General features: G+C 44.6%; 1 protein-coding gene across 1 annotated transcript; it reads left to right on the plus strand.

Annotated features, from left to right (window-relative positions):
• Positions 1 to 23721: 23721 nt before the first annotated feature.
• Positions 23722 to 57623, plus strand: LOC122928946 (nicotinamide N-methyltransferase-like). The gene is made up of 4 exons (XM_044282292.1): positions 23722 to 23803; positions 23893 to 24100; positions 48772 to 48979; positions 57020 to 57623. The coding sequence occupies exons 2-4, from the start codon at positions 23950 to 23952 to the stop codon at positions 57447 to 57449; spliced, it is 789 nt and encodes a 262-aa protein (XP_044138227.1). The 5' UTR covers positions 23722 to 23803; positions 23893 to 23949; the 3' UTR covers positions 57450 to 57623.
• Positions 57624 to 72089: the final 14466 nt, after the last annotated feature.

Consider the following 72089-nt stretch of genomic DNA (forward strand, 5'->3'; position numbering starts at 1 on the left):
GCCTGATGGCGGCGGACGTCCCTCGTTAATCAGTCCCCAGCCGCCACTATTTTTCCAAGTGTGCCGTCCCCCTGTAACATCACCCGTGCCCTGACCAATGCAGTGATTGGGAAGGTCCACTTAAAGGGACTCTGTCACCAGTTTCTAACCCCCCCTTTTAAAACTATTGTTCTCTCCGTGGCGCCCTTGTGATTACAAAGCTGTTGTTATAAGATAAATCCGCCGTCTCGTTTTGATAAAAATAGCTTTTATCTAACCTGTCAATCTTCTGGATAAGGTGCCCAGGGCGTTTCTGAAGGTCTGAATCTGCCGCTCGCCGCTGCCGCCGTTGGTGCCCAGCTCCTCCCCTGATCCTTTCAGCGCCGCCTGAATGTAAAGAAATCCGCCTCCGGCTCTCCTCAGTGCCCCCTCCTCCTTTTCAAAGATCCTGCGCGTGCGCACAGGCTTGTGCCTGATGCGCCCGTGCGGACTTTTAGATTCTGCCTCGTTGAGCGAAGCGCGCGTGCGTGCGCGCGCGTGCGCGCGCATGCGCACTTCGCTCAACGAGGCAGAATCTGCCACTTATCATGCGCACTTCGCTCAACGAGGCAGAATCTAAAAGTCCGCACAGGCGCATCAGGCACAGGCCTGTGCGCACGCGCAGGATCTTTGAAAAGGAGGAGGGGGCACTGAGGAGAGCCGGAGGCGGATTTCTTTACATTCAGGCGGCGCTGAAAGGATCAGGGGAGGAGCTGGGCACCAACGGCGGCGGCGGCGAGCGGCAGATTCAGACCTTCAGAAATGCCCTGGGCACCTTATCCAGAAGATTGACAGGTTAGATAAAAGCTATTTTTATCAAAACGAGACGGCGGATTTATCTTATAACAACAGCTTTGAAATCACAAGGGCGCCACGGAGAGAACAATAGTTTTAAAAGGGGGGGTTAGAAACTGGTGACAGAGTCCCTTTAACGACTGACACATGTTCAAGTGCTTTTGGCCAGGGATGCTACATTTCCCTGTTGGCAATGGGTTAACATTGTGGAGACCGGGAGCAAGTCGTACCCTGGGATGTCACAGGTACTACCGACGCCAAGGATTGCAGGCTTTACTTACATCAGGATTTCCGCCGCCAACTACATCAGTGGCTGCAACTCGCCCTTCTCCTCCTCCACCTCCTCCTCCACTTCCACCTCTGAATTCTCATCTTGCAGCACCAGTCAACCATCAGTCAGTTACTGGTGAAGGTGCGCCGCATGTGTGCCGTTTTCTGAAAGTCATCTACAGCTGCTGCCAGTCTGGCAACACTGCAGCAGCGCTTGCAATTGCCAGCTCACCGACTGTTGTGCGACGTGAGCACCCACTGGAACTCGATGTTCCACATATAAGGCTACTTTCACACTAGCGTTCGATCGGATCCGTTCTGAACGGATCCGCTCATATTAATGCAGACGGTGGCTCCGTTCAGAACGGATCCGTCTTCATTAGAACTTAGAAAAATTTTCTAAGTGTGAAAGTAGCCTGAGCGGATCCGTTCAGATTTTACATTGAAAGTCAATGGGGGACGGATCCGCTTGAAGATTGAGCCATATGGTGTCATCTTCAAGCGGATCCGTCCCCATTGACTTACATTGTAAGTCGGAACGGATCCGCTCGCCTCCGCACGGCCAGGCGGACACCCGAATGCTGCTTGCAGCGTTCAGGTGTCCGCTCACTGAGCGGAGCGGAGGCTGAGCGCTGGCAGGCGGATGCATTCTCAGTGGATCCGCCTCCACTGAGAATGCATTAGGGCCAGACGGCTGCGTTCAGGGCCGCTCGTGAGCCCCTTCAAACGGAGCTCACGAGCGGACACCTGAACGCAGGTGTGAAAGTAGCCTTAGCCAGGCTTTGTGAGCAGCAGAGGGCAGTAGTGGAATACTAGCTGCAACATGGTCATCGCCTTTCCAGTCAGTTTCCGCTCTTCACAAGCGATAAGTGGGCATGGATGTCTGACCTCTGTGACGTTTTAAAAAACTTTGAGGAATCAACACAGATGGTGAGCGGCGATGCTGCTATTATCAGCATAACCATCCCACTTCTACTGAAATGCTCGCTGCTCACAATGAAGGCGGACGCTTTGTATGTGGAACAGGTGGACATGGGGGAAGAAAGTACACAGGGTCATAGCCAGACGACCCTCAGTTTGTCTTCTCAGCGCAAATTGGATGATCTACAGAGGGTAGTACCCATAGCAGGTTTATTCCATCTATTCAGCGTGGATGGTCCGAAGAGGAGGAAGAGGATGAGGAGATTGAGAGTCATCCTACTGATGAGGACAGCGAAGTCTTGTCTGTTGGGACTCTGGCACACATGGCTGACTTTATGTTATGCTGCCTTTCCTGTGACCCTCACATTATACGCATTTTGGACACCGATTACTGCTTCTTCACCCTTCTCGACCCTCACTACAAAGAGAACTTCTCATCTCTCAGTCCTGTGGTGGAGAGGACTAGCAAAATGGTGCAATACCAGAAGGTATTTTCCTTGTGGAAAAATTGCTCCAAAAATTTCCATCTGACAACGCTGGTGGCAGAGTACGTAGTTCCTTGGACAACCGAGGAGGGGAGACGAGGGGAACATACAGCAGTTCCAACAGAGGCAGGGCAACACTCTCCAAGGCCTGGGGCAGTTTAATGACACCCCGCCAGCACCCTCACCCTGATGTGCGGCCTAGTGTCACAAGGAGGGAAAAGCTTTGGAAGATGGTGAAGGAGTACGTAGCAGACCATGTCAGTGTCCTCAGTGATCCCTCTGTGCCTTACAACTATTGGGTGTCCAAGCTGGACATGTGGCACAAACTCTGGCGCTCTACGCCTTGGAGGTGCTGGCCTGCCCTGCCGCCAGCGTTTTGTCTGAGCGGGTATTTAGTGCTGCTGGGGGCACAATAACTGATAAGAGCATCCGCCTGTTAACTGAAAATGCTGACAGGTTGACTCTTTTCAAAATGAACAAGGCCTGGATTGCCCCAGACTTCTCTACTCCACCAAAGGAAAGTGGCTGAACATAAAGGCACTTTAAATGTGGCTTTTATGGTGTATTGAATACACTGTATTCCCATGCACCATTCCACCACAAGAAAAGGGCATATGGTTCAATCTTCTTTTTCTTGTCCTCTTCCTCTATCATATCAACATGCATATTAGACTGCCTTTGCTCCTAATGTTTTAGAGGGTCATCTCAGCAGCAGACCCTCACCCCTAATGTTTTAGAAGATCACCAGCAGACCCTCGCTTATAATGTTATAGCTGGTACTATCAGCAACAGACCCTAACCCCTAATGTTTTAGATGGTCAGATCAGCAGCAGGTCCTTGCCTCTAATGTTTTACAGGGTCAGCTGAGCAGCAGACCCTCACCCCTAATGTTTTAGATGGTCAGATCAGCAGCAGGCCCTCGCCCTAAATGTTTTATAGGGTCACCAGCAGGACCTTGCTCCTAATGTTTTTGAGAGGCACCAGCAGGCCATCAATCATAATTTTTCAAGGGTGTGTATTATGCCCGCCTTTGTATGTAATAAAGGGTGTATTGGAGTGCCAGTTCCTTGTAATTTTTGGCAGCCCTTTCACTTTATGAGTGTAGGAATCCCACTACCTGAATTGTACTACAATGTGAATGAGGCCCTCTTTTATGTGATATACAGGTTGTATAGGAGTGTCTCTTCCTTGTAATTTGTGACAGCACTTGCACTTTATATACAAGTAAATATACAGAAAAAGAATGTTTCCTAACAATTTTTACTCTAAAATCGATTTTATCTTCTTTTTTGTGCGTATTATTGTCAGTCTATAAAAGTGGCGTACTACTCGGACAATATCCTTCCCAGCAGCGACCTGCGAGTCCAAGATGCATCCAGACATCCTCCCCATGCTGTTCCCAAACCATTCCAGTGGTGTTTCCATCAGTTTCTGACCTTTTCCTGTGAACCAGACACCCTCCCCTCTTCAGAGCAGAGGGTGCCTGGTTTAATGCTCTGGTTCTCCCATTGACTTCCATTGTGCTCTGGTGCTCTGTAGAGCACCGAGCATCCCAAAGTGTTCTACTCGAGCACCAGAACACCCAAGCACTTTTGTACTCGATCAACACTAATTATATGCCTTCGTTTGTTTATATGGAGCTCGAGGAGCGTGCAGTGCACAGTGTGGTTCATCTGGCTTTTGTCACTCCTCCCCCGAGGAGCCCGTATTGGTCTATCTGGCTGATCTCATTTAGCTGGCTTTTTGCTATCCTTTCTGGTTCCTATGCATTGGAGCTCCATAGATATAAAGGCTGTAGTTTGATTCTGCCTTTTCTTTTGCAAACCAGTTAGTAATTTTTATGTCCTTGATTTATCTCCTCTCTCTGACCCAATCAAGTGTTTTTTTCCCCCTTCTTCTCTCAATGACTGTTACCTTCACCTGAAACGCTCTCCCAATGGTCTGTATTCTGGATTCCTGGAGGGGGGCAGCCTGGCGCCACAGCCTCAGGGGTTCCTCTTCTTCACTTTAGGGTTTGGTAATGTGCTCTCTTCCACCCTTTTTTTCACTATGATTAAGATTATGTCTTTAAATGTCAAGGGTCTTAACTCAAACCTCAAAAGGCACCTAGCCCTACAAGAACTGCGTAAATCTCATGCGGACATTGTTCTTTTACAGAAGACTCATTTGACAGGTTCCTTTAACTTCTCAAAGCACTGGTTTCCCTGAGCCTACTCGGCGGCAGCGAGTATTGAGTCACCTGGGGTTGCTATCCTGATCTCCAGATACTGTTCACTACAGGTGGACAAGGTGGACGCTGACCCCCAGGAATGGTACCTCATTTTGCAAGATAATTTATATAGTAATAAACTGCAGCTCTGAACAGTCTATGCTCCCAAATCTGGCCAAATTGCTTTTTTTGTCATCTCTCCTTTCTACTATCTTAACACAACAGGGTGGCGGTCAAGTTAATAGGATGCAATTTTAATGTCCCTTTTCCGGAGAATTCCAATAGACTTGCCTCATCCTCCCTGCCCCTATCTCAACAGGTATAGCGTCTCTGTAGTGGATTCTGGAGAGTGGACAATCCCACTGTACACCAATCCCCTTTTCTTTCTCTCCCCCACCTTACCCACATGCGGATCGATTACTTTTTTGGAAATGTCTTGGCCCTTCGTACCTTGTCGACTGTCTCCATTTGCCCGATTGTGTGGTCCGACCATGTCCCTATTTTCCTGGAGCTCGCCTTGACCTCCGCACCTTTGAGAAACACCCAATGGTGTCTGAATGAGTCTCAGACAAACACTGCCCTTCGAACGGCTTAATCTCTTTACTTTGCTGAAAACAAAGACATGGTGTCCACTCATTGTTTCCTATGGGAGGCACATAAAGCAGTCTTCCGGGAGCATTGCATTTTGCAGGCCTCTCAGTTAAAAAGGGATAGAGGAGCCCAGTTTTGGGAATGTCTTAAAGGAGTTGTGTTACTTCAGCAAGTAGCATTTATTATGTAGAGAAAATGTATTACAAGCCAGTTACTAATGTATTGTTATTATTCATATTGCTTCCTTTGCAGGCTGGATTCATTTTTCCATCACATTATACACTGCTCGTTTCCATGGTTACAGACCACCCTGCAATCCATCAGTGGTGGTCGTGCTTGCACAATATAAGAAAAAGCAGTAGCCTATCTGCCCCTCCATTGTCCCGACTACCAGAGAGACTGTCGGTTTTTCCTATAGTGTGCAAGCACGACCACCCCACAGATTTCAGGGTGGTCTGTAACCATGGAAATGAGCAGTGTATAATATGATGGAAAAATGAATCCAGCCAGCAAAGGAAGCAATATGGATAATAACAGTACAGTAGTAAGGGGCTTGGATTAACTTGCTCTACATGATAAATGCCACTTACTGAAGTGAGACAACCAATTTAACTCTCTACTGGCAGCGGAGAGGGAGATGAACGCTCACTCCACGAAGAAACGATTACGTAGGGTAATTAACCTGAGAGCTCATATTAAATCTTTAGTGCTCTCTGAAGCAGAAAAACTGATCAATTACACCAGGCAACCCTTCTTCACATATGGTAATAAACCACTCACATTATTAGCTCGGTAATTGAAGGAGCGTTCCATTGTAAGCAGTGTACCGGGGTGGGCTCCCCAGAATACAGTGAAGTCACAACCAAGGAAAGCGACACTGACACCAGCTTAATATGCAAGAACAGAAAACTTTACTTAAACAACAAGTAATAACATAAGCATCACCAAATAAATACAAACACGCATAGAATCGCTATATCCCAGACCTACAGTAAATGTCCCTGCCCAATGGACAGGCCTAGCCAATGGTGGACACAGCAGAGCCTGCAAGTCGTGCTGTGCCGCTACAGAGAACACCCCTAGCCAGTGGCAAACGCAGCAGAGCCTGCAAGTCAATAACTACGCTGCAGTCCAGTACAGTACAGCCTAGCAAAACAATATAAATCCTAACTGACTAACTAATGCTAGGCCTAGGCTAGTCTCTGTAACTTCAGGCACCACACAATATATTGCAATCAGTAACCAGGTGTACGGACCTGTGTCCGTTCTGGGCCCGAGGATGCAGCCTACCAGAGATGGCCACCAACTTCTCAGCAACCATGCGGCCTTGCTTGATAGTGAGGCCTTCTGTCCACACACTGGACTGGTTTTCCTGGGACAACCTCTCTTTTAAAAGAGCTGGATACAGAAAGGATATTATAGCTACTCTCCTTCTTCTGAGTGTCCATTAACTGCCGGACATCTGCAAGCCAGGATGGAATCGGATTCAGTCCCTCACAGCACAATCCTTCCACCATGCCAGATCAACACACTTCCTGGTTCACTCACAGGCAGCAGCATGAGTCATCATCTGTTTTGCATATTCAAATCTCAGAGTGTGCTGGCTGTAGCTGCAAAACAGTGTCCTCTAGTGCCCGGAATGCCAAATGACAGTTTAAGTACAGACATTATGCAGAAATAGCTGTCTCACAATCTCACATGCCACCCCACTAGAAGTTGTCGCCTCAGCAACTCTCCCCATACAAACTCATCCTAAGCATAGAGCTGTGGAGGCACACCAGCATTGGGCCTCGCTGACCTTCTCAGATTGGGGGTTTCAGAAATACTGGGGACATCAGGCCTATTTGACAAGAGAGGAGCTGTTGATTGCTCATCATTGCATCTGGGTGGCAAACATGCCACGGCCGGAACCTCTGTGGACACTTGAGCAGGGACGGCCCACCATTCCTCCTCTTCCTTGTCTGAGGGACTTTCCCCCATACCCTGAGCATGAGGGAGCACCCCCTCTACGCACACCAGCTCATCAAAATTGCAACGTCTCAACATATTACGGTGTAAGTTCCGTGAGGGTCCCCCTGTCCCTACTGGCTCTACCTCATAGACCGGAATATCAGGGTCTACCCTTCTCTTCACTGTGTATGGAACTGCCTCCCACCATCCATCCAACTTCCCTGACAGCCGTTTGGCTTTGACCATCACACGATCACCAGGGACATACCCATCTTTCTGCACTGGTCTTGGGTTAGGGTGTACCACCTATCCCAGGCGCTCCCCCACAACCTTGTGAACTGCTCTCAGCCGGTGGCGGTGCTCCTGCACCCATGCGGTGGTACTCCTGGTGGGGGCTCCATCGGGTTAGGCATGTGGAGATCTTCAATCTCCAGTCTGGCTCAACCAAACATGAGCATATGTGGAGAGTATCCGGTGGTACTGTGTACTCTGTTATTATAGGCTCACATCAACTCAGGTAGGTATGCGGGCCACTGGGCTTTTTGACTGTCTTCAAGAGTCCGCAGCATCTGAAGCAAGGTGCGATTGAAGCGTTTGCACGCCCGTTTCCTTGTGGGTGATATGGAGTGGTTCGGGAGCGTTCAATCCCATACAGTTGGTACAGTACATTCATTAGAGTACCCTGTAAGCATGCTCCCTGGTCAGAATGTATCCTCCGTGGACACCCGAACACCTGTATAAAGTGTTTACAGACAGCTTCGGCGGCCGACTCTGCGGTTTGGTCTCTGGTAGGCACAGCCACCGCATACTTGGTAAAGTGATCTGTCATAACTAGACAGTACGAGTGTCCTGAGGTAGAATATTCGATCTGTACATAATCAATCATCAGAAGTTCTAGGGGTGCGGAGGTGCTGATGGTCTGCACAGGAGCCCGCTGTTCAGTACTCTTACTCAACCCACAGGATCGACACTTAAGACATGCCACAGCCATCATGTCGGCCAGATCTGGACAGTACACCAGCCGTTGGAGCCACTTGAACGTTTTGTCGCTCCCGAAATGAGCTCCCTTTTTATGAGCTTCTCTGGCGGCCTCCGGTCCCAATGACATGGGAATTACAATCTGTTGCCGGTACTGCAGCTCTGACTGTAAGTATATGATCCGGCACAGGAGGCCCTGAGCAATTGTCAGCTTGTCCCACTGCCTTAACAACTTCTGACCCTCTGGGGTCAGACGGGCTAGTTCTTCTGGCCGAGGCCAGATCTTTCTCCAAACCCATTCTTTCACCTTCCACAAATCCCGGCAGCTATCCTGGACTCTCTCGCAATCAGTCAACGTTTTCCCCAGCACCAGCGTCATTCCAGACGCCACCCCACTTGAATGTGCCACATCCGGGAACAGAGGTAAGCGACCAAGGTCAGGAGTTTCAGTATCCTCTAACTCCTCATAGGCTCTTTGAGTCGACTGTCCTACTGGAACTCGAGAGAGTCCGTCAGCGTTGCTGTTCTCCCTACCGGACCGGAACATGATGCGGTATTGGTACTTAGAGAGGCGGGCCAACCATCTTTGCCCGAGTGCGCTGAGCTTGCCCTGTGAAATCCTAAAGATACTAATTGGAATTTGGGCCCCTTTGTGCACCTAGGCTGCAAAAAAAAGTGTCACACATGTGGTATCACTGTACTCAGGAGAAGTAGGGCAATGTGTTTTGGGGTGTATTTTTACATATTCCCATGCTGGGTGAGAGAAATATCTCTGTCAAATGACAACGTTGTATAAAAAAAAAAAGGGAAAAGTTGTCTTTTAGAGAGATATTTATCTCACCCAGCATGGGTATATGTAAAAATACACCCCAAAGTATTCCATGAGGGGTATGGTGAGTTCATGTAAAATTTAATTTTTTGTCACAAGTTAGTGGAATATGAGACTTTGTAAGAAAAAAACAAACAAACATTTTCCGCTAACTTGTGACAAAAAATAAAAACTTCCATGAACTCACTATGCCCATCAGCGAATACCTTAGGGTGTCTACTTTCCGATATTTACAAAAAAATAAGTGTCATACGTGATAGTGGAAGAATTTTTTCTATATATAAATAATAATAAAATTCTTCCACTATCACGTATGACACTTATTTTTTTGCAAATATCGGTATGAGATCAGGATTTCATATTGTTTATGTATTATTTTTTTAACTCTTGTTTATAAAATCATGTATGGCATATATACTTCTGGTGTATGTACACTACGATTGGATGAAATTTATTTATTGTGTCTATATAACCATGTATGATATCTTTTGGTGATGTATACTGTGGGATTTTATGTATCTGGGATAGATTAGGATATATCCAGGGCTGCATTTATGATTATGAATTTTTATGGAATCATGTATTTATAGGTATGCAAATCTATCATTAGAAATCATGGTGCCAAGCTTTTGTCCCCTTTGCCTTTCCTTTCCCCCCTTTCCTCCCCCCTCGTGATAATAGTATGTACTCAGCTGTCTTTCAGTACCTCATATTGCCATAAACCCTATGTAGACTCCGTTTAGAGCGATTCTAGTGTCAACCGATTTCTCTGATATGGATAATCAGGCTTTGATATTGCCAGAGCTATATGGCACTCACGCTGGATTGGCTGATACAGCGCTTGGCCGTGATGCGCTGTGCGCCGAGTCACATGGGGACGCCGCTGTGTTTCCTTGGGAGCCGGGCTGGAACGCATGGCTTGCGTTCAACCCCTCCTCCTGACGAATGCGGCGCCTCCATGATGTACTCGTCGGGCATCATCGGTCACAAGCGCTCGGTAAACAGGTATCAGCTACATTATATTATTAGCCCACATTCTGAAGCTACATGGGGGGTATAAAGAGGGAGTCATGACCACATTTCATTAACCTCCTGACGAAGCTGAGGCGAATCGCGCGTCGGGGTTCCAGCCTGCCCTGTGTCCGTTGTCTCTGCCCTCCATCATGTCTTTGGGTATGTTTGTTTTTCCAGCAGGTACCTGTGGGCGAGCTTTTTGCTTATAGCATCTATTTTGATGGCTTGGTGTATAGGGACTTATCTACCTGAACACTCCAGATAGATATTGTGTAACCTGTTTTGTTTCTATTTATACATTACTTAGGGCCCTACACCTTTATAGACTCGTCTCAAGGTTATGCAGTGGAGTGAGGATCACAGTTAGGCCTCATGCACACGACAGTATTTTTTCACGGTCCGCAAAAACGGGGTCCGTAGGTCCGTGATCCGTGACCGTTTTTTCGTCCGTGGGTCTTCCTTGATTTTTGGAGGATCCACGGACATGAAAATAAAGTCGTTTTGGTGTCCGCCTGGCCGTGCGGAGCCAAACGGATCCGTCCTGAATTACAATACAAGTCAATGGGGACCGTAGTTAATTTTAATTAGGAGGGGGAGGGAGGGGAGAGGGCCCACTGGCCACCAATGAGTTAACTACAGCGGAGGGAGGGGGGCCCACTGGACACCAATGAGTTAACTACAGGGGAGGGAGGGGGGGCTGGCCACCAACGAGTTAACTACAGGGGAGGGAGGGGGGGCCCCACTGGCTACCAATGAGTTAACTACAGGGGAGGGAGGGGGGGGGGGGGGCGGAGGCACTGGCCAGCAATGTGTTAACTACAGGGGAGGGAGGGGGGGTCTGCCCCCTGCTGCCTGGCAGCACCTGCCAAGCAGCAGGGGGCAGTCATGTACACAGTTCTTTTACTATATTCTAACCTGAAGCATCCCCATCACCATGGGAACGCCTCTGTGTTAGAATATACTGTCGGATCTGAGTTTTCACAAAGTGAAAACTCACCTCTGAAAAAGCTTTTATGCAGATGGATCTTCGGATCCGTCTGTATGAAAGTAACCTACGGCCACGGATCACGGACACGGATGCCAATCTTGTGTGCATCCGTGTTCTTTCCCGGACCCATTGACTTGAATGGGTCCGTGAACCGTTGTCCGTCAAAAAAATAGGACAGGTCATATTTTTTTGACGGACAGGATACACGGATCACGGTCTCGGCTGCAAAACGGTGCATTTTCCGATTTTTCCACGGACCCATTGAAAGTCAATGGGTCCGCGAAAAAAAAACGGAAAACGGCACAACGGGCACGGATGCACACAACGGTCGTGTGCATGAGGCCTTACTTGTAGTTGTTTTGTACCAGATATTATTTTCTTGTAAATCACCCCACTGCATATTGCACATACACGTTACATGTGTTCCATCTGTTTGGCGGGTTATTGAGACACCGGCGGGGGGACTACGGCATCCAGGTTGTTTGCTGACTTTTTCCAAATTAATTCTGTGTAATAATGTCTTATATCTGTGAATTTTGATCAATTTCTGATATAATAAAGTATATATATTTATATATATTTTTATATATAATAGTATGTACTCAGCTGTCTTTCAGTACCTCATATTGCCATAAACCCTATGTAGACTCCGTTTAGAGCGATTCTAGTGTCAACCGATTTCTCTGATATGGATAATCAGGCTTTGATATTGCCAGAGCTATATGGCACTCACGCTGGATTGGCTGATACAGCGCTTGGCCGTGATGCGCTGTGCGCCGAGTCACATGGGGACGCCGCTGTGTTTCCTTGGGAGGCGGGCTGGAACGCATGGCTTGCGTTCAACCCCTCCTCCTGACGAATGCGGCGCCTCCATGATGTACTCGGCGCGCATCATCGGTCACAAGCGCTCGGTAAACAGGTATCAGCTACATTATATTATTAGCCCACATTCTGAAGCTACATGGGGGGTATAAAGAGGGAGTCATGACCACATTTCATTAACCTCCTGACGAAGCTGAGGCGAATCGCGCGTCGGGGTTCCAGCCTGCCCTGTGTCCGTTGTCTCTGCCCTCCATCATGTCTTTGGGTATGTTTGTTTTTCCAGCAGGTACCTGTGGGCGAGCTTTTTGCTTATAGCATCTATTTTGATGGCTTGGTGTATAGGGACTTATCTACCTGAACACTCCAGATAGATATTGTGTAACCTGTTTTGTTTCTATTTATACATTACTTAGGGCCCTACACCTTTATAGACTCGTCTCAAGGTTATGCAGTGGAGTGAGGATCACAGTTAGGCCTCATGCACACGACAGTATTTTTTCACGGTCCGCAAAAACGGGGTCCGTAGGTCCGTGATCCGTGACCGTTTTTTCGTCCGTGGGTCTTCCTTGATTTTTGGAGGATCCACGGACATGAAAATAAAGTCGTTTTGGTGTCCGCCTGGCCGTGCGGAGCCAAACGGATCCGTCCTGAATTACAATACAAGTCAATGGGGACTGTAGTTAATTTTAATTAGGAGGGGGAGGGAGGGGAGAGGGCCCACTGGCCACCAATGAGTTAACTACAGCGGAGGGAGGGGGGCCCACTGGACACCAATGAGTTAACTACAGGGGAGGGAGGGGGGGCTGGCCACCAACGAGTTAACTACAGGGGAGGGAGGGGGGGCCCCACTGGCTACCAATGAGTTAACTACAGGGGAGGGAGGGGGGGGGGCGGAGGCACTGGCCAGCAATGTGTTAACTACAGGGGAGGGAGGGGGGGTCTGCCCCCTGCTGCCTGGCAGCACCTGCCAAGCAGCAGGGGGCAGTCATGTACACAGTTCTTTAACTATATTCTAACCTGAAGCATCCCCATCACCATGGGAACGCCTCTGTGTTAGAATATACTGTCGGATCTGAGTTTTCACAAAGTGAAAACTCACCTCTGAAAAAGCTTTTATGCAGATGGATCTTCGGATCCGTCTGTATGAAAGTAACCTACGGCCACGGATCACGGACACGGATGCCAATCTTGTGTGCATCCGTGTTCTTTCCCGGACCCATTGACTTGAATGGGTCCGTGAACCGTTGTCCGTCAAAAAAATAGGACAGGTCATATTTTTTTGACGGACAGGATACACGGATCACGGTCTCGGCTGCAAAACGGTGCATTTTCCGATTTTTCCATGGACCCATTGAAAGTCAATGGGTCCGCGAAAAAAAACGGAAAACGGCACAACGGGCACGGATGCACACAACGGTCGTGTGCATGAGGCCTTACTTGTAGTTGTTTTGTACCAGATATTATTTTCTTGTAAATCACCCCACTGCATATTGCACATACACGTTACATGTGTTCCATCTGTTTGGCGGGTTATTGAGACACCGGCGGGGGGACTACGGCATCCAGGTTGTTTGCTGACTTTTTCCAAATTAATTCTGTGTAATAATGTCTTATATCTGTGAATTTTGATCAATTTCTGATATAATAAAGTATATATATTTTTTAATATACTGGGCATTCCATGGTTGTTTTTTAGCAACACTTTTAGGTTTATATAATTGGTTCTCCGTTTGCCCTACTTTACGGCTTTAGGCCTCATGCACACGACAGTATTTTTTCACTGTCCGCAAAACGGGGTTCCATTGGTCCGTGATCCGTGACCGTTTTTTCGTCCGTGGGTCTTCCTTGTTTTTTGGAGGATCCACGGACATGAAAAATGAAAAAAAAATCTAAGTCAAGTTTGCCATTGAAATGATAGGAAAAAACGGACACGGATCACGGACACGGATCACGGACACGGATGACAATCTTGTGTGCATCCGTGATTTTCACGGACCCATTGACTTGAATGGGTCCGTGAACCGTTGGCCGTGAAAAAAATAGGACAGGTCATATTTTTTTCACGGCCAGGAAAAACGGATCACGGATGCGGCTGCCAAACGGTGCAGTTTCCGATTTTTCCACGGACCCATTGAAAGTCAATGGGTCCGCAAAAAAAAACGGAAAACGGCACAACGGCCACGGATGCACGCAACGGTCGTGTGCATGAGGCCTTATAGTGAGGCCTTCTTTTTTTGGTTCTATCTTTAGCAAATCCTGCCTGACCTGCTCTATTACCATTGCTGCTTCAATCAGTGATGTCTCCTTAGCTGCATTTAAACGAATTATAGTATCAAGATATGGAAACTTCTCCACAAACATACGTATCATGCCTTGTGGGGCTCCTACACCATGATCCTTTGTCACTTTCCTATACATAGCTTCAAACCTTCCACAAAGCGACAGGGGCTCATCATGGATGGTAGGTCTGAAGTTACTTAAGACCTCTGGGCTGACGTCCGTATGCCCTGTTACCAATTTCATGAGGATGGAAAGCCTGCCTTCCTCATCATGAAATAGGCCATTCGTGGGGGAAATTTTCTCTATGACTAGTGATAAGCGGGAGGTGCCATATTCGATTTCGCAATATTTTGCAAATATTCTATTGAATATTCGTCTTATAGTCGTCGAAATTGAATATTCGTCATTTTTCTATTTATCGCGAATAATATACGATTTAATTATTCGCGTATTGCGATTTTTCTTTGGACAGTATAAGGCAACGTTCCTATGACATTGACTATGGCGAGGCTAATATGTGTATTTTACGAATATTCATAATATTGCTCTAACTTCGTCTTTTAGACTATTACGAATAGTCTAAAAGACGAAGTTAGAGCAATATTACGAATATTCGTAAAATGCACATATAGATTGTAATTTAGCTAATATAGTGCTATAATCTTTTTTTTTTTAGTCTAATTTTTTTTGCCTCTTCTGGTTTTGGAAAATATATACACACTATTAAAAAAATTACTATAGCACTATATTAGCTAAATTGCAGTCTATATGTGTATTTTACGAATTTTCGTAATATTGCTCTAACTTCGTCTTTTAGAATATTACGAATATTCTAAAAGACGAAGTTAGAGCAATATTACAAATATTCGTAAAAAACACATATAGACTGTAATTTATGTGTACTGTTATTCCACTTCGGCATACTGCTCCCCGACAAGCGTCCCCGTAACCATGGGAACGCCTGTGCGTTAGAATATACCATCGGATCTGAGCTTTCACAATCTCAGGGAAAACTCATATCCGATGGTATTTTCTAACCCACAGGCGTTCCCATGGTTACGGGGACGCTTGTCGGGGAGGAGTATGCGAACAACTGTACAGATAGGAAAAAAATAATGCGAAAATTCAAAATAATGAATATATTCACTATATTGCTATGTATTTGTTTTTTAGAATATTGGTCATTTTATTTTTCATATGAAAACATGATTCCCCCCTGCTTAAGTTGCTTGTGGGCCAATGGCTTCTTGACCCACAAGCAAGAAGCAGGGAGAAATCATATTTTCAGATAAAAAAGAAAAAAAAAATATTTGATTTCACGAATATATAGAACTATATTCGAAATATTCGCGAAATCTCGAAGTTACGATGTTCGAGAAAAAAATTTGCAATTCGAATATTCGCGCTCAACACTATCTATGACCTCATATCTTTAAAAAAAGATGTGTAGGCAACCATAACTTGAACAGTTCCATGCGATATTCTGGAGGGACAGAAAATGTCTGGCAATGTCCCTCAAAAATATCACAGAAAGTAAAAGGATCTGTGCCTGGATCATATGTAGGAATCAGTTTACATATCTTTAGCAGAAATTGCATCCTCTCCATGTTATGGAAAGAATGCAATTCTGCTGCATTGCTGTGACACGTCTGTGAGTTGGAAGTGGTCTGTAAATTTCCCATGCCACCTCCTAATCCACGAATGGCGTCACCAGCAGCACTTTGTACAGCTTTCGGAGTGGAATCAGTCTGATTGGGGGCACCCATAAGAGCGGTCTCACTTTCATCTGTCCCCCTGTTTGCACTCAAAACACAAATTTGCCTTGAGTGCAAATCTTTGTGATATGAGAGCTCAGTTATGGTCTTCTGCATGTTGCTAATTTTCTCATCCCTCTCAGTTAACTCGGTCCTCAGGTCAGCCGCTATCACCTCTGTAGAGGCTGCTTTTTCCTTATAGCCCGTTATATCCATATACAGCTGTATAAAAACTTATGCACAACAATTACAATGCAAATTTACAGGGGCCTCCTTTGTCTCTTCAAATGATTCCACCTTCTCCAGCTTGCTAATGGCATCATCAAATATGCACATCAGCTTAGCAAGCATGTGATGCCTCTTGGACGTTTGTTTGAGCACACCACGCTTAGCAATGTGCAATTTGTCATAGGAATCAGCTTGATCTACCAGAGATTCCCATAACATTTGCACAGATTCATTTGATCTAGGCAATACAGGGTTAGGCTACTTTCACATTCGCGTTCGGGGCTCCGCTTGTGAGTTCCGTTTAAAGGCTCTCACAAGCGGCCCCGAACGGATCCGTCCAGCCCTAATGCATTCTGAGTGGATGCGGATCCGCTCAGAATGCATCAGTCTGGCAGCGTTCAGCCTCCGCTCCGCAGGCGGACACCTGAACGCTGCTTGCAGCATTCGGGTGTCCGCCTGGGCGTGCGGAGGCAAACGGATCCGTCAGGACTTACAATGTAAGTCAATGGGGGCGGATCCGTTTGAATTTGACACTATATGGCTCAATTTTCAAACGGATCCGTCCCCCATTGACTTTCAATGTAAAGTCAAAACGGATCCGTTTGCATTACCATGAAAAAAAAAAAATATATATTTTTTTTTCATGGTAATGCAAACGGATCCGTTCTGAACGGATCTAAGCGTTTGCATTATAGGATTATAGGTGCGGATCCGTCTGTGCAGATGCCAGACGGATCCGCACCTAAACGCAAGTGTGAAAGTAGCCTTAATCGTACTGTATCTACTTAACTTTTCAAAAGTCCCATGTCCTGCTTTGTCACTCATGGTTATCCCTGCGATCTGTGTGTTACTCCTGAAAGAATCTTTTACCAACCAGCAGATTCTACTGAAGGACTGGAAAAAAATGAATGAAACACAAAACAAACACAAGCACCTCACAGGTTATAATGGGAAGCAAAGGAAACAGTCAGTAACCTAGGAACGTCACTTAAATAGGTTCTCTGTAATTAATTGAACTCACACTAGGACTCAATGAAACCGTGTTACCTGTCCGAATCTCCCAGGTCTAAAAACCTAAATTCACAGTACAACAGCAATTTCAACAGTATATCCTAATGGAGATCAATTAAAACATTTGGGCCTAGCTCGCCATTGAAGAGGGGATTTTTGCTTCTTGGGAAATGGAGATTTATGTATATCTCCGTTTTCCATCCCTTCTATTCTATTCCTAGCATGCTGCCCTTGTTTCCCATACAACCCGAATAACCTGTGTATAATTACACCTCTTCCAGTCCTTCATATACCCCAGGAGCAACACACAACCCTCGCAGATACTTATATATAAAAATAGTTTACTGATAACATAGAGATGACAAAGCAATGGACATTATACATAAAGATACAGATAACACAATACATAGAGGACACCACCACACACAGCCACCTCTGTTCCTGTCCACCCTGGATGCTAAGCAAATGTGGCTAATAATGTGTATGTATAAACAGTATATCCAGAGTCCACCAATATACAGTCTACTGGATCTACTCTTCTAACCAACTCACATCCAGTACCTGACCATTAGTATATGTACATATAGAAACTCCTGCATAAACAGAATCTATTGGTAATACAATCGCCGACTACAAATATCTATATGTACACATATAAAGTCTACTGGGATATTATACTTATATACATACCCACATACACACAAATATAACTTAGCTTGCTCCTGCAGTGCTGTTGGTCCAGTGGGTGGCAGGAAGAGAGCGAGACAGCATCACTCCCAACTTTCACCTATATCTTGCTGTGTCCCAGCCCCCCACCATAGACTGTGACCACCCAAATATCTTTCCCCATCTCTTGGTCAAGAGGATGTTGTTCAACTGCCTTAGATATGCTAACAAGGGACACAATGCTACTGGCCATACTGAATGGGTGAATACCACTGGGTCCAATTATTAGGCACATTTGTGTGGTCATCAGGATGAGGTTCTGGCTGAAAGCCATATTTCCCTTAACAATACCTATATCTTCTCCTTCACTTTCTTGGCATGTTGGCTCGATTCTTCTCTTCCCCCTCTGCGTTCTCTGGTTGTCTTTATTTTATTGGGGTGTTTCTTTGTCCTACATTGCTCTTTTCTATTTCTACTTTAAAATTTTCCTTCTCCATCTGTTCATTTCTTATCCCCTTTATGTTCTTACCTATTGCTATCCTCTTCGTTTCTAAAAAAAAATATCATCTACTTTCTTTTTCTGATTTTCATATCTTTGTTTCTCGCTATAGCTGTTTTTTCTATTTATAGGTGCTTGAAACTGGTGATAACCCTTCCTATATCGTCCTTCATTTCTATACCTTCTTGACTGATATGTGTTTCTTATTCCTCCACCACTGTCACGGCTGAGGATGGGGGAAACCCTCAGCCGTGTGATGATGGTGGATGTCCGGTCGCTACTTGGCCAGGACCACAGAATTAGGGAGCAGGTCACCTCCTATTGCGTCCCTAACGCTGACCCTGACTCCTGTCAGTATGAGCCAACCTTGATGGTAGAAGGGCTCATACGCTGGAACCTTATAGTCCCTACAAGCCCTCACGTCGGCCCTGAACTAGAGAACAGAGTAAGACAACCCACTCCTCCTAGACACGGAGGAGCAGGAGTCTCACTGGCCAAGCAGCATGAAGAAGGGAACATCAACAGGCCTATGGATATGGCAGGTGCTGCACTAGTTCTAGCCACCTGCCACAGCCTTGCTGACTGGGTCCGTGTGCAGGCAAGCTGAAGTCCACAAACAATACAAATATAACTCAGCACACACACATCCACACACCGGAACCCAGATCCATAGCTGCACAGAATAGTAAAGGAAAACATTAACTGAACATCACACTAACTTAAACCTAAACTTATGACCACAGTGGTGGCTCTCACTGGCAGATAAGAAAACACAGGAGGCTGCTCCAGCTAGCAAGGCTGAAGCAACCTACTGAGCCATGCCAAAGAGAGAGGCTATATAGGCCCAAGTGGCCACACCCAAGGGTTGGACACACCCAGTGACACACACAACCTGGGAAGGGAGTTAACCCTTCCAGCACCTGAGAAGGGAAACACCAACTTAAAAGGGAAGTGTCCAAAACACGAACACACTGTGGCTGTTGCCGCAGGCGACGACATGGGTGGGAACCGTGTCCTGGGAGTCAGCCCAAAGGCCGGGACAATGCCACCACATGTACACTAATAACCAAACGTTGCCACGGACAGCCACAGTGAAGGAACGATGTCGGTGCACACCAAAGATAAACAAAGTGCACACAGACATACAACCAAGTGCATAACATACACACACACCTAACAAAAAGGTAGCTAGGTGACACCGCATGCCCAGCAGGGCACAAAGCTGCCACATAACTAGCGTTGTCAGCGGCAACCACAGGTGAGGCAAATACCACTGCCCTCACCTGTGATTGACAACAAAACAAAACCGCTGACAATCACATGCGGTTGAAGAGTCACGGTCATAGCCATGGCCGTGACAACCTCCCATCATCTCTATTCCAAAATGGGGGTCTTCTATGATCTAGGGTATATCTCTCATGCTGATGGTACCCCGATAGTGTTGGGGCCTACTATTTCCTCCTCGATAATATCTTCTTTGCCTGGGAAATCCACCATATTTATCGTTACCTAGTTCTCTGTCATATTTTAATTTTTTACCTCCTGCTCTACCTTCATGATTTCCTTTTGACATTTATGTGATAATTCCTAATACTCTTCTAATTCTTTACAGGTCTCCAGTCCATTTTTATGCCTTCAATGCTGTTACACAGACTAAGTAACTTCTGTCTCCTTTTATTAATGATAAACCTAACCGCATTTAAACCATACTCGTTGAAGAATTTCTCCCACTAATTGAGATCCTCTGGATCATTTGTATTAAAACGTAGTTTCCATCTTAGACCCTCTGGGATTTTTTCTTCCACTAGATATTTTCCAAGTGCAATTACATCCCAGATTGTTCTAATTTCTTTACCTATTAGATGTTCTAACTCCACAAATTTCTAAATCATTGGTTTGAGATACATCTTGTTTTAAATTAAATACATCATCCACATTCAAATGGAGATTTGCTCTAAAATAAAAAATTTCCATCTTAACACTCCTACAAATATCTTGACCCAAAAGTCCACCAATACAAGTAAAGTTTGTTATTTGTAGGGTCGTGTTCACACAAAGCTGCAACCATGGGAATGGGTCTACTCCCGTTTCCAATATAAAGAAATATACGGACCTGCACTCTTTGGAACAGTACACGCCTATAGCAACCAGCTCAAAGATAAGTATGAGTGCTACGCCTACATACCAAATAAGCAACACCAAAGAGAAAAAAGCATAGCACAACTGATAAGGAATGCACTTTATTAATATATACCAAAAAAAAAGATAAAAATTCAAATACAGACAGTACAGCGGTGGATAAAAGACACACAGGATAAATGTAAGATGACAATCTGGATAATATAATAGGACAAATAGTAGATAGGTCATAAAAAGTACAAAATAAATAAGTGACAAATGCCCAGAAAGGTATAAAATACAACATACTGACCTAAGACACATAAAGCGTTACATTAAGCCAAACACAAATACGTGTATAAAGTTCAATGGGCAAAGTACAAAGAGATGGCAGTGTAAATTGACAAAATAGTAAATAAATAATTACAGTGTCTCTGCTCATTTAAAAAAATATAAAAAAACATTCAAGTTGTTTTATTTAAGTTATTAAAGTGTCTTTGCGTGAAGCCCCTGATTTGTCTATCTGCGCTATGTCTTAGTTTTTTTTGGACGAAGTGCACAGAGGGTTTTGGCCATCTGTGAGTAGAATCAATTTCCAACTGAAGGATAAGAAGTTAGTAGCAGGAAGGAATCTGGTGGAAGCGATTTGTGGAGAGCGTACACCCCGAAAGGAAAGTGACTGTTCCAATTTAACAAAGATAAGGCTGTTTGCACAGGACCTTAACAGGAGAAAAAGAACGATTGTAACAAAACTCTTTTACCCCGCTTCAACCTGTTAAGTGTATTTACCTGGACATCTAATGTAATTTCACATCATATTCTCACAAATGTGCATTGTAAAGCCTTGTAAATATATGTTGCTATAATTTCCATGTTCACCAGCAGGTGGCAGCAATGTGTTCAGCAAGGACTTAGCTAGTTTAGTGTTTCTGAACTGGAATAGTTCATTCCAGTTCAGCTCCCCCTTTATGAGCAGAAGTGGGCTGTCCCATATCCTGCCTCATGGGTGGGGAAGGAAGTTAGAGTTAGTGTGCCAGCCACCCTGGCTAGGGGAAGGCCGTACAAGTAGGAGCTCCCAGATATAGGGATCCAAGCCAGGATCTTGTCTCGGCTGAGACAATTGATCATCATCCCCAGCCTGAGCCTTGCAGCCTCAGCTAGAAGAAAGCAAGCAGCCACCTCCAGTTACAGGAAGAAGCATACCCTGAGACAATAACTGTGAGTACCGTCCAGAGACCCCAGGAGAAGCCAAATTCCTCCTCAGCTAGTCAGTCCCCAAGACAGCAGAAGATAGTCAGCGCAGAAGCCAAATTCCTGCCACAGTTTAGAGCAACAAGCAGACGTCCTTTTCCTGCAAAAGCTCCAGGCACATGATAGAACAGAAGATATATTCCTGCCACACATTGCCAATACCTGCTGGGACCAAAGACTAATGCTGTATCTTGCTTGGATGAAAGCTGCAACTAGTAAAGACAAGTTTGAACTTTAGCCAAGGTCTAGATCTCAATTACTGCTGCAAATTCCTCTATTACTCCTACTAACACCAAACTCAATTTTATTGCAAGTGAGCCAGGATCCAGGAGTCCAGCCATACCCAGGTAGGAGACACCGTTGACACCATTGCCACTACCATGCAGAGACATTACAACACTCTGGCATTCCTAATCTGGTACGTGAGTTACAACACCTTAAAGGTCCCTGTGTTAGTACCCTGCACACGCTGCAATTGTCGTCATGAACAAAACTATAAACTATCACTTACACCTGACCCAGCCATTGCATATTATTTGCGTCATAGTGCATACCCCAATCCAGCTCTATGGCATGATCTGTTACAATTTTTTTCCCATAGCAATACTCTATGTGGTATAACAGCTGTATGGGCAAATTACAGGTCTCAGAAAGGAAAGGAGCGGTATTTGACCTTTGAAGCTCTGATTTTGGTGGAATAGGTTTGGGTGCCCATGAGGTACAAGTACAGTGAAAATCTCTAAGAAATAACACCCCCCCCCCCCCCACACACACACACACACACACACACACACACTGTTGCACAATGTCTACTGAGTACAGAAATACCTCATATGTAATCATATAATGCTTTTTGTGGACACAGCAGGGCTCAGAAAGGAGGGATATTTTGATCATTGGTAAAATATATTACAATACTTCTGTATTTTGCGCCCCCCCCCCCCCCCCAGGAACCAATTGTTAGTCCTACAGTTGCCTTAGCTGCCATCAGGACCCTGTGATCACATTGCAGGGAGCCTCTATGGTGCACAGTGGGAAGTCAAAACCTCTGTAAACCATTTAGATCTCATGTTCGCTACTGCAACTTGGTAAATGCTGAATTATGGTGTTGCTTATGTCCAGCTTTGGAAGAGTTACGATTTAATCTAAGGAATATTCAATATTTCACATGAGTTAAAAAATTTCAAATAGGTTTAGACAATACTTTTCTGGTTAAACAGAATCTATACAGTATATAATTAATCTGCTTTCTAAAAAAGCTATACTGAATTGGTGGGAATATACTGACGTGCACTCTGTGGTGCGCTTGCGGAACCATTGAATTTAATAGGTCCACGATCCGCAAACATTTCGGCAAAAGATAGGATATGTCATATCTATTATGGAGCAGAGGCACGAACTGTAAGCCCACTGAAGCATTTGGAAGCTTTGGGGTCAGTGCCTCCGCACCACAAAAGATAAGACATGTCCTATCTTTTGCTGTATTTTGCGGATCGCTGACCCAATTGAGTCAATATGTCTGCACAACAATATGGGATTCACAGTGCATTGTGGACCGCACAGGCACTAAGTCCTAACATTTGTGTGAATGGACCCTTAGATGAATAAAATACAATTTCTACTGAATCTTTTCCCACAAAACTATATATCAATCTGCTCAGCACCTCCCGCTCTATACCATGCTGCCTGCAGATTGGTAACAGGTTGCCTTTACATTTTCTTATGACAATGGAAAGGCTAGACAAAAACTATAAAATAAAGACAATCCTCTTAAAGAAGTTGTCCCAAGAATAATATTCTATAGTTTTTAAACCAGCTCCTGGATCTCAATACTTTTGTAATTGCAGGTAATTAAATAATTTGTATAATCACTGAGCTATTCAATAAAATATATCTGTTCAGCGCCACCTGCTGTTTGTTTTTTTTCTTATTTCTTTTTTAGTGCAGCAGAAAAGACACTCTCCTTGAGCTGTGATAGGGAGAGCTGAGACACGCCTCCTGAGCTGTGATAGGTAGAACAGGGACACGCCCCCTGAGCTGCAGCAGAAAAGATACTCCCCTTGTGCTGTCAGGTTGATATAAATCTAACAGAACAATGAATGGGGAGATCTCTGGATCCATGTGAGGTACAGGGCTGGTTCTAGCTTTGTTAGAAAGAGGTTGTCATCTACTATTCAATGTCTGATTTCCATTATTTTTTTTTTTTTACAATCAGGTCTAATTCTGAAACATCTAACAGAGAATCTGAGGACAATCCTGAGGAGAGAACATCATGGCTGCCCCCCATACATCTCAGCAAGCCTACATTGATAACTTTAACGCCAGGGATTACTTACAGACATCCTATGCTCCCGGAAAAGGAATCCTTTTTGGAGAATGGATCGAATTTGCAACACGAAATCTACATGAAACTTTCACCACAGGTAACTAATTCAGCCATTTCTATTCATTGAAAAGCTTCAGTTATGAGATTTATCATTTACTGCAGCCATTTTTCAGTTTGTCGAGTAAAAATGTGTTTTGCTTGTTCTTTTCTAAATGTACAGAGGTGTTCCAGGCCAAAGCATTTCTCTTCTCACGGTAGGGAGTCTGACCACTAGGAACCCCAATCACTGGAAAAGGTGGTTCTTGTCCCTCAAGTCAGTCAGCGGAGCCTATAAATGGAGCCTATGACCTTGATAAGAACAGATCAGCACAATGCTAGATGTGTGAGATTTGGACCTGTATCAACCAAAACTCCAGTAATAAACCTACAGCTCGATGCTGGCAGTAATAAACCTACAGGTGATTAATCACTATAGCTGTAATCTAATGAAATAGCATAAAACGTGTTAAAGAGGACACTCTCTAGTGTGATTCTACTGGCAAGGAGAAGAATGGTGGCTGCAAAAGATGGATTTGAGGCAGACACCACCATTCTTCTCCTTGCCAGGACAATCACACTAGAGCAGGGGTGCACAACCTGCGGCCCGCGGGCCGCATGCGGCCCCCAGAGCCATGGTTTGCGGCCCCCGCCCTGCTGGGCAGAAACACAGCTGATCCTGCAATCAGCTGTGTTTCTGCACAGAGCGCCGCACAGCAGAGGGATCACAGGTTTTGCTCCTCTACTGTAGCAGGAGCAGAAAGGGTCCCCGGCTATTAGTGAGAGCGGGGAAGCTGAGGAGAAGACCGAAGCGCTTTATTAGCGCTTCTGCCTTCTCCTCTGAGCGCTCTGCAGTGTGGACCCAGCGATCACGTGATCTCTGGGTGTCTCGGGAACAGAGGAGCGCTGCCCTGGTACAAAGCCTCCGCAGCAGGCTGGTTTCCCTGTAACTGGGACTTCTTTGGATGCTCCAGCTACAGTGGTAATAGTACAAAAAAAAAGTCACTTATTGTCTCCCAAAGGTCTTTCAGTGACCTCTTGGGGACAAATTATGTGGTAAAAATATATATAAAAAAAAAAGTTAAAAAATGATTCAAAAAAATTTGAAAAATAAATAAATAAAAAAATGTAATAAAAAGGAAAAAGTGCTTAATAAAAGAGAGTGTTCACTGTCCCACCACAGTCTTTTTATGAAAAAGTGCAAAATTTAAAAAAGTGACAGTGTGCCCCAAAGTCTTTTTATGACCTCTTGGGGGACATATTATGTAGCAGAAATATATTAAGTAAAAAAAAAAAAAAAGATACATAAAAGAAAAAACACCCACACCAATCAAAACCGTCACCATTACCGCCCCATTCACGTGAAACTTTTCATATTATATAGCAAAACAGCCGACACAAAATAGAGAACTAATTATAATAATATATTTTGGTGTCAGTTTGCATATTGAAAGAATAAGGAGCTATAGTTTGAAAAATATATACTTTTTAAAAACGTTTTGTACAGTTTCCCCCAAATAAAAATTGTTGCAAAAATTATTTTGGTAGTCCAACAAATAAGATAGTTACAACCATTTGAACCACCACGCGCTAAATCACAAAAAAGTGTTTGGTCCTTAAGGCCTTTTCGGGCCTGGTCATTCAAGCGTTAACCAATAGGCGCCTTCCCCACTAGCAAGGTAATATGCTTACTGGTTACTGCAGGGCACCTATAACTGGATTGGCAGGAAATGGTAGTAACCAGTGAGCTCCATCCTCTGCAGTGAAGGAAAACGCTGATTTAGAAATAGGAGGCAGGATGGAAGGAAATGTCGCCACTTTTCTGGTAAAAAATGATTTTTTAACAAGTTCCTGCAGCATGGCCTCTGAAATCGAAAATTCATAATTACCTGCTCCACTCCGCTCTGGTCCTCTGCACTGCCCCCGCTGCCTCCATCTTCCGGTTCCTGCTCTGTTTACACCTGTCAGTGCATGGCCATGGTCACTTGCACGGCTCCATTCAATGACTGGCTTCAGCAGTGACACGCTGCTTGTGGCCACATCACCGCCTAAGCCAGTCATTGTCTGGAGTGGTGTATGACCATGTCCATGCACTGCCAGGTGTAAACAGCGGAGGCAATTCGAAGAACCAGAGAGGCGGGGAGCAAGTAAGTATAACTCCTCGGTTTCAGGGGCTATGCTGCAGCACGATATTTGGGACAATTACTGGGAACAAGTGTTAATAGGAGCACTCATATCTTTTATATCTGGCCAGTATAATCGTCCAGCTGATCAGTCGATTATCAAGGAATTGCTCATTTGTCGGCTGATTTGCATTATTTATCAGGATGAAAGATGTCCGATTATCTGCAGCACGACTGTGGCAGCGATCACTCCTCCCCAGTCACTTTGCACTGGCTTGTGTAATAGGCAGATGAGTGCCGATCAACATTTTTTTATTTGCGGCCCCTTGAAATAGAACGATGTGACAATGCGGCCCCCAGACCAAAAAAGGTTGTGCACCCCTGCACTAGAGAGTGCCCTCTTTAACACGTTTTATGCTATTTCATTAGTTTACAGCTATAGTGAATAATCACCTGTACCTTGCTGCTTTCCTTGCTTGCTCATCCCTATACCTGTTTTGACCCAGATTGACTACTTGGTGATTCCTGCTTACCTTTAATGAGCTGCTTATCCAGCAAATTACAGTAACCAACAAGAACTGAAGTCCTGGGGCCAATATCTCTCATGCCTGTCAATCTGCTAATCACTTCCAGTGTCAGAACCTCAAAGCTCTGTCTAGTGTGCAGTGGAGCTGGTACCTGCAGCACTGCTCCCATTCACTTCAGTGATGGCAGCACTACACCTACCAGCGGAGGGGTGGGGTGTCAGACTCCCGCTGATATGACATACAGTAGGTGGCCTATCCTGAGGATAGGCCAGCAATATCAAAATCCTGGGCAATGCCTTTAGGGCAACGTACATTTCCACTTGAGTACATGCTGAGGCTTGGAAACCAACTAAATGACCTGCACGATTCCTTCCATGTTCCCAAGATAATGAAAGCAGCAAGAAATGTTCCAACATCTCCCTTTATTTCTCTAGGTAGCAGACGAGGTACAACCAACATCAGCAGTGTGCCTCAAACTCAGTGTTGTTGGTACCTTGTGAGATGAGCTGGAACATGTACAAAACACACTCTGCTTTATATAAATATATCGCTCATTAAACACCATAGATACATGAAGGGATGAGGCCACACATGTTAGTCTACCTCTTACAACATCAGTATGGTTCTCTGAATGATCTTATAAGAACGACTCTCACAGACTCACAATTATGAGAAAATAGAGAGGCTGATATGTTTTCTTACTGCATCTACAGTCTTTAATGAAAAAACTATATAAAACATAGATTTAAATACAATAAGCAATTCATGGGTATTATCTGAGGATTGAGAGGATCTCGTCATTGTGTGGAGCAGAGTCATTGCTTCTTAGATGTTGACATTGTATATGAGCTGGAACATGCTGTATGTCACATTTATCTATTTAGTCTCACATACCCATGTGATAAGCAGAATTTGCAGTGTGTGTGTGTGTGTGTATATATATATATATATATATATATATATATATACATATATATACAGTTCCAAGAAAAAGTATGTGAACCCTTTGGAATTATATGGATTTCTGCACAAATGAGTCATAAAATGTAATCTGATCTCCATCTAAGTCACAACAATAGACAATCACAGTCTGCTTAAACTAATAACACACAAAGAATTAAATGTTACCATGTTTTTATTGAACGCAACATGTAACCATTCACAGTGCAGGTGGAAAAAGTATGTGAACCCTTGGATTTAATAACTGGTTGAACCTCCTTTGGCAGCAATAACTTCAACCAAACGTTTCCTGTAGTTGCAGATCAGACGTGCACAACGGTCAGGAGTAATTCTTGACCATTCCTCTTTACAGAACTGTTTCAGTTCAGCAATATTCTTGGGATGTCTGGTGTGAATCGCTTTCTTGAGGTCACGCCACAGCATCTCAATCGGGTTGAGGTCAGGACTCTGACTGGCCACTCCAGAAGGCATTTTATCTTCTGTTTAAGCTATTCTGTTGTTGATTTACTTCTATGCTTTGGGTCGTTGTCCTGTTGCAACACCCATCTTCTGTTGAGCTTCATCTGGTGGACAGATGGCCTTAAGTTCTCCTGCAAAATGTCTTGATAAACTTGGGAATTCATTTTTCCTTTGATGATAGCAATCTGTCCAGGCCCTGACACAGCAAATCAGCCCCAAACCATGATGCCCCCACGACCATACTTCACAGTTGGGATGATGTTTTTATGTTGGTGTGCTGTGCCTCTTTTTCTCCACACATAGTGTTGTGTGTTTCTTCCAAACAACTCTACTTTGGTTTCATCTGTCCACAGAATATTTTGCCAGTACTGCTGTGAAACATCCAGTTGCTCTTGTGCAAACTGTAAACGTGCAGCAATGTCTTTTTGGGACTGCAGTGGCTTTCTCTGTGGTATCCTCCCATGAAATCCATTCTTGCTTAGTGTTTTACGTATCGTAGATTCGCTAACAGGGATGTTAGCATATGCCAGAGACTTTTGTAAGTCTTTAGCTTATACTCTAGGATTCTTCTTCACCTCATTGAGCAGTCTGTGCTGTGCTCTTGCAGTCATCTTTACAGGACGGCCACTCCTAGGGAGAGAGCACCAGTGCTGAACTTTCTCCATTTATATACAATTTGTCTTACCGTGGACTGATGAACAGCAAGGCTTTTGGAGATACTTTTATAACCCTTTCCAGTTTTATGCAAGTCAACAATTCTTAACCGCAGGTCTTCTGAGAGCTCTTTTGTGCGAGGCATCATTTACCTCAGGCAATGCTTCTTGTGAAAAGCAAACCCAGAACTGGTTTGTGTTTTTTATAGGGCAGGGCAGCTGTAACCAACACCTTCAATCTCATCTCATTGATTGGATGCCAGTTGGCTGACACCTCACTCCAAATAGCTCTTGGAGATGTCATTAGTCTAGGAGTTCACATACTTTTTCCACCTGCAATGTGAATGTTTACATGGTGTGTTCAATAAAAACATGGTAGCATTTATTTCTTTGTGTGTTATTAGTTTAAGCAGACTGTGATTGTCTATTGTTGTGACTTAGATGAAGATCAGATCACATTTTATGACCAATTTGTGCAGAAATCCATATCATTCCAAAGGGTTCACATACTTTTTCTTGCAACTGTGTATATATATATATATATTACATATATATATATATATATATATATATATACAGTAAGGTCCATACATATTGGGACATCAACACAATTTTAACATTTTCGGCTCTATACAACACCACAATGAATTTGAAATGAAACAAACAAGTGCTTTAACTGCAGACTGTCAGCTTTAATTTTTTACATCCAAATCAGGTGAACGGTGTAGGAATTACAACAGTGTGCATATGTGCCACCCACATGTTGAGGGACCAAAAGTAATGGGACATTTGGCTCTCAGCTGTTCCATGGCCAGGTGTGTGTTATTCCCTCATTATCCCAATTGCAATGAACAGATAAAAGGTCCAGAGTTCATTTCAAGTGTGCTATTTGTACTTGGAATCTGTTGCTGTCAACTCTCCAGATGAGATCCAAAGAGCTGTCACTATCAGTGAAGCAAGCCATCATTAGACTGAAAAAAAAAAAAAAAAAAACATCAGAGAGATAGCAAAAACATTAGGCGTGGCCAAAACAACTGTTTGGAACATTCTTAAAAAGAAGGAACGCATCGGTGAGCTCAGCAACACCAAAAGACCCGGAAGACCACAGAGAACAACTGTGATGGATGAGCGAAGAATTCTTTCCCTGGTGAAGAAAACACCCTTCACAACAGTTGGCCAGATCAAGAACACTCTCCAGGAGGTAGGTGTATGTGTGTCAAAGTCAACAATCAAGAGAAGACTTCACCAGAGTGAATATAGAGGGTTCACCATAAGATGTAAACCATTGGTGAGCCTCAAAAACAGGAAGGCCAGATTAGAGTTTGCCAAACGACATCTAAAATAGCCTTTACAGTTCTGGAACAACATCCTATGGACAGATGAGACCAAGATAAACTTGTGCCAAATGCTTCAGAACTCATTGGATGGCGCTTCACAGTGCAAATGGACAATGACCCAAAGCATACTGCAAAAGCAACCAAAGAGCTTTTGAAGGGAAAGAAGTGGAATATTATGCAATGGCCTAGTCAATCACCTGACCTGAATCCGATTCAGCATGCATTTCACTTGCTGAAGACAAAACTGAAGGGAAAATGCCCCAAGAACAAGCAGGAACTGAAGACAGTTGCAGTAGAGGCCTGGCAGAGCATCACCAGGGATGAAACCCAGCGTCTGGTGATGTCTATGCGTTCCAGACTTCAGGCTGTAATTGACTGCAAAGGATTTGCAGCCAAGTATTAAAAAGTGAAAGTTTGATTTATGATTATTATTCTGTCCCATTACTTTTGGTCCCTCAACAATGGGCGGCACATATGCAAACTGTTGTAATTCCTTCACCGTTCACCTGATTTGGATGTATATACCCTCAAATTAAAGCTGACAGTCTGCAGTTAAAGCACATCTTGTTCGTTTCATTTGAAATCCATTGTGGTGGTGTATAGAGCCAACAATGTTAGAATTGTGTCCATGTCCCAATATTTATGGACCTGGCTGTGTATATATATATATATATATATATATATATATTCATATATTCAGAAATACAGCTCTATCACAGTAAATCATTATGTGTTACATGGGCACAACCATGTTGGCATCCAGGGGTGTAGCTATAGACAGGGCTGTCTTTTTTTTTTTTTTTTTTTAAATTTATTGGGAAAACTACAAAACATTTACAGTACAAATTTTTACAATCTCTCAATTCTTAGTGACCCGACTAATTATATATAGATATAAATATATTCAACTCATCCTTTCGTTACATTTAGAAAACCCTCCCCTCCCTCCCCCCTAGTCTGTGGTGCGTCAAAGTAGGACCCTTATAAATGAAACAATTTGACCTCAGCTAGTCAATCCTCCAACCACCCACCCCACAGGGCTGTCTTTAACGGGGGGCAAAAAAGGCAGCTGCCACGGGCCCAGTTGCTCCCGGGGGGCCCCTGTGTCTTATGGGAGGAATACTAATGAGCCGCTTCCTTTATGGAAGTGCTCATTAGTACTGGAGGACCGGGAAGCGGTGAAGGCTTTATGCTCACCGCTTCCTGGTCCTTGGCTGTCGGCTGTGCAGGGCTGCACACCACGCGAGGCTTTCTGTGACGTCACGCTGTGCGCAGCCTACACAGCACAGCGGACAGCAGGAGGATGCAGATCATGCTGGAGGAGAGGAGCGGCGGTGTCCAGAAGCAGGGGAGGTAAGTGGTGTTTTTTATTTTATATTTATGAGGCTGATGGACACTTCTGGGGGCTGGTGATAGGCACTGGAGGCTGCTATAAGGCTACTGGGGTCTGCTATAAGGCTACTGGGGGATGCTATGAGGCTAATGGGGGCTGCTGTGAGGCTACTAGGGGCTTCTGTGATGCTACTCGGCGCTGCTATGAGACTACTGGGGGCTGCTATGAGACTACTAGTGGCTGCTATAAGGCTACTGGGGGCTGCTATGAGGCTACTGGGGGCTGCTATAAGGTGATTGGTGGCTGTTATGAGGCTACTGGGGGCTGCTATGAGGCTACTGGGGGCTGCTATGAGGCTACTGTGGGCTGCTATTAGGATACTGGGGGCTGTTATGAGGCTACTGGGGGCTGTTATAAGGCTACTGGGGCTGCTATGAGGCTACTTGGGGCTGCTATAAGGCTACTTGGTCTGCTTTGAGGCTACTGAGGGCTGCTTTAAGGCTACTGGGGGCTGCTATGAGGTTAATGGTGGCTGCTATGAGGCTACTGGAGGCTGCTATAAGGCTACTGGGGGATGCTATAAGGCTACTAGGGGAAGCTATAAGGCTTCTAAGGGGCTGCTATAAGGCTAATGGGGGCTGCTATTAGGTTAATGGGGGCTGCTATAAGGCTACTGGGGCCTGCTATTAGGTTACTGGGGGCTGTTATAAGGCTACTGGGGGCTGCTATAAGGCTACTGGGGCCTGCTATGAGGCTACTGGGGGGCATGATTGCATGCTAGGGTGTGGGAAGACGGGATCCAGGGGGTCCAAGTAAATTCTTGTCCAGGGTCCAATCAATATTAACCATCTCAGCTCCCCTAGCTTAAACTCCCTTAATGACCAGACCACTTTTTACAATTCTGCACTACACTACTTTCACGGTTTATTGCTCGGTCATACAATTTACCACCCAAATGCATTTTACCTCATTTTCTTCCCACTAATAGAGCTTTCATTTGGTGGTATTTCATTGCTGCTGACATTTTTTATTTTTTTGATATTAATCAAAATTGACAGAATTTTTTGCAAAAAAAATGACATTTTTCACTTTCTATTGTAAAATTTTTCAATTAAAACTACATTTCTATATAAATTTTTCTCAAAACGTATTGTTCTACATGTCTTTGATAAAAAAAAATGCAATAAGTGTATATTTATTGGTTTGGGTAAAAGTTATAGCGTTTACAAACTATGGTGCAAAAAAATTAATTTACGCACTTTGACTTTCTGAGCACCTGTCATGTTTCCTGAGGTTCTACAATGCCCAGACAGTAGAAACACCCCACAAATGACCCCATTTCGGAAAGTAGACACCCTAAGGTATTCTCTGATGGGCATAGTGAGTTCATGGAAGTTTTTATTTTTTGTCACAAGTTAGCGGAAATTGATTATTTTTAATTTTTTTTTCTTTTCTTACAAAGTCTCATATTCCACTAACTTGTGACCAAAAATAAAATTTTACATGAATTCGCCATGCCCCTCACAAAATACCTTGGTGTGTCTTCTTTCCAAAATGGGGTAACTTTTGGGGTATTTATACTGCCTTGCCCATTTTAGGGGACCTAAAGCGTGAGAAGTAGTTTGGAATCCAAATGCGCAAAAAATGCCCTGTGAAATCCTAAAGGTGCTCTTTGGAATTTGGGCCCCTTTGCGCACCTAGGCTGCAAAAAAGTGTCACACATGTGGTATCGCCATACTCAGACGAAGTAGGGCAATGTTATTTGGGGTGTATTTTAACATATGCCCATGCTGGGTAAGAGAAATCTCTCTGTAAAAGACAACTTTCCCCATTTTTTTTATAGAAAGTTGTCATTTTACAGAGATCCCCAAGGTATTGGGGCATGGCGAGTTCATAGAAGTTTTTTTTTTTGGCACAAGTTAGCAGAAATTGATTTTTAATTTTTTTTCTCACAAAGTCTCCCTTTCCGCTAACTTGTGACAAAAAGTTAAATATTTCATGGACTCAATATGCCCCTCAGCGAATACCCTGGGGTGTCTACTTTCCAAAATGGGGTCATTTGTGGGGTGTGTTTACTGTTCTGGCATTTTGGGCGGGGCTAAATTGTGAGAAACCCTGTAAAGCCTAAAGGTACTCATTGGACTTTTGGCCCCTTTACGCACCTAGGCTGCAAAAAAAGTGTCACACATGTGGTATCGCCGTACTCAGAAGAAGTAGGGCAATGTGTTTTGTGGTGTATTTTTACATATACCCATGCTGGGTGAGAGAAATATCTCTGTAAATGGACAACTTTGTATAATTTTTTTTTTTTAACCCCTTAGGGACACAGCCTTTTTACACCTTAGGACCAGGCCATTTTTTGCAAATCTGACCAGTGTCACTTTAAGTGCTGATAACTTTAAAACGCTTTGACTTATCCAGGCCGTTCTGAGATTGTTTTTTCGTCACATATTGTACTTCATGACACTGGTAAAATGAAGTCAAAAAAATTATTTTTTTTTGAACAAAATAATACCTAATTTACCAAAAAATTTCAAAAATTTGCAAATTTCAAAGTTTCAGTTTCTCTACTTCTGTAATACATAGTAATACCCCCAAAAATTGTGATGATTTTACATTCCCCATATGTCTACTTCATGTTTGTAGCATTTTGGGAATGATATTTTATTTTTTGGGGATGTTACAAGGCTTAGAAGTTTAGAAGCAAATTTTGAAAATTTTCAGAAATCTTCAAAATCCCACTTTTTATGGACCAGTTCAGGTTTGAAGTCATATTGTGAGGCTTAGATAATAGAAACCTCCCAAAAATGACCCCATCTAAGAAACTACACCCCTCAAGGTATTCAAAACTGATTTTACATACGTCGTTAACCCTTTAGGTGTTGCACAAGAGTTATTGGCAAATGGGGATGAAATTTGAGAATTTCATTTTTTTGTCTAATTTTCCATTTTAACCCATTTTTTCCACTAACAAAGCAAGGGTTAACAGCCAAACAAGACTGTATCTTTATTGCCCTGACTCTTCCGTTTACAGAAACACCCAATATGTGGCCGTAAACTACTGTACGGCCACACAGCAGGGCGTAGAGTGAAAGATGCGCCGTTTGGTTTTTGGAAGGCTGATTTTTATGGACTGGTTTATTTACACCATGTCCCATTTGAAGCCCCCTGATGCACCCCTAGAGTAGAAACTCCCTAAAAGTGACCCCATCTAAGAAACTACACCCCTCAAGGTATTCAAAACTGATTTTACATACGTCGTTAACCCTTTAGGTGTTGCACAAGAGTTATTGGCAAATGGGGATGAAATTTGAAAATTTCATTTTTTTGCCTTATTTTCCATTTTAACCCATTTTTTCCACTAACAAAGCAAGGGTTAACAGCCAAACAAGACTGTATCTTTATTGCCCTGACTCTGCCGTTTACAGAAACACCCCATATGTGGCTGTAAACTACTGTACGGCCACACAGCGGGGCGTAGAGTGAAAGGTGCGCCGTTTGGTTTTTGGAAGCCAGATTTTGCTGGACTGGTTTTTTTGACACCATGTCCCATTTGAAGCCCCCCTGATGCACCCCTAGAGTAGAAACTCCATAAAAGTGACCCCATCTAAGAAACTACACCCCTCAAGGTATTCAAAACTGATTTTACATACATTTTTAACCCTTTAGGTGTTGCACAAGATTTAATGGAAAATAGAGATACAATTTCCAAATTTCACTTTTTTGGCAGATTTTCCATTTTAATATTTTTTTTCCAGTTACAAAGAAAGGGTTAACAGCCAAACAAAACTCATTATTCATGGCCCTAATTCTGTAGTTTACAGAAACACCCCATATGTGGTCGTAAACTGCTGTACGGGCACACGGCAGGGCGCAGAAGGAAAGGAATGCCATACGGTTTTTGGAAGGCTGGATTTTGCTGGACTGTTTTTTTTGACACCATGTCCCATTTGAAGCCCCCTGATGCGCCCCTAGAGTAGAAACTCCAAAAAAGTGACCCCATTTTAGAAACTACGGGATAGGGTGGCAGTTTTGTTGGTACTAGTTTAGGGTACATATGATTTTTGGTTGCTCTATATTACACTTTTTGTGCGGCAAGGTAACAAGAAATACCTTTTTGGCTCAGTTTTTTTTTTGTTAATTACAACATTCATCTGACAGGTTAGGTAATGTGGTAATTTTGTGGTTAGGTAATGTGGTAATTTTGTGGTTAGGTAATGTGGTAATTTTATAGAGCAGGTTGTCACGGACGCGGCGATACATAATATGTATACAATTTTTTTTATTTATGTACGTTTTACACAATGATTTCATTTTTAAAACAAAAAAAGTTTTAGTGTCTCCATAGTCTAAGAGCCATAGTTGTTTCAGTTTTTGGGCGATTATCTTGAGTAGGGTCTCATTTTTTGCGGGATGAGATGACGGTTTGATTGGCACTATTTTGGGGTGCATATGATTTTTTGATCGCTTGCTATTGCACTTTTTGTAATGTAAGATGACAAAAAATTGCTTTTTTTACACCGTTTTTATTTTTATTTTTTTACGGTGGTCACCTGAGGGGTTAGGTCATGTGATATTTTTATAGAGCCGGTCCATACGGACGCGGCAATACCTAATATGTATACTTTTTTTAATTTATGTAAGTTTTACACAATGATTTCATTTTTGAAACAAAAAAAATGATGTTTTAGTGTTTTCATAGTCTAAGAGCCATAGTTTTTTCAGTTTTTGGGCGATTATCTTAAGTAGGGTCTCATTTTTTGCGGGATGAGATGACGGTTTGATTGTTACAATTTTGGCGTACATGCGCCTTTTTTGATCACTTTTATTACCTTTTTTTGGGAAGTAAGGTGGGCAAAATTTCTATTTCATTATAGTTTTTAATTTTTTATTTTTATGGCGTTCACCGTTCGGGTAAAGTAACATGACCGTTTTATAGATCAGGTCGTTACGGACGCGGCGATACCAAACATGTGTAGGGAATTTAATTTTTTTCATTTTTAATCAGTGATAAATGTGTTTTTTAATTTTTACCTTTTTTTTCACATTTTTAACTTTTTTTTTTACCCAGACCCACTTGGTTCTTGAAGATCCAGTGGGTCTGATGTCTGCATAATACAGTACTGTACTCTATATAGGGTACTGCACTGTATTTTACTTACACTGAACAGATCTGTGCTTTCAGCACAGATCTGTTCAGCACCATGGACAGCAGGACGCCTGAGCAGGCGTCCTGTTGCCATGGGAACCTTCCCCGTCTGCCACAACTTCGCAGACGGGGAAGGGTGAGGACTGGGGTGTCGGGGGGCTGTCTGGGGGCTCTCTCCCTCTCCCATCGGGGGGCTGCAAAGGCACAGCAGCCCCCCGATCGGAGAGGGAGGGAGCTCCCTGCGCTGTTAACCTTTTTCATACAGCGGTCCGTACGGACCGCTGTATGGAAAGGGTTAAACGGCTGACATCGCATCAACGATGTCAGCCGTTTATACCAGGGTGCCAGCAATGTGCTGGCACCCTGGTATACCCACTGTACACCAACGATTACGCAATGGGAGGCGGGCGGGGGATCGCGATCCCGCCTGCCGCACCGCCCGCCTCCCGCACCTCCCGCACCGCCCGCACCGCCCGCAACCCTCCCCCTGCACCACCCGCCCACTAAATATCATTCAGGGGTGCAGGGGGAGGAAGAACATATATATTCTGGGCATTGTAAAGTTTCTGATCCCCGCGGTCAGGGACCGCGGGGATCAGAAACGGCAAAAAGCGCATCAAACCGCAGGTCTGAATTGACCTGCGGTTTGTTGCGATCGCCGACATGGGGGGGTCACGGGACCCCACCGCGCATTTAGCCTAGGTGCCTGCTCAATGATTTGTGCAGGCACCTTGTTCCGATCACTGCCAGCTGGGCGGCAGTGATCGGAACAACACATGACGTACCGGTACGTCATGTGTCCTTAAGTACCAGGGCATCATGACGTACCGGTACGTCATGTGTCCTGAAGAGGTTAAAGTTGTCATTTACAAAGATATTTCTCACACACAGTATGGGTATACAGTACAGACCAAAAGTTTGGACACACCTTCTCATTCAAAGAGTTTTCATTATTTTCATGACTATGAAAATTGTAGATTCACACTGAAGGCATCAAAACTATGAATTAACACATGTGGAATTATATACATAACAAAAAAGTGTGAAACAACTGAAAATATGTCATATTCTAGGTTCTTCAAAGTAGCCACCTTTTGCTTTGATTACTGCTTTGCACACTCTTGGCATTCTCTTGATGACCTTCAAGAGGTAGTCACCTGAAATGGTTTTCACTTCACAGGTGTGCCCTGTTAGGTTTAATAAGTGTGATTTCTTGCCTTATAAATGGGGTTGGGACCATCAGTTGTGTTGTGGAGAAGTCAGGTGGATACACAGCTGAATAGACTGTTAGAATTTGTATTGACAGCGAGCAATGACAGCGGGGTGATCAGGGGTTAATAAGGGGTTAATAAGTGACAGGGGGGTGTAGTGTAGTGTGGTGCTTGGTGCTACTTATTACAGAGCTGCCTGTGTCCTCTGGTGGTTGATCCAAGCAAAAGGGACCACCAGAGGACCAGGTAGCAGGTATATCAGACGCTGTTAACAAAACAGTGTCTGATATATCTTTCAAGGGTTAAAAAAATCGCATCTACAGCCTGTCAGCAAATGATTGCCGCTGGCAGGCTGTAGATCAACTAGTTTACCTTCTGATTCTGTGAACGCGCACTCCTCCTCGTAGAAGAGCCCTCCAGTATTAATAATGTTCCCACAGAGCCTACAGTAGAAATAAGGTACCATATTGTGCCCACCCTGGTAATATAGCTCCCTATACCCTTCTCAGTAGTAACCAGGCCCCCTATAGTGCCCTCTGTAGAAATAAGGCCGACTCTCTTATAGAGCCCTCTTTAGTAATCAGGACCCCTATAATGTCCCCTGTATTTATAATGCTCTCTGTAGTAGCAGCAGTATTTAAAGCCGCAGTATTTATAATTTCAAATCAGACATTGGGATCATATCCTAGTGATATGCCCCTAATATTGAGATGGAAATAGCCCTTTATTTACTGTATGGGGGCACTACGGGAGAATAAGCACCACTACTGTGTGGGGGCACTGAGGGTCATAACCGTGTGTGGACACTAATGCGCCATAACTACTGTGTGGGAGCACGAAGGGAGCATTACTTCTGAATGGGGCACTATTGGGCTAGGAGGGATTAGGAGTATGCAGATGCTCACTTGGTGGAGTTAGAGGCAGGGCCGGCGTCATAACCCAGCATCCCCAGGCAAGTGCCGGGGCCCAATGCTCCTGGGGGGGCCCACTGAGCTGCTATGAGCACTTCCATCAATACAGATGGGAGCTCTCACTGCTGTCATTTCACTTACGCAGTACCCCTCTGGTGGGCCCTCTGAGCTGCAGAGACTCAGAAGCCCCTTCAACCTACTTGCTGTGTCTACCCCTCCTGTCCATCCAGGGCCCCTGTCTCACTCCTCTGCCTCTCATTATGGTGGCATCTGAACAGCATTCACCATAAGGACCTTCTAACGTCACAGGGTCATGTGACTGTGCCCCCCACCCCGTACTGTGCCCCTTTATACCCTGCATTGTGCCCTCTTACCACACCCTGTGCAGTGCCCCTAGTCATTACCTGTACTGTGCCCTCTTATACCCTTTTATCTGGTCACTATATGGTGGTTTTATCATTGTATGGAGGTGTTATCACTATATGGCGGTGGTATCCAATAACTGCATGTCCATAACTGTATCCCCTTCCATGCCCACACCACTTTTTTTAGACCTGGCATGAGCGGGAAAATATACAGATTGCGGTGTTAAGGACCTTTGTGCCACAATCTGTGTCATACATACGCCTAATATAGACGTATTTCTATTTAATAAATGACCCCCTAATTGTATTATTATTTGGGGGTGGGGCTTATATCTTTATATTATATAGATTCTAGTGTATTATACTGTGCCCTGTACTTCCCAGTAGAAAATGATCCTTGGGAAGCACAGTCCTCATTCCTGACCACCAGGAGCAGGTAGGGGCAACAGTCAGTACATGGCGGCCTCCCCTCTCCGCCACGCTGCTCCGCTGTGTACTGGTGCTTATTCTGACACTAGGGCTGGGTTCACATCCCATTTGTGCCATCCATTTAATGTATACCAAAAATGTATGCGTTAAGAGATGCCCCAGACTGATGCCGTACAGTGGCGTCCGTTCACTATACAGTTCCATGGTAAAAAAACATATACGTTAACGTATGCATTTTTTACTTGACTCTGCAGGATACAAAAACGTGGAGTGCTGCACATTTGTATACATCAAACCGATAGGAAAAACGTGATGTGAACACACATTGGGGGGAGGGGGGCGTACTAAAATTTGCTGTGGGGCCCAGTCAGTTCTAGCTACATCACTGCACATCTCCTTCTCTCCTCCAGGCCTGGCTCACTGCTGCAGCGGGCCGCCGGAGAGAAGGAGCGCAGGGAGCTACGGTTAGTGAATGACAGGACCACCAGCTCCCCTGCAATGATAGGTATGTGAGGGGGCCACTGGGGGGTCATTCATCACACTGTGAGGGCCCCTTACACAGTATAATGACTCCCAGTGCCCCCCATTTAGTATAATGATCCCCATTGACCCTCCATTTAGCATAATGACCACCAGAACCACCATTAAATATAATAACCCCTCGTGCCTCCTCCATACAGTATAACCCCCAGTGTGGGGGCGACTGGGGGTCATTATTCAGAATGGAGGGTCACTGTGGGGTCATTATACTGTGAGGGCCCTTTACATAGTATAATTACCCCCAGTGTCCCCCATTTAGTATAATGATCACCAATGACCCTTCATTCAGTATTATGACCCCCAGAGCCCCCTCCATACAGTATTCCCCCAGTGTGGGGGCTACTGGGGGTCATTATTCTGAATGGAGGCAACTGGGGGTTATTATTCTGAATGCAGAGCCACAGGTGGTCATTATACAGTGGGGGGGCGATTGGGGGTTCATCATACTGTGTGAAGGGCCACTAGTAGTCATTATACTGTGTGAAGGGCCACTAGTAGTCATTATTCTGTATAGGGGCCAGTGGGGGTCATTATACTGTGTGAAGGGCCACTAGTAGTCATTATACTGTATAGGGGCCACTGGGGGTCATTATACCGTGTGGGAGCCACAGGGGGACATGTCAATGTAAAAAAATGCCTCATGGGGGCCCACTGGGATTTATCGCCCAAGGGCCCACATGAATCTGGAGCCGGCCCTGGTTAGAGGTGTGGCTTATTGTAACAGAAGTGCCATTGTCCCTCCTTGGGTTTTTCAAAAGTTGGGAGGTATGCTTCAGTGAGCTCCTCTCAGTGTCCTGTACAGTGTGAGAGGCTATGTGTCCCCTCGCTAAGTTCCCATCATTGTCCTATAGATTGTGAGAGGCTCTTATTGATATCCTCCTAGTGTCCTGTACAATGTGAGGGTCTGAATGTTCCAGTAGTAAGAGCTTGTCAGTGAGGAGAGGATGAGTGTCCCCTCCCTGAAATCCTAAGGATAGGTCATCAATACCTTTGCATTGCACAACCCTTTTAAGTGAGTACACTAGCTGTACCATTTTCATTGCCAAGAATAAAAGCAGAGATGGTGATCATATTTTTTTAAGTGAGCCAAACAGACATTTAGTAAAGAGATATGAGCTGAAGTATGGTATACCATGATCCCAGCAGATACTATAATGGGAGTAACTGTGTGGTGTTAGGCCAGTATTACACTGGCCGAGGGTCGCCCAGATCATTACTAACAAGCGTTCGTAGGAACGCTCGTTATCGGTGATCTGCCTGGGTAAAAGTGACGCTAATTACCTGATGAACGAGCCAATGCTTGTTCATCGGGCAATTACAACTTTTATAACTGCTAAAAAAATCATCATTCACCAGGAGATGACACTGTATAACCACGCTCTGATGCCACCAAATAACGATTCTGCATGGGGACAAGCAATTGCATTAGCGATTGTTCCTCCCCATACTGTGGAAGAGATTGCTGCATGCAGGTTCCCAACAATCGGAAGGCTCATCTGCCAGGCTAATATAGTCTTAATGTCATATCATCAAAAGAACCAGAAAATGGTCTTTGTGCCAAGTGACACAATTACTGGAGAAAGTTTTCAGGTCTGACTGTTCAGACTATACCTTGTGACAACTTTACTTGAAAAACCATTCCAGCAATGAATCCCACTAACCAGAATATAGCAGCGTATAGCATACCCCCAAATGTTTATCAAAGAATCCAGTAGGCATCTAACACCATTAATAACACCAAGGGGATTATTTCAATAGATCTAGATTCCTTTAGGGCTCAGCCTCTACAGAATTCTAAGCTAGCATAGAAGTCAGAAGTCAGTGAACATGTGGAACATGTGTGAGCTGTGCTAACCCACTATCAACAGCATAGAATAAAACTAACACCAAAAACATATAATCTGGTGAGTGGAGTCAAGTCTGGTCCCACTCCCTAAGAAAGATAGCCATTGTTATGCAATAGATCTGATATTGATTGCCCAAATGATGGCAAATGACTGGTTTATTCAAATATGGTTACAAAATCAGTATCAAACATACAGGTAGCGAACAGTGCAAACCCAATCTCCACCCATCCACTCTCCTTATCTACTTGGACGATCTGTCCTAAATGATAGCACCCAACTGGTCAACAGTCCCTATGCTGACTAATTGAAGGGACAAAGTCCAAGCACCTGCAGTACAAGCTGCAGGGACCTGTGCACACAGCCGGTACTCAAGCATACCAAGCAGACATGAAACAGGAAAACAAGATGAGCACAAAGACACCGAATCAGAAACAAAGCATAAACCGTAACCCATGCAGATCAGAGACAGTATGGCATTCCCAGGCAGACCAGGACATTACCAAGGACACAACGAAAACATATCATACATCACAGACGAATGTGACATTAATGAACAATCAGGCTGACCACACGGGTCAGGGCAGAAGTACAAACACTCTGGTCAGGATGGCAAGCACCCAGCTTTCCTGGAGACAGAAGGGAGAGATTTCCCAGGCACACCGCCCACAGATCTAAACAGCAGACCAGGGAAACATTGGGGCACATCGGCCATTTTCATGAGTAAAAAGCCTGTTTCTGTCTTATTTTTTAAGTCTCATCTACCAACTGATTTGCACCTTTTTGGAAGCATTTGTGCCTGTTGTACCTATTTCGAGTTGTAAATCTAAGTTTTTGGAACCTGAATTAGGGGCACAAACAGGCTTATTTTGTCTCAACTCGTGACCAGGATTATTTTCCCGTCTTGCACAATTTTTTGTGCAGAGGTCATTGTACAAGGAAAGAATAGACAAGCTTTGACAATCACCTAATGTGAATGGTGGATCCTGTCTTATTAGTACACAGAGGTGATATCATTACAGGCAGGATTAGAATGAGCAGTAAAGTGATCTGTGTAAACCACGGAATGGTGCCAATTATTATACATAGTGGCCAGTGCAAAAACTGCAGGATTTTATCTTTTTTTGTAAATATATGGAATACATGGAAAATTTTAAAAAAAATCATCAAAAATTATTAAAAAATATGTTAATCATAAAAAAGTGATTTAAACGGCAGGTCGCTTTCTGATGACACATTGCCTTTAACACTGCAGATGTAACAATCTCTGACTTGACACATATAATGTGCTTTGTTGATAACATGAAAATGTTTCTGGTTGGTTTTGGTATAAACACTGTGATTTTTCATGGTGAAGTCCATAAACAACTAACATTGGTCATCCAATACCACTGAAACCCAGAGTTGAAGTTGGGATATCTAGGTCTCATACTGTAGCTAGTATTGTACCTAGAGTTAACTTGTGACTAAGGATGAGCAAATCGACTTCAGATGAAACATCTGAAGTCGATTTGCATAAAACTTTGTTCTAATACTGTTCGGAGCAGGAGCTCTGTACAGTATTAGAATGAATTGGCTCCGATGAGCCGAAGTTATTGCTTCCCGAAGTCTCGCGAGACTTCGCAAAGTAACTTCATAAACGAATTTGTACTGTAAAAAAAACATTTCCCCGAACTCGGGTTCAGTTCCAAGGTACCACTTGGAAAGCAAGCAGTCTGAGCCCTAAGTCATAAAGCAGTCACTTATGCTTTTTGATGACTCTACTGGCGGGGGTTCAGTGGGCCATCCTCCTGTCCCAGAAGTGGAAGAGATTGAGTGCACTGATGCATTAATGTCCAACCACTTATGTTTGAGGATGAGTACATTGGAAGAGCTTGGCAGCACGTCTCTGATGATGATGACGAAACACAGGTGTCAACTGCTTGGGTTTTTTGCAGTGTGCAGACCGGCAATGAGGGCAGGGGTGAGGAGTGGGTGGAAGATGATGTGGAGAATGATGAGGTCCTAGATCCCACATGGAATAAAGGTAATCTGAGTGACGTGTGCAGTTCAGAGGAAGATTAGGTGGTCCCGCAGCACCAGCACAAGAGGGAGCAGGGTGCAAAACCACAGTGGCTGATCCCTAGCCAGTACACCTGCTACTGCCCATCGCTCTGAGGGACAGAGCACACCAAAGCCAGTTCCATGGAGTTCCCTGGTGTGGCAGTTCTTTAGGCAATGTGCTGACGACAAGACACGGGTGGTTTGCACTCTGTGCAGTCAGAGCCTGAAGCGAGGCATAAATGTTCTAAACCTGAGCACAACCTGCATGACCAGGCATGCAAAGTACTAGCCAGGGCCGTTACTTGGACCGGGCGGGCCAGGTGGCCGCTGTCAGCACCAACAGCGAGGAGGCTCCTTGGCCGCTGTAGCGACTGCCACAAATACCACACACTGTAACAACATGCAGGACAGTGGCGGCCTTCTCTCACCTCCCAGCAGCGCCCTTCCTACTTTATAAACACCCTGCCTGTGTCACAACTTGCATGGTTCTAATGAGAGGGAGAGATGTGTCTGCTGGGATTTTAACCCACAACCTTCTGTATCAGAGGCAAAGCACGTACCCACACAGCTATAAGAGCTGCATAGCCACTGACTGAAAAATAAAATATAAGACTTCTACTGTAGACTGTTATAGCTGTTATAGCTAGTGTACATCTATACACATGACAGCTTCCCCAACACACCCAGCACTGCTATATCTCTATATGACAGCTGCCCCAGCACACACTCAGCTCTGCTATATCTGTATATATGATAGCTGCCCCAGCACACCCAGCTTTGCTACATCTAATACACACGACAGCTGCCCCTGCACACTCAGCTCTGCTCTCTATATCTCTAAGTATTACTATACAGTAGATAGATATATAGAGATATAGCAGAGCTGAGTGTGCAGGGGCAGCTGTCATGTATATAGATGTAGCAGGCTGGGTGTGCTGGGGCAGCTGTCATATATAGAGATATAGTAGAGCTGAGTGTGTTATGGCACTATAATACTGCACACTCAGCTCTGCTATGTCTCTATATATCTCTAAGTATTACTATACAGTAGATAGATATATAGAGATATAGCAGAGCTGAGTGTGCTGGGGAAGCTGTCATGTGTATACATGTAGCAGAGCTGGGTGTGCTGGGCCAGCTGTCATGTGTATAGATGTAGCAGAGCAGGTGTGCTGGGGAAGCTATAATATATAGAGATATAGCAGTGCTGAGTGCAGTGGGGCAGCTGTCATGTGTATGGATGTACACTACCTATCAAAGCTATAAACGAGTCTACAGTAGAAGTCTAATTTTTTTGTTGTCAGTGGCTATGCAGCTCTTATAGCTGTGTGGTTAAGTGCCTTGCCTCTGATACAGAAGGTTGTGGTCTAGGTTCGAGTCCCAGCAGAAACTTTTATGAAATACACAAGCACTGACTCCATATATGGACATACAGCGTGGGACACAGGCCAGAAGAGGCCTGCATCGCTGACATGGAGGTAAGTATAAGTGTTTTTCTTTTTTTTTATACCCGACTGTTACTGCCACATGGGGGGAGCGGGAGGCACTTGATAGTGGCATATGGGGGCAGGGGGGTTGGCACCTGATACTGGCACATGGGGAGAAGGAGAGAGGCACTTGATACTGGCCCATGGGGGGTGGCACTATGATACTGGCACATGCGGGGGTGAGTGGGAAGGAAAGAGGCACTTGATACTGGCACATTGGGGGGAGATGGCACTATGATACTGGCACATAGGGGGGTGGGTGGAAAGGAGGGAGGCACTTGATACTGGCACATTGGGGGGCTACTGGCACATGATCGGAGGCTACTGGCACAGAAGGGGGGCTACTTGCACAGAAGGGGCTACTGGCACATGATAAGAGGCTACTGGCACATACGGGGGACTACTGGCACATAAGGGGGGCTACTGGCACATGATAGGAGGCTACTGGCACATAAGGGGGGGCTACTGGGACTTGATAGGGGGGCTACTGGCACATTATAGGGGGGGTGACTGGCACATAAGAGGGCTACTGGCACATGATAGGAGAGGCACTCTGGCTACTGGCACATGATGGTGGGGGGCTCTTATTACTGGCACATGATTGGGGGGCATCTATGGGGGCACATCTTACTGGCACATGATTAGGGGGCATCTATGGGGGCACATCTTACTGGCACATGATTGGGGGGCATCTATTGGAGCACTTATTACTGGCACATTATTGGGTGGCACCATAGGGGCATCTACTGAGGCTAAAAATAAGGGGTATTTTATATGGGGGCTCTGTATAGGGGCATTTTATACTGGGACACAACATTATGGTGGGTACTTTGGGGAAGGGGGGAGAGGAGCACTATGGGGTCATCTACGGGGGCACTGAGAAGGGGTATTTTATATTGGCACATTATGGGAACATTAGCTCAACTGGGGGCATTACAAGGGGGTATGTTTTGCACATTATAAGGAGAATTATTTCTACTGGGGGGACATTATGGAGGGCTTTATTACTCCCCCATGGTATGACCCCCCAGTAGCAGCACCAGCCTCTCCCTGCTCTGCGACCCCACTGCCCTTTCTCCAAATCCTGATTATAAAATCTTTCTCATTAGGATAAAACACAACATCAGCTCCACCGAGCCTCCGGCCAAAGTGTTGAAGTGGTGTCCGAGATCCCCAAGGGCCAAGGCAAGTAATTGTAAGTTTTCATGTGGAGTATGTTTATGTTATACACATATAGCCTACACTGTGCCACACAATATACAGTATACCTCTATACTGTGCCACACAATATACAGTATACCTCTACACTGTGCCACACAATATACAGTATACCGCTACACTGTGCCACACAATATACAGTATACCTCTACACTGTGTAGGGGTTATACTGTTTATTGTACAGCATGGCTCAGAGGTTATATTGTCTGGTATGGTGTAACCTCAATATCTTTTATGTACAGTATACAGTAATCCGCCTTGCCATCTATGCTTTGAATCTGGTTTTATATGTTACTTGGTTTTTGGACATTTACTTGCGTGTGCTAGTTGAGACCTGCTGTGATTGGGTTTTAGTTAGTTTTTAAATTCTAACATGACAGTTTTTTTGTTTTGCACATTTTTGATGATTGTTTTTCATGACTACTCTTCTAAGGGTATTGCCTTCCTTTATACTGCAGTTCTCCTGTACCACTCTGCGCACGACTTTTAGCAGTTTAAGCAGTACTTTAGGATTTTCTTTTGCTCTCAATAAATCTTGTGTTGTTAACCATTAAAAAAAATATAGAATATGGTGATACAGTTGCAAGTACTCTTCTGATATGATTTCATCAAGCAGTTTTGATGGGGGGTGGGGGGGGGTTTATTGGACACTCGCCCTGAGAGAAATTTTACCTAGAAACTGCACTGGTACAAGCTACAGTGGAATAGACACTTGAAAAAACACAAAAGATCTGAGGCGCCTCCTGCTCCCTCCTCTACTGCTCTCTTGGCCTCTTCCTCCACCTCTGGAGTAACTGGGCCACCTGCCATCCCGCAAAAAGAGAATGTGACAGCACCACCACCAGCAGTGTCACCGAGCATGAGCATCTCCACACTGTCCTATGGAAGCGGTCAGCTGTCCATCCCCCAAACACTGGAGAGAAAGAGAAAAACCACTTTAAAACGTGAAACCAACCTCAGCTTCAGTTCCGAGGTACTGTCCACAGCCAACGAGGACAAGCTTGTGTTCATTAAAATAAACCAGGCATGGATCCCACTCACAGGACTTGTCCATACCTTCTGCAGAGTAGAGAGGTATACTGGCCACACTCAACTGTTGTTATACTCCAGCAAAGTTTGTTCTGCAAGTTGCCAATGTTTTGAGGCCTCCCCAAATAAAATAAAAATATATAATATAAAAACATAAAAAACATAACACAAAAACAGTGTTGGCTACCTCCTCCCCCGCCTCTTCCACCTACACCACCACGTCCACCTCCTGGTTCAAGATCATTATTTCATGTATTGGCAGAGTAGAGAAGTATGCCGTCCACACCCAAAAATGGCTATAGGTCAAACACAGAATTAACAGACAAATAAATAAAAAATCCTCCTCCACCTCTTCCCCCTACACCGCCACATCCACAGCCTCCTCAACGTCCTACTCCTCCTGGTTCAAGATTATTATTATTTTTTTATGTATTCTATGTTATTTTAAGTCATTTCCCTATCCACATTTGCTTGCAGGGCAATTGTATGACTCTTAACCCCCTTTTTGGGTTCTTTTGCAGCCCTCTAGCCCTTTCTGAATTTCTTAGATCCATTTTATAGCACCAAAGTTCAGGTTCAGGGTCAAGTTTGGTCCAACCTGAACATACACGGGTCCGCTCATACCCAGTCTTAAAGGGAACCTGTCATCAATGTTATGCTGCCCACACTAATGGCAGCATAAAGTAGAGACAGGTGAGTTGATTTCAGCGGTCTGTCATTTAAAAGTTAAAAGTAAGTGGTTGCTGAGAACCAACATTACAATTATTGCAGACTGGGCCTGGAAAAGAGTCACGGCCACCTGAGAAGAGTCATGGCTACTCATAAATTCCTTCTCTCCCTGGCCACCTGGCCAGGAGAGAACTGTTAATCATTGATGGGTAACAGTGCAGAAGCAACCACTTACCTTTAGCTCATGAGTGACACACCACTGAAATCTGCATTTCTGTCACTATTTTATGGTGCCCTCAGTGAGGTCAGCTCAAAGTTGATGACAGGTTCCCTTTAAGGTTGCTTCCATGCCACCCTGCACCTAGGTAGGAATGGTTTGTGAGAGTAATTTGTGACACCTAATAATATACCTTACTAACCTGATATTTAAATGTTATCTTTCAAGGTGGAGTAAGAGGAGAAACTCTGCTTGATTTTGGCACCGGAGCCTCCATTTATCAACTCCTCTCAGCCTGTGAAGTGTTTGATAAAATCATTGTTTCAGATTTACTCGAGCAAAACCGCGCTGAATTCCAAAAATGGCTGAACAAGGATCCAGATGCTTTTGACTGGACTCCCATCATCAAACGTGTATGTGAGCTGGAGGGAAACAGGTACTGATGTGTTTCTTAAGTTTACACCAAGTTAGGCTACTTTCACACTTGCATTGTTAATTCCGGTATTGAGATACGGCAGATGATCTCAATACTGGAATTAAACAGATTCATTTTGGTTTTGCACATCAGGATGAATCCGTTCCGTTAGGATGCGGTTGTGTAAAATCAAAACGGAAAATCAAAAAATGAATCTTTAAATACATTAAAGGTCAATTGGTGACGGATACGTTTTGTTTTAGGCTCCTAAAAAATGGATCCATTACTATGGACTTACATTGTTTTCAGTGCCGGATCATTTTTTTTTCCACAGCATGCAGCATTTTTCTGTCCGGTCACAAAACGGAACTAAAGACTTCCTGATGCACCCTGAACGGATCTCTTTCCATTCCTTATGCATTCCATTCAGAATGCATGAGGAATGCATGAGGAAACATTTTTTCTGGTACTGAGATCTTCTGCCGGATCTCAGTACCGGAAAACAACAACGTAAGTGCGAAAGTAGCCTTAATAGATTTAAAGGGGTTATCCCATGACTAATGTAAAAAAATGAAAATCAGACATCATGTAGTACACTAGCAGAAGGACCCGGCATCGCACGGGTATATTTCATCTATTTCATTTAATGTTTGTGTGTGTTGTTAAAAGATATCTACAGTACCCCGACCCTTTAACAGTGACCTCCACAGCAGCCGCCCTTCATTAGTGACCTCCACAGTACCCATCTCGTTAGCAGTGATTTCCACAATAACTCGCCCCCTTAACAGTGACCTCCACAGAGCTCAGTTCCCTAAAAATGTGAGCTCCACAACATCCCACTAGATGGTGACACTTTTTGGCCCAGAAACCTAAATCTAAATCATAAATCCAATAGCCCAAGCTATAAAGTTCTGTTTTTGTCCTATTTGTACATCTTTAAAAAATAACTTTTATTATAATGTTAATTATGTGATTCTTTACAAGAAAAGCCTTATGCGATATTTAAAACCATACAAAGCATTAGTATTTACTCTGTGTTTGTTTTATATATTATTATTAGATCTCTTCCATATAAAGTACAGACCAAATGTTTGGACACGCCTTCTCATTCAAAGAGTTTTCTTTATTTTCATGACTATGAAAATTGTAGATTCACACTGAAGGCATCAAAACTATGAATTAACACATGTGGAATTATATACTTATCAAAAAAAGTATGAAACAACTGAAAATATGTCATATTTTAGGTTCTTCAAAGTAGCCACCTTTTGCTTTGATTACTGCTTTGCACACTCTTAGCATTCTCTTGATGAGCTTCAAGAGGTAGTCACTTGAATTGGTCTTCCAACAGTCTTGAAGGAGTTCCCAGAGATGCTTAGCACTTGTTGGCCCTTTTGCCTTCACTCTGCGGTCCAGCTCACCCCAAACCATCTCGATTGGGTTCAGGTCCGGTGACTGTGGAGGCCAGGTCATCTGGCGCAGCACCCCATCACTCTCCTTCATGGTCAAATAGCCCTTACACAGCCTGGAGGTGTGTTTGGGGTCATTGTTCTGATGAAAAATTTATGATGGTCCAACTAAACGCAAACCGGATGGAATAGCATGCCGCTGCAAGATGCTGTGGTAGCCATGCTGGTTCAGTATGCCTTCAATTTTGAATAAATCCCCAACAGTGTCACCAGCAAAGCACCCCCACACCATCACAACTCCTCCTCCATGCTTCACTGTGGGAACCAGGCATGTAGAGTCCATCCGTTCACCTTTTCTGCGTCGCACAAAGACACGGTGGTTGGAACCAAAGATCTCAAATTTGGTCTCATCAGACCAAAGCACAGATTTCCACTGGTCTAATGTCCATTCCTTGTGTTCTTTAGCCCAAACAAGTCTCTTCTGCTTGTTACCTGTCCTTAGCAGTGGTTTCCTAGCAGATATTCTACCATGAAGGCCTGATTCAAACAGTCTCCTCTTAACAGTTGTTCTAGAGATGTGTCTTCTGCTAGAACTCTGTGTGGCATTGACCTGGTCTCTAATCTGAGCTGCTGTTAACCTGCGATTTCTGAGGCTAGTGACTCGGATGAACTTATCCTCCGCAGCAGAGGCGACTCTTGGTCTTCCTTTCCTGTGGCGGTCATGTGAGCCAGTTTCTTTGTAGCACTTAATGGTTTTTGTGACTGCACTTGGGGACACTTTCAAAGTTTTCCCAATTTTTTTCGGACTGACTGACCTTCATTTCTTAAAGTAATGATGGCCACTCGTTTTTCTTTACTTATCTGCTTTTTTCTTGCTATAATACCAATTCTAACAGTCTATTCAGTAGGACTATCAGCTGTGTATCCACCTGACTTCTCCACAACGCAACTGATGGTCCCAACCCCATTTATAAGGCAAGAAATCCCACTTATTAAACCTGACAGGGCACACCTGTGAAGTGTACACCATTTCAGGTGACTACCCCTTGAAGCTCATCAAGAGAATGCCAAGAGTGTGCAAAGCAGTAATCAAAGCAAAAGGTGGCTACTTTGAAGAACCTAGAATATGACATATTTTCAGTTGTTTCATACTTTTTTGATAAGTATATATTTTCACATGTGTTAATTCATAGTTTTGATGCCTTCAGTGTGAATCTACAATTTTCATAGTCATGAAAATAAAGAAAACTCTTTGAATGAGAAGGTGTGTCCAAACTTTTGGTCTGTACTGTATATATATATATGTTATACAGCTGGGTCTGAACCTAGATACTGTATGTATCAAAGCAAATGGATGTGTTATTTTCACACTATCCTTGCTCTTTATTATTTGTCACTCTTATATACTGTTTGCTACTGCCTGTGTAACGGGGTTCCGAAGGTGCACTCGGTCCCCCATTAGCCGCAGACCTGCTGCTTATCTTCGGGAGTGAGGATCTGTGTTTGACGTCGTTCCCAGGGCGGTTTTACTAGCTGGGTGGCTCCCTGCTCCTAAGTCTGCCTTGAGCGCCGAGCTGATCACTCGGTGCTCGACTGGTTGGTCTGTCGGTCATGTGACGCTGGTCACGTCACATGACCCTCACTCCCCACTATAAATACAGGCAGCCTGCTGGCCACAGGTTGCCTGTTAATTTAGGTTCCACCTGTGATTTTGTCTTCCTGGCGTACTTACCTCCTGCTGAATTCCTGACCATCCTCTGCCTGCTCCTTGTGTACATTGCTGCTCTCCTGGTATTCTGACCCCGGCTTCCTCCTGACGATCCTCTGCTGACTCCTTTTGTACTTCACATCTCTCCTGGTATTTACGACCCCGGCTTCTCCTGACTATTCTCTGCTTGCTCCATTTGTACTTTGTAGCTTTCCTGGTATTGACTCGGTCCGTTCACATTCTGTTGTTTGTCTGTCATCCCTGAACTTATTCTAAGCTAGGGATTGCCGTCCATTTGTCCCCTGTCATTAGGACTTGCGAGGCAAGTAGGCAGGGGTAAGGGTGGAGCGCAGTGGTCACTTCCCTCCCCCCTGTGTGTGTGTGTACGCGACCGTTACAGCCTGGTTTCAGGGAAGACGTGTAGACCTAGATTTGCTTTATTTGTAACAACTGTATTACTTTACAGCAACTGTATCCATTTAAAGGGTTTCTGCTATCAGATTTTGTCATATGTACAGTCAGGCCATAAATATTGGTACATCAACACAATTCTAACATTTTTTGCTCTATACTCCACCACAAAGAATTTAAAATGAAACAAACAAGATGTGCTTTAACTGCAGACTGTCAGCTTTAATTTGAGGCTATTTACATCCAAATCAGGTGAACAGTGTAGGAATTACGACAGTTTGCATATGTGCCTCCCACTTGTTAAGGGACCAAAAGTAATGGGACAGAATAATAATCATAAATCAAACTTTCACTTTTTAATACTTGGTTGCAAATCCTTTGCTGTCAATTATAGCCTGAAGTCTGGAACGCATAGACATCACCAGACGCTGGGTTTCATCCCTGGTGATGCTCTGCCAGGCCTCTACTGCAACTGTCTTCAGTTCCTGCTTGTTCTTGGGGCATTTTCCCTTCAGTTTTGTCTTCAGCAAGTGAAATGCATGCTCAATCGGATTCAGGTCAGGTGATTGACTTGGCCATTGCATAACATTCCACTTTCCCTTCAAAAGCTCTTTGGTTGCTTTTGCAGTATGCTTTGGGTCATTGTCCATCTGCACTGTGAAGCGCCGTCCAATGAGTTCTGAAGCATTTAGCTGAATAAGAGCAGATAATAATCCCCGAAACACTTCAGAATTCATCCTGCTGCTTTTGTCAGCAGTCACATCATCAATAAATACAAGAGAACCAGTTCCATTGGCAGCCATACATGCCCACACCATGACACTACCACCACCATGCTTCTGATGAGGTGGTATGCTTAGGATCATGAGCAGTTTCTTTCCTTTTTATACTCTTCTCTTCCCATCACTCTGGTACAAGTTGATTTTGGTCTCATCTGTCCATAGGATGTTTGTTCCAGAACCGTGAAGGCTTTTTTAGATGTCGTTTGGCAAACTCTAATCTGGCTTTCCTGTTTTTGAGGCTCACCAATGGTTTACATCTTGTGGTGAACCCTCTGTATTCACTCTGGTTAAGTCTTCTCTTGATTGTTGACTTTGACACACATACTCCTACCTCCTGGAGAGTGTTCTTGTACTGGCCAACTGTTGTGAAGGGTGTTTTCTTCACCAGGGAAAGAATTCTTTGGTCATCCACCACAGTTGTTTTCCGTGGTCTTCCAGGTCTTTTGGTGTTGCTGAGCTCATTTTTTAAAGAATGTTTACAGTTGTTTTGGCCACGCCTAATGTTTTTGCTATCTCTCTTATTTTTTTTTTTTATTTTTTTTTAGCCAAATGATGGCTTGCTTCACTGATAGTGACAGCTCTTTGGATCTCATCTTGAGAGTTGACAGCAACAGATTCCAAATGCAAATAGCACACTTCAAATGAACTCTGGACCTTTTATCTGCTCATTGTAATTGGGATAATGAGGGAATAACACACACCTGGCCATGGGACAGCTGAGAAGCCAATTGTCCCATTACTTTTGGTCCCTTATCAAGTGGGAGGCACATATGCAAACTGTTGTAATTCCTACACCGTTCACCTGATTTGTAATGTAAATACCCTGAAATTAAAGCTGACAATCTGCAGTTAAAGCACATCTTGTTCATTTCATTTCAAATCCATTGTAGTGGTGTATAGAGCCAAAAATGTTAGAATTGTGTCGATGTCCCAATATTTATTGACCTGACTGTAGCGGACTGACACTAGCGATGTGCTAGTGTCAGCAGTACATGACAGTCTTCTTTGTTCACTTCTGTCTGAGGCCGTTCACCTAAAAAATTTATTTGTATCCATATGCTAATGAGCCTCTAGGTGCTATGTGGGCGTCGATTCAGCACCTAGAGGCTCCGTCTACTGACCATTTTCGCAGCCCATGTCGTTCTTCTAGCCCGCCCTGCAACTCTTGATTGACGTCCGATTTGCCTGCATCTGTCTAAATCCCGCGCCTGCACCGTACGCTTCTGTATTCGGCGCAGGCGCAGTGAGTGAATGCTGCGCTCCTGGTGCCGGCTTCCTCACTGTAACGTATTTGCCTCGGATGCGGACCATAACTACGGTCGTGTGCATGAGGCCTAACTGTGACCTCCACCATTCGCTGCCCCCTTAACAGTGACTTCCACAGCAGCCCGCCCCTATTTGCAGTGACCTCCACATCATCCCTCCCCCTAAAAGGGGTTCTTCACTTTCATTTAACTGATGATCTATCCTCTGGATAGATCATCAGCTTCTGATCGGCGGGGGTCCGACACCCGGGACCCCCGCCGATCAGCTGTTTGAGAAGGCAGCGGTGCTCCAGCAGCGCCGCGGCCTTCTCACTGTTTACCGCCGGGCCGCCCGCCCACTGACGTCACGACTTGTATCAACTAGAGTGGGCACGGCTAAGCTCCATTCAAGTGAACAGAGCTTAGCCGCGCCCACTCTAGTTGATACAAGTCGTGACGTCAGTGGGCGGGCGGCCCGGCGGTAAACAGTGAGAAGGCCGCGCCGCTGCCTTCTCAAACAGCTGATCGGCGGGGGTCCCGGGTGTCGGACCCCCGCCGATCAGAAGCTGATGATCTATCCAGAGGATAGATCATCAGTTAAATGAAAGTGAAGAACCCCTTTAACAGTGACATCTACTGCAGCCAGCCCCTTTAACAGTGCCCTCCACAGCGGCCACCCCTTTATTAGTGACTTCCACAGTACCCCATCTCCTTACCAGCGATGTCCAGAACACCCCATCCCCTTAACAGTGGCCTCTACAGCAATCTGCCCCTTAACACTAACCTCCATAGTGGACCATCCCCTTAACTGTGACCTCCACAGCAGCCTGCCCCTTGGGTGCCCAGAGGTCCGGTTTTAGGCTGGACAGTCCAGCGCAGAGCCTAGACGGACACAGGGATGTCTTTTTGATCAGCTCACTCTCAGACAGCAGCACAGTGCAAATACAGTGATGGAGTTTAAGCATGCATGGGATAGGCATAAGGCCATCCTTCATATAAGATAGGGCCAGGGGCTATCCATAGTATTCAGTATATTGGGCAGACTAGATGGGCCAAATGGTTCTTATCTGCCGACACATTCTATGTTTCTATGTTAACTTCCGAAGCGTGCTTGAGTCTTTGGGATATTAGTATAGTTTAATAGGTTCCCCAATCTCAGCCAGGGAATACTGTTACAGGAGCGGGAGTGCAAGGCTCCTGCTTCCGGACTGCTCAGATGCCGCTTCACCTTCCACAAAAACATTAAATAAAAAATGTCTTACACACCCCAAAATGGTATCAATGGAAAGTACAGATCAGCGTGCAGAAAATGAGCATTCAAACTGTTCCATACACATAACTACAGAAAAGTATAGGAGTCAGAATATGGAGATGAAAAAAAACATTACATTTATTTTATTTTTTCAGTATTAAAACACAAGAAAAACTATACATATTTGGTATCACTGTAATCATACAGACCTGGAGAATGAAAGTAACAGTCAGTTTTACTGCATGGAGAACGCCCTAAAAACGAAACCCTTAAAACTGTGGCAGAATTGCATTTTTGTTCCACCATTTCCTCAGTTTTTTTTTATTTTTTATTTTTATTCTTCTGATGGGTCAAACAAAAACAGTGAGCCAGAATTCTAAGATAAAAAAAGTCCAAATTCTGTAATATAAAGTCTCATTAAGATAACCCCTGTGGAAATGCATATGGAGGTCATAGAGAAGGGTCCACTGCTCGTGACTTACTCTATGTGTACTTCCACACGATCAGGTATCTGCATGCAGTTTTGGAAGCCAAAATCAGGAGTGAATCAGGAAAGGAGATAAAGTATACAGGATGGATACAGCATCTTCTGTTTTTTATTTTATTTTTTTTATTCACTCCTGGTTTTTGCTACCAAAACTGCATCAGGAAACCTGACCGCATGGCCGTCCCCTTAAATATACAGCAGCTCTATAAAAGCTGTTCTTGCTTTTGCCTGTTAATGTATTATAAATGTTTGCCTTTTTTCCCCTGCAATATCCAGCTAATTCACTTTTGACGGCTGATTTTGGCATGAAAAATGTAGTATTACATGATGGCCTTTCAAATGAATGGTTATTCACATGATTCACTGGTGTCTTTAGCCTGCCAGAGCAGGAGTCACTTACGGTACATCCACATAGTCAGGTTTCTGCATGCAGCTTTGTAAGCCAAAATAAGGAGTGGATCATAAAAGGAAAGAATAAAGAACAGATACAACTTCTCTTTTTTTTCATTTTTTTTTTTCTTTGCCCCTGGTTCTGACTTCCATGCAGAGACCTGACCATGTGGCCATACCTTATTGAGGGGCTCTACCAATAGGCTTATCAAGGAGGTTCCTTAACAGGAACCCACCTCTTTGAAGTCCATATGCAATAAGAAGGCATATACTGGAGATAGGAGTCTTCACGAGACAACCCATTCAGTCAGGATAGATCTGCTATCATTTAATGAGCATGCAAAAAAGTAAATTAATTTTATTCTTTTCTGTCTAAAGGAAGGATTCTGAGAAAAAGGCTGAGAAACTCCGCAGTAAGGTGAAACAAGTCCTGAAATGTGATGCTTTGAAAAGAAACCCTTATGAACCTGTCATTGTGCCACCCGCTGATTGTCTCCTGGTATGCCTCTGCCTTGAAACCCCATGTAAAGATATGAAGTCATACTGTAATGTTCTAAAAAATTTCAAGGACTTGCTAAAACCTGAAGGTCAAATTTTAACCTTGGGTACGCTAAATGGTACTTATTATCACGCTGGTAAAAAGCGCTTTAGTCTACTGAGCTCAAAAAAGGAAGAGCTGGAGATGGCGTTTAAAGAAGCTGGTTACATTATTAAAAAAGCTGTGTATACCCCTCGTGTTGATAAATCAAAGATAGATGTTTCTTATTTTGAAGGTCACTATTTTATTCATGCTCATAAACCAAAGTAAGCCCAAATTCTTTAGTGACCATTTTTTGGAAAATACCACAAAATGTCTGCATGCTTTAGCTTGTAAACATTGAGACTGGATTGAATCTACAAACTCAAAAATAAAATAAAACTAGAAAAAGTTCCCAATCGCTGCCCGAGTATGAAGTGTTGTTCTGTTTTTGTGTTTATTGGATTTTTCCCAAGGGTTCCCACGAGGCCAATTTATACCTTTTTTTTTGTTTTTGTTTTTTATGGGGAAATCACTAGTATCCCTATACAGTTGCAAGAAAAAGTTTGTGAACCCTTTGGAATTATATGGATTTCTGCACAAATTGGTCATAAAATGTAATCTGATCTTCATCTAAGTCACAACAATAGACAATCACAGTCTGCTTAAACTAATAACACACAAAGAATTAAATGTTACCATGTTTTTATTCAACACACCATGTAAACATTCACAGTGCAGGTGGAAAAAGTATGTGAACCCCTAGACTAATTAACATCTCCAAGAGCTAATTGGAGCGAGGCGTCAGCCAACTGTAGTCCAATAAATGAGATTAGATTGGAGGTGTTAGTTACAGCTGCCCTGAACAAAATCACAGAAATATAGTGGCCAATATGGGGGAACTGCTCAGACCCCAAACACTGTAGCGTGTTTCTCACTAGGGGAGCAGTCCCACCGCATGTGGACCGCAGCAAACGACCATCCCAAGCAAAAAATACGTACAATGGAGGATGCCGGTGCAGTCCACATGCACCACAGAGGCATCCTACAAAACCCTCAACCGACTTACGAAGCACCGGCCACCAGAATCTCCGAGCGATGAGATCCACTGTGGCTCTTGACCCCGGGTGCCCAGCAAGGACCGTATCGTGATGTTCCTTAAAAACCTTTTGTCTTAGGCCTCATGCACACGGACGTTTTTTTTCACGGTCCGCAAAACGGGGTTCCGTTGGTCCGTGATCCGTGACCGTTTTTCCGTCCGTGGGTCTTCCTTGATTTTTGGAGGATCCACGGAAATGAAAAAAAAGTCATTTTGGTGTCCGCCTGGCCGTGCGGAGCCAAACGGATCCGTCCTGAATTACAATGCAAGTCAATGGGGACGGATCCGTTTGATGTTGACACAATATGGTGCCATTTCAAACGGATCCGTCCCCATTGACTTTCAATGTAAAGTCTGGAGTTCTTTTATACCATCGGATTGGAGTTTTCTCCAATCCGATGGTATATTTTAACTTGTAGCGTCCCCATCACCATGGGAACGCCTCTATGTTAGAATATACTGTCGGATATGAGCTACATCGTGAAACTCATTTCCGACAGTATATTCTAACACAGAGGCGTTCCCATGGTGATGGAGACGCTTCAGGTTAGAATATACAAAAAAACTGTGTACATGACTGTCCCCTGCTGCCTGGCAGGTGCTGCAGGCAGCAGGGGGCAGACCCCCCCCCCCCTGTTTTTAACTCATTGGTGGCCAGTGGGCCCCCCCTCCCCTGTTGTTAACTCGTTGGTGGCCAGTGTGCGCACCCCCCCCCCCCCCTCCCTCCCTCTATTGTAATAATAGCATTGGGGCCAGTGTGCCCCCCCCCCCCCCCCCCCGATCATCGGTGGCAGCGGAGTAGAAGATTCATACTTACCTGGCTGCTGGCTGCTGCGATCTCTGTGTCCGGCCGGGAGCTCCTCCTACTGGTAAGTGACAGGTCTGTGCGGCGCATTGCTGTCACTTACCAGTAGGAGGAGCTCCCGGCCGGACGCAGACATCGCAGCAGCCAGCAGCCAGGTAAGTATGAAAATCTTCTACTCCGCTGCCACCGATGATCGGGGGGGGTGCCGCACTATCATATCCCCCTGTAAGAGATCGGGTGCTGCCAGGCAGCAGGGGGCAGTCTTGTACACAGTTTGTAGTGTATTCTAACCTGAAGCGTCCCATCACCATGGGAACGCTTCTGTGTTAGAATATACTGTCGGAAATGAGTTTTCACGAAGTGAAAACTCAGCTCTGAAAAAGCTTTTATGCAGACGGATCTTCGGATCCGTCTGTATGAAACTAAAACCTACGGCCACGGATCACGGACACGGATGCCAATCTTGTGTGCATCCAGTGTTCTTTCACGGACCCATTGACTTGAATGGGCCCGTGAACCGTTGGCCGTGAAAAAAATAGGACAGGTCATATTTTTTTCACGGCCAGGAAACACGGCTCACGGATGCGGCTGCCAAACGGTGCATTTTCCGATTTTTCCACGGACCCATTGAAAGTCAATGGGTCCGTGAAAAAAAACGGAAAACGGCACAACGGCCGCGGATGCACACAACGGTCGTGTGCATGAGGCCTTAAAGAGAGAGGCACAAACAACCTCCCAGGAGGACAAAGATCAGGAGCCTCTGACTGGGCTACCTGCACCTCTGCCTCCAATTCAGGATAAAGAGCAGAGACCACCACACCTTTAGCCAAAATGGGACCCGGGTCTTCAAAATTCCCACCTCATGGAAAACAACGTGACAGGGCATCTGCCTTCACATTCTTAACCCCAGGGCGGAACGTGACAACAAAATTAAACCTTGAAAAGAACAAAGACCATCTGGCCTGACTCCAAGTAGGCTAGATTTTTATGGTCAGTAAACAGGGTAATAGGGTGTCTGGCTCCCTCTAGCCAATGGCGCCATTCCTCAAAAGCCAACTTGATGGCCAACAACTCCCTATCTCCCACATCGTAATTTCTCTCTGCGGAGGAGAGTTTCTTCGAGAAAAAGGCACACGGTCGCCATTTGGCAGGAGAGGAACCCTGAGACAAGACCGCACCCACACCCACCTCAGAAGCATCAACCTCAACTATGAAGGGTAGAGAAATATCAGGTTGTACCAAGATGGGAGCGATAGCAAAACTCTCCTTGATAATAGAAAAGGCCTTACGCGCCTCTACCGACCAGGAAGAAAAATCTACCCCCTTTCTAGTCATATCAGTGAGTGGTTTAACAACAGAGGAATAATTCAAAATAAACTTCCTGTAATAATTGGCAAAGCCCAAAAAACGCATCAGCGCCTTCTGATTCTCAGGAAGCTCCCACTCAAGTACAGCGCGGACCTTCTCGGGGTCCATGCGAAAACCAGAAGCTGGAACCGCAAACGCACATTTTTCCAGTTTCGCGTACAATTTATTCTCCCGCAGGATGAGCAAGACCTGACGTAAGTGTTCCTTATGAGTTTTAAAATCAGGAGAAAAAATCAAAATGTCATCCAAATACACTAATACAAATTTCCCCATTAAATGATAGAAAATGCTGTTCACAAAATGCTGAAAAACGTCTGGAGCATTCATCAAACCAAAAGGCATAACCAAATTCTCAAAATGGCCCTCAGGGGTATTGAAGGCCGTCTTCCATTCGTCTCCTTCTCTGACCCTGACCAGGTTGTATGCCCCTCTTAGATCTAATTTGGAAAAAACTTTAGCCCCAACAATCTGGTTAAACAGGTCCAGGATCAGAGGAAGCGGATAAGGGTCATGAATTGTGATACTGTTCAGCTCCCTGAAATCCAGACAAGGTCTTAACGAACCATGGTGACACCAACCATGGTGACACCAACAGGTGACTTAGAGGGTCGTATGTGTCCTTTTCTCAGACTCTCAGAGATATAAGCACGCATAGCGACCCTTTCAGGTTGGGAGAGATTGTATAAACGAGATTTAGGCAGCTTGGCACCTGGGATGAGATTAATAGGACAATCGTACTCCCTGTGCGGGGGCAAATCCTGAACTCCACTCTCAGAGAAGACATCCGAAAATTCAGAGAGAAAAGATGGTACAGTCTTAGTAGAAACCTCAGAAACAGATGTCGTGAGGCAATTCTCTCTGCAAAAGTCACTCCAACCATTTATTTGCCTTGCTTGCCAATCAATGGTGGGGTTATGTTTAGTGAGCCAGGGTAGCCCCAACACTAGAGGAGTAGGCAATCTGCTAAGGACGAAACATGACACATCCTCAACATGAGCATCACTCACAATTAAACGGATATTGTGAACTATGCCCTTTAATGATTTCTGAGAAAGTGGAGCGGAATCAATAGCAAAAACAGGAATATCCTTTCCCAAAGTGCATACCTGGAAACCATGAGTTATCGCAAATTGATTATCAATGAGATTGACAGCTGCTCCACTATCTACAAAAATTTCACAAAAAATGTTCTTACTCTCTAGCGCCACCCTGGCAGGCAGGACAAAACGGGAACTACAAGCAAACGGAAAATCTTCAATTTCCGCCTCAACCATGCCAATGTTAACAGATGGAACATTTTTAAAGGATTTTTTCCTTTTTGTTTCTTTATTATTCTCAAAAGACTGTCTGAATCTCCTAGAGGGACAAACATTTGCCAAATGATTTATACCTTCACAACAAAAACAAACCTTCCCATGTGGGCTGAATTTTCTATTGTCAGAGGCAATCAACCCCCGCTGCATGGGCTCCTGCTCAGAAGGGGTTGACAGCGACTGAGACCCCTGTGCACTGAATGAGACCGCTGCACTGTCCTGGGATTGAGTATGACAGGAAGGAGTGATCTCTCCTCTCTCTCTAAGACGCCTGTCAATACGAACGGCCCGAGACATGGCAGAGTCCAAGGAGGTAGGCCTCTCATGAAAGGCAAATGCATCTTTCAATCCCTCTGAAAGACCATGGCAAAATTGACTTCGGAGTGCAGCATCATTCCAACCAGTATCAGCTGCCCATCTCCGAAATTCTGAGCAGTATATCTCTGCGGATTGGTTACCCTGGCATAACAGACGTAGTCTAGACTCAGCCAAAGCAATACGATCCGGATCATCATATATCTGACCCAGAGCTAATAAGAATTCATCCACTGAACGGAGGGGCCGTGCCCCCACCGGCAGCAAAAAGGCCCAGGACTGAGCGTTATCCCTGAGCAGCGATATAATAATCCCCACCCTCCGTTCCTCATCACCAGAGGAATGGGGAAGAAGGCGAAAATGGAGTTTGCAAGCCTCTCTAAAACGCACAAAATTCTCACTACCCCCGGAAAACGTATCCGGGAGCGAGATCTTAGGCTCAGAACAAACTCCATGAACGCAAGCTGAACCGGTCACTTGAAACTGAGAAAGAGTCTTACGGAGATCTGCTACCTCCAATGAAAGACCCTGCAAGCGTTCAGTCAAAAGTGAAACCGGATCCATGCTTGAGACGGCTTTGGCGGTTTATAATGTCACGGAAGGTGTACAGGAAACAAGACAACACAAAATGAATACACGACTCACTGGATACAAAACTAAGGTACAAAAAGGGAGACCCCTGCATAAGACCTGGCTCTCTCCCTTACTGCTCAGCCTATGCGAAAATCCCAAAGGTAGATGATCGCATATCCTCGTACCTCGACTGAATAACACCTGAACACCCTATAATAGTGAGGGGACACGACCACCGACTCCCTACACTAGATACGGAGGGCGTCAGGGTCACCTGGGATCCAGCAAACAGAAAAACACAAATGAATGCACAACACTTATCTTGTAGAAGACTGAGAAGTAGGATCAGCATGCACACACACTCCAGGAAGTAATATAAACCGCAAACTGATGCACTATGGGGAGGAATTTAAAGGGATGCAATCAGTACAACTACATGACAGCTGAGAGAGGCTAACGAGATGAGGAACTGAAAGCAAAACAAAGGAAGCTCAAGGAGGAGGTTCTGAAAGGCATCTGTCAGAGCTTCTCAGATGTCTGGTGGTGACAGAGGGGCTCCGATGTGTTCCTGACAGGAATATATTGGCAAAAGTCTCAGCTTTTAATATCTGCTTGTATGACTAGCTAGTATAGTCAGTGGCATATCCGTTTGGTGCATTTTTTTTTCCTGTGATATATTTACAGCTGCTCTGCCCTATAAAAAACACACACCAGTTCTGGGTTTGCTTTTAACAAGAAGCATTGCCTGATGTGAATGATGCCTCGCATAAAAGAGCTCTTAGAAGACCTACGATTAAGAATTGTTGACTTGCATAAAGCTGGAAAGGGTTATAAAAGTATCTCCAAAAGCCTTGCTGTTCATCAGTCCACGGTAAGACAAATTGTCTATAAATGGAGAAAGTTTAGCACTGCTGCTACTCTCCCTTGGAGTAGCCATCCTGTAAAGATGACTGCAAGAGCACAGCGCAGTCTGCTCAATGAGGTGAAGAAGAATCCTAGAGTGTCAGCTAAAGACTTAAAAAAGCCTCTGGCATATGCTAACATCCCTCTTAGCGAATCTACAATACGTAAAACACTAAACAAGAATGGATTTCATGGGAGGATACCACAGAGGAAGCCACTGTTGTCTAAAAAAAACATTGCTGCACGCTTACTGTTTGCACAAGAGCACCTGGATGTTCCACAGCAGTACTGGCAAAATATTCTGTGGACAGATGAAACCAAAGTTGAGTTGTTTGGAAGAAACACACAACATTATGTGTGGAAAAAAAGAGGCACAGCATACCAATATCAAAACCTCATCCCAACTGTGAAGTATGGTGGTGGGACATCATGGTTTGGGGCTGCTTTGCTGCATCAGGGCCTGGACAGATTGCTATCATCGAAGGAAAAATTAATTCCCAAATTTATCAAGACATTTTGCAGGAGAACTTAAGGCCATCTGTCCACCAGCTGAAGCTCAACAGAAGATGGTGTCACGGAAGGTGTACAGAAAACTAGAAGACACAAAATGAAGATCCGACTGACTGGATCCAAAACTAAGGAACAAAAGGGAGAGCCCTGCATCAGACCTGGCTCTCTCCCTAACTGCTCAGCCTATGCGAAAATCCCAATGGTAGATGATCGCATATCCTCGTACCTCGACTGTATAACAGCTGAACACCCTATAATAGTGAGTGGACATGACCACCGGCTCCCTACACTTGATACGGAAGGAGTCAGGGTCACCTGGGATCCAGCAAACAGGAAAACACAAATGAATGAACAAAACTTATCTGTAGAAGACTCAGTAGTAGCAGTAGCATGCACACACTCCAGGAAGTAATATAAACTGCAAAGTGATGCAGTATGGGAAGGGATTTAAAGGGATGCAATCAGTGCAACTACATGACAGCTGAGAGAGGCTAACGAGATGAGAAAATGAAAGCAAAACAAAAGGAACCTCAAGGAGGAGGTTCTGAAGGACGTCTGTCAGAGCTTCTCAGATGTCTGGTGGTGACAGATGGGTGTTGCAACAGGACAACGACCCAAAGCATAGAAGTAAATCAACAACAGAATGGCTTAAACAGAAGAAAATACGTCCTGACCTCAACCCGATTGAGATGCTGTGGCATGACCTCAAGAAAACGATTCACACCAGACATCCCATGAATATTGTTGAACTGAAACTGTTCTGTAAAGAGGAGTGGTCAAGAATTACTCCTGACCGTTGTGCACGTCTGATCTGCAACTACAGAAAAGGTTTGGTTGAAGTTATTGCTTCCAAAGGAGGTTCAACCAGTTATTAAATCCAAGGGTTCACATACTTTTTCCACCTGCACTATGAATGTTTACATGGTGTGTTCAATAAAAACATGGCAACATTTAATTCTTTGTGTGTTATGAGGTTAAACAGACTGTGATTGTCTATTGTTGTGACTTGCATAAAGATCAGATCACATTTTATGACCAATTTGTGCAAAAATCCATATCATTCCAAAAGGTTCACATACTTTTTCTTGCAACTGTATATCGTTATCACTGAGGGCAACTTCTAAAACGTAACCTTTATTCTACATAAATAAGATAAAATATATAGTCCAATCGGGATCCTGATTGGACCATATATTTTATCTTATTTATGTAGACTAAAGATTAAAGGGCTTCTGTCACCCCACTAAACTCATTTTTTGTTTGTGTACTTATAATCCCTATCCTGCGATATTGCTATACATTATGTTATTAATAATTTTCGTTCAGTAGATTTGGCAAAAAACGTACTTTTATGATATGCTAATTACCTGTCTACCAGCAAGTAGGGCGTCTACTTGCTGGTAGCAGCCGCAGAAAACTGCCCCCTCCTCCTGTTGATTGACAGGGCCAGTCGCGATCTCCTCCTACTGCTGGCCCTGTCAGCATTTCAAAAATCGTGCGCCTGTGTTGATTCGGCGCAGGCGCTCTGAGATAAGGAGGCTCGCCTCCTCAGCACTCCCTCAGTGCGCCTGCGCCGATGACGTCACCGAAAGAGAAGACGTCATTGGCGCAGGCGCACTGAGGGATTGCTGAGGAGGCGAGCCTCCTTATCTCAAAGCGCCTGCACCGAATCAACACAGGCGCGTGATTTTTGAAATGCTAACAGGGCCAGCCGGAGGAGGAGATCGCTGCAGGCCCTGTCAATCAACAGGAGGAGGGGGCGGTTTTCTGTGGCTGCTACCAGCAAGTAGACGCCCTACTTGCTGGTAGACAGGTAATTAGCATATCATAAAAGTAAGTTTTTTGCCAAATCTACTGAACGAAAATTATTAATAACATAATGTATAGCAATATCGCAGAATAGGGATTATAAGTACACAAAAAAGAAAAAAGAGTTTAGTGGGGTGACAGAAGCCCTTTACGTTTTAGAAGTGGCCCTCAGTAATAACAGTTTTTGGAATAGCAACTTTCTTTTGGAACATTTGTGTATTCAGTGATAGTGTTATCCCTATATATCCCAGCAGTTATACACAGTTTATTTTATTTTTAACTGTCTTCCATAACAGTGACCTCCACAGAACCCCATCCTCATAACTGTCTCCTCAGCAGCCCCCCTCACCTAGTGACCTCCACAGTGCCCTGCCCCTTAAGTAACCTCCACAGTGCCCCGCCCCTAACAGTGACCTCCACTGCACCCTGCCCCTTAACAGTGACCTCCACTGCACTCTACCCCTTAAGGGCTCATGCACATGAACGTTTTTTGTGTTCCGTATACGGGCCGTATTTTGATTCCGTATATGGTCCTTATACGGAACCATTAATTTCAATGGGTCCGCAAAAGATGCGGACAGCACTCTGTGTGCTGTCCGCATCCGTTGCTCCGTTCTGTGGCCCCTCTGTGGTCCATTCTGTGGACAAGAATAGGCATTTCTATAATGGGCCTCCTGTTCCGCAAATTGCGGAAGGCGCACGGGCAGCATCTGTTTTTTGCGGATCAGCAATTTGTAGACCGCAAAAAACGGCAGGGTCGTGTGCATGAGCCCTAACAGTGACCTCCACTCCACCCTTCCCTTAACAGTGACCCACTCGCTTAAGTGTGACCTTCACAGTACGCTGCTGCCTTAATGGTGACCTCCACAGATCCCTGCCCTCCCTTAACAGTGACCTCCACAATGCTCCACCCCCTTAACAGTGACCTCCACAGCTCCCGGCCACCCTTACAGTGACCTCACATTGCCCCACCTCCTTTCTTGAAATTCTATTCAGACCAGATTCTAACAAATGTGTCACAAGATTTGATTTGGGTACAAATAAATTCAAACTAGAGATGAGCAAACCTGAAGTTTTTGAAAAATTTGGAGAGAGAGAGAGAGAGGGGGGAGGCAGAAGACACCATTACACTAATCTATAATATATATGCATTGTCTAATGGGTACTCCTTTTCCTTATGGAGAGTCCCTACTATGTGGATTACGTGTGCACAGTATTGTAGGCCAGGACATACCTTTCTGCGTTTCTCGGAAAGATATTCAAATTAGCTTTCCTAAGTAGGGTTGAGTGAACCCGAACTGTAAAGTTCGGATTCGTACCGAACTTTAGGATTTTTGGACCCCCGGACCTGAACCTGAACATTTCAATAAAAGTTCGGGTTCGGTGTTTTCGTCGCTTTCTTGGTGCCTTTTAAATGGGCTGCAGAGCAGCCAATCAACAAGCGGTTAACTTTCTGACCTTAGAAGCCCTCACAGCCAAGCCTACTAATGGCATGGCTGTGATTGGCCAGAGCAGCATGTGACCCAGCCTCTATATAAGCTGGAGTCACCTAGCGCTGCACGTCACTCTGCTGTTACAAGTGTAGGGAGAGGATGCTGCTGGACTGGAGATTTCAGGGAGAGAATAGGAGACAATCTAACTCAGCGATCTACCTAGAAATAGTTGTGTGGGTGCAGGGCACAATCGTTTTACCCTGCCTTAAGCCCATTGACTCAAAAAAAAAAAAAAACTTTTATAATTCTGTTAGTCAGGTGGGCGGCGGCAGCAGCCATTTTATGCAATCTAAGTGCACCAGCACTGCATCTGAGCTTTTGGGACATTGCAAATCACAATTTTTTGGGGCAATCTACAACATCTGTATTAGTCAGTGTGCAATTTAAGCTAGAAATACACCCATCATTCTCTGGGGTTCAAAAAACACATTTTTTTTCTTCAAAAAGCAGTGTTTTCCTTATCTGCAAGTGTTAAATTCAAGTTTATTATATACAGCTTTCATATTCTGTTACAAAAAACAACAACATTTTTTTGGCAATCTACAACATCTGGATTAGTCAGTGTGCAATTTAAGCTAGAAATACACCCATCATCTTTTTATGGGGTTTGAAAATAAACACTATTTTCAGGCCTTGCAGCATCAGCATGTGTGAAATTACAGGCTTATATACTGCTGTAAAATTCAGTTGTTAAACAAACACTCGTTTGGACACAAAAAAATTTAGTTGGCAGCCTTTGATGCAGATGTCATTGTGAGATACACCCTTAATACATTTGGGTTAGATTTAGAGATTTTAAATACCACCATTTGGTGCACCAATATTGAATTCAGGCCTACACTGGTTCAGGCCCTGTGAGATTCACCCTCTACATACAGGGGTTTGATTCAGGCATTTGAAATACAGCCATTTGAAATACAGCCATTTTGGGCAAAGAAATATTTAATTTAGGCCTACACTGGTTCAGGCCCTGTGATATACACCCTCTACATACAGGGGTTTGATTCAGGCATTTGAAATACCGCCACTTGGTGCACCAATATTGAATTCAGGCCTACACTGGATCAGGCCGTGTGAGATACACCCTCTACATACAGGGGTTTTATTGAGGCATTTGAAATACAGCCATTTGAAATACAGCCATTTTGTGCAAAGAAATATTTAATTTAGGCCTACACTAGTTCAGGCCCTGTGAGATACACCCTCTACATACAGAGGTTTGATTCAGGCATTTGAAATACATACAGCCATTTGAAATGTAGCCATTTTGTGCAAATAGATATTTAATTTAGGCCTACACTGGTTCAGGCCATGTGAGATACACCGTCTACATACAGGGGTTTGATTCAGGCATTTGAAATACAGCCATTTCAAATACAGCCATTTTGGGCAAAGAAATATTGAATTCAGGCCTACACTGGTTCAGGCCGTGTGAGATACACCCTCTACATGCAGGGGTTTGAATCAGGCATTTGAAAAAATAGAGCCATTTTGTGCAAATAAATATTTAATTTAGGCCTACACTGGTTCAGGCCCTGTGAGATACAGCCTCTCCATACAGGGGTTTGATTCAGGCATTTGAAATACAGCCATTTGAAATACAGCCATTTTGTGCAAAGAAATATTTAGTTTAGGCCTACACTGGTTCAGGCCCTGTGAGATACACCCTCTACAAACAGGGGGTTGATTCAGGCATTTGAAATACAGCCATTTGAAATACAGCCATTTTGGGAAAAGAAATATTTAATTTAGGCCTACACTTGTTCAGGCCCTGTGAAATACACCCTCTACATACAGGAGTTTGATTCAGGCATTTGAAATACCAACATTTGGTGCACCAATATTGAATTCAGGCCTACACTGGTTCAGGCCGTGTGAGATACACCCTATCCATACTGTCGTTCTATTCTACTATTAATTAAACACCCATTTAGGGCAAGATCCTAAATTCAAATAATATATGAGGAGAGTGTCAAATAAGGACATGGCCCAGGTCGTGATGCTGCTGGTGGAGCTCCTGTTGCAGGGAGAGGACGTGGTCGATCTGTTCCAGCTACACGCACAAGTAAAACCCCTTCCTCAGGTGCGAGTAGGCGACAAAACCTGCAGCGGTATTTGGTCAGGCCTAATGCTGCTCTATGAATGGTGAGGCCTGAACAAGTACAGGCGATAGTAGATTGGGTTGCTGACAGTGGATCTAGTTCCTTCACATTGTCTCCCACCCAGTCTCCTGCTGAAAGACCACAGTTGGCACCTGCAGGCGATGTCCATCAGTCTTTCACCTCACCCCCTTGCAAATCAGCCAAGCAGTCTGAGCCCCAAGTCATGCAGCAGTCTCTTCTGCTTTTTGATGACTCTGTTAGCAGGGTTTCCCAGAGCCATCCACCTAGCCCTGCCCCTGAAGTGGAAGAGATTGAGTGCACCGATGCCCAACTCAAGATGAGTACATGGGAGGACCATTGCAGCACGTCTCAGATGATGACGAAACACAAGTGCCAACTGCTGGGGCTTTTGAAAGTGTGCAGACCGACAAGGAAGGCAGGAGTGAAGACTGGGTGGATGATGTGGAGGACAATAAGGTCCTCGACCCCACATGGAATCAAAGTCATGCGAGTGACCTATGTAGTTCAGAGGAAGAGGTGGTGGTCGCACAGAACCACCAGCACAGCAGAAGAGGGAGCAGGGTGCAAAAGCGGAGTGGCCGTCCTCTAGACAGTACGCCTGCTACTGCCCACCGCAGCAAGGGACCAAGCACACCAAAGCCAGCTCCAAGGAGTTCCCTGGCGTGGCAGTTCTTCAGACAATGTGCTGATGACAAGACACAAGTGGTTTGCACGCTGTACACTCAGAGCCTGAAGTGAGGCATAAATGTTCTCAACCTGAGCACAACCTGCATGACCAGGCATTTAAGTGCAAAGCATGAGCTGCAGTGGAGTAGACACCTCAAAAACCAAGAAAGGTCTCTGGCTCCTTCTGCTTCCTCTTCTGCTGCAGTCTCGGCCTCTTCATCCACCTCTGTAGTGACAGTGCCACCTGCCACCCCGCAAACAGAGGATCTGCCAGCAACACCAACACCTGGGTCACCAAGCATCTTCACGATGTCCCACGGAATCGTTCAGCTCTCCATCTCCCAAATTCTGGAGAGGAAGAGGAAGTACCCCCCTACCCACCCGCGATCCCTAGCCCTGAATGCCAGCATTTCTAAATTACTGGCCTTTGAAATGCTGTCATTCTGTGTTTTAAAGGCCTTATGGCGGTGGCTGTCCCACAGTACGTCGTGTCCAGCCGCCGCTACTTTTCAAGGCGAGCCATCCCTACCCTGCACAACCAAGTAGGGGACAAAATCAGGTGTGCACTGCGCAACGCCATCTGTGGCAAGGTGCACCTGACTACAGATACGTGGACCAGTAATAATTGTCAGGGCCATTATATCTCCATAACAGCACACTGGGTAAATGCAGAGGCGGCTGGGCCTGAGGCGGATAGCAATTTGGCGCATGTCCTTCCACCACCAAGGATTGCAGGGCACTTCAATTTGCCCCCTGTTGCTTCCTCCTCCTACTCTGCTTCCTCATCCTCTACCAGCTCCTCATCCGATCAGCGTAACATCTTCACCACCAACTTCAGCACAGCCAGGGGTAAACGACAGCGGGCAGTTTTAAAACTTATCTGTTTGGGGGGGACACCCCACACCGCGCCGGAGCTGTGGACGGGCCTTGAACAACAGACCAATAAGTGGTTTGTGACAGTCAGCCTCAAGCCTGGCCTTGTGGTGTGCCATAATGGGCGAAATCTCCTAGCAGCTCTGGGACTAGCCGGTTTGACGCACATCCCTTGCCTGGCTCATGTGCTGAATTTGGTGGTGCAGAGATTCCTTAAAAATTACCCCGATATGTCAGAGCTGCTGCATAAAGTGCGGACCGTCTGTGCGCGCTTTCGGCGTTCTCACCCTGCTGCTGTTCGCCCTTCAGACTTCCCGCTCACCACCTCATATGCGACGTGCCCACAAGGTGGAACTCAACCTTGCACATGCTGGCCAGACTGTGCGAGCAGCAGCAGGCCATAGTGGAGTTTCAGCTGCAGCACGCACGGGTGAGTCGCTTGGCAGAACAGCACCATTTCACCACCAATAACTGGGCCTCCATGCGAGACCTGTGTACCTTGTTGCGCGGTTTCGAGTACTCCACCAACATGGCCAGTGCCGATAACGCCGTTCTCAGCATTACTCTCCCACTTCTATGCCTCCTTGAAAAAACGCTCCTGGCGATGATGGAAGAGAATGTGGCACAGGTGTAAGCCGTGTACCGGGGTGGGCTCCCCAGGATACAGCGAAGTCACAGACAAGGAAAGCGACACTGACACCAGCTAAATATGCAAGAACAGAAACTTTACTTATGCAAAAAAGTAATATCACAAACATAACCAAAACAATGAAAACATACATAGAAAAACTGTATATCCCGGACCCACAGTCAATCTCTCTGCCCACTGGACAGGCCTAGCCGATGGCGGACACAGCAGAGCCTGCAAGTCGTGCTGTGCCACTACAGAGGACAATCCTAGCCGGTGGCAGACGCAGCAGAGCCTGCAAGTCAATAACTGCGCTGCAGTCCAGTACAGAAAAGCCTAGCAAAACGATATAATCCTAACTAACTAATGCGAGGCCTAGGCTAGTCTCTGTTACTTCAGGCGCCACACAATATATTACAATCCGTAACCGGGTGCACTGACCTGCGTCCAATC

This window comes from Bufo gargarizans, chromosome 2 (genome assembly GCF_014858855.1).
Source record: "Bufo gargarizans isolate SCDJY-AF-19 chromosome 2, ASM1485885v1, whole genome shotgun sequence".
Lineage (NCBI taxonomy): Eukaryota > Metazoa > Chordata > Amphibia > Anura > Bufonidae > Bufo > Bufo gargarizans.

Coding starts and splice junctions, on each gene's coding strand:
- LOC122928946 (XM_044282292.1), top strand. CDS start 23,950: ATGGCTGCCCCCCATACATCTCAGCAAGCCTACATTGATAACTTTAAC. Junction 24,101..48,771: donor ACATGAAACTTTCACCACAG/GTAACTAATTCA, acceptor TTATCTTTCAAG/GTGGAGTAAGAGGAGAAACT. Junction 48,980..57,019: donor TGTGAGCTGGAGGGAAACAG/GTACTGATGTGT, acceptor TTCTGTCTAAAG/GAAGGATTCTGAGAAAAAGG.